The sequence below is a fragment of the Tauraco erythrolophus genome, chromosome 7, assembly GCF_009769465.1.
Source record: "Tauraco erythrolophus isolate bTauEry1 chromosome 7, bTauEry1.pri, whole genome shotgun sequence".
Classification (NCBI taxonomy): Eukaryota; Metazoa; Chordata; class Aves; order Musophagiformes; family Musophagidae; genus Tauraco; species Tauraco erythrolophus.
Genome location: NC_141471.1, coordinates 18,434,824 through 18,506,912, shown reverse-complemented (window position 1 = coordinate 18,506,912; position 72,089 = coordinate 18,434,824). Strand labels below are relative to the sequence as shown.

At 41.1% G+C, this 72,089-nt stretch overlaps 1 protein-coding gene and 1 non-coding gene across 3 annotated transcripts; one reads left to right on the top strand and one right to left on the bottom strand.

The window, feature by feature from the left end:
- Window positions 1–15,875: 15,875 nt before the first annotated feature.
- Window positions 15,876–32,436, top strand: RAB18 (RAB18, member RAS oncogene family). Of its 2 annotated transcripts, XM_086614445.1 has the most exons (7): window positions 15,876–15,979; window positions 18,616–18,671; window positions 24,626–24,687; window positions 27,524–27,596; window positions 29,409–29,527; window positions 29,608–29,674; window positions 31,169–32,436. In XM_086614445.1, the coding sequence occupies exons 1-7, from the start codon at window positions 15,912–15,914 to the stop codon at window positions 31,345–31,347; spliced, it is 624 nt and encodes a 207-aa protein (XP_086470571.1). In that variant the 5' UTR covers window positions 15,876–15,911; the 3' UTR covers window positions 31,348–32,436. The 2 variants fall into 2 exon arrangements, with proteins under 2 accessions (XP_086470571.1, XP_086470572.1); XM_086614446.1 differs by lacking the exons at window positions 27,524–27,596; window positions 29,409–29,527.
- A 5,158-nt stretch (window positions 32,437–37,594) lies between these two features.
- TRNAN-GUU (transfer RNA asparagine (anticodon GUU)) lies at window positions 37,595–37,668 on the bottom strand. Its single transcript has one exon. It is a non-coding gene; the product is annotated as a tRNA-Asn (tRNA).
- Window positions 37,669–72,089: the final 34,421 nt, after the last annotated feature.

Here is a 72,089-nt window from a genome sequence, read left to right as displayed (position 1 = left end):
AGCCCCCTCCCTGGAGGTGTTCAAGGTCAGATTGGACGGAGCCTTGATTAGCCTGATCTAGTTAAGAGGCTTCCCTGCCCATGACAGGGAGGTTGGATTAGATGATCTCTAAGGTCCCTTCCAGCCTATGCCATTCTATGATTCTATGATATATTGAGGATTGTGATAATGAGACATAATTTCAGCTTGTTTGTTTAATAGTTGGACTGGTGTCCTGCTTCTCAATGGAGAAGGAAGGGAACTGATGGTAAAAGCTTCATCCTGATTTCACAGATGATCCAGCAAAGACCTTCTCTGTGGCCCAAGTGAATGTAGGAAAGAAATGGGAGATACATACTGACTTAGGTCCTGGGAATCATGAGGAGACAAACAGCCTTGCCTGAAAACATGCTCTGACAGCACCTTCCTGCATTCATGGCACTTGCTTTACAGCCTGCACAGAGTGTAGGTGCTGTGAGCGGCTCCTTCCCACCTAGATTATGGAGTTTGGAGAACAGAGACTTCCGGGAACAGATCTTTGAACTTCCAACCTTAAAAAAGGGCTTATGCCTTGGCATTTGACTTTTTGAGTTATCAGAAGGATGGCAGGAAATATAACCTGAGGTGAAAGTCAATGCACACACCTCAAGTTGGTTAGCTCCTTACTGTAGGAAGAAGCACATCGAAGTTTCATCTGGTAACCAGATTTATGTGAGCAGTGAGGGGGTCCCACCCAGTGGGTGCTGCAGAGGTGAGCTCTGCACCCACTGCTGCTGAGCTCCATCACTTCACTGTCATCAGGGAGTTCCACAGGCAGAGACACTGCTGCTACCAGATTGGCAGCATAGCCCTTTGCTACCAGCTGAGGACCTAAAAAGGAGGATTGCAGAAAAGGCAAATGACCTAAAAATTATTCCCATACTACTGTCTAGTCAATGTGCTCTTTCCTAGTATTATCGTTACTGTTTTCCTACTGTTACCACCATCGATGGGGTATGCGCTAGTACCACTGAAAGAACCAGTACGAACCCAAAACATGGTAAGTTTGCTCTATTGCAAAGCTTTTGGCAGACTGTCAAATATATATCGCTAGAAACTGCCAGCTCCAATAGTGTTTTCTTCAAGCTAGCCAGTAAGAGATCAATAACAGTACTAATCATAAAAGTAAGGAGAGATCATAAGAGAGCAGTAAAACGAGGGAAATGGTGAGTTTCACCTGTCATTCCTGTTGATTCTGGAAGGTTTCTGCTAGTAATTTCATAATGCATCATGAATTTCCATAAGGCAGAGGGCCCAGCACATGCATAAAGAACTTGTGGAATTTTTGCCCATAGGGTTGAATGCTTAATATAGAGAAAAGTTTTGATCTATGGAAATAGAGGGTGAGATTGCAGTAGGGGACAATTAGCCATCTGGACTCAGGTATTATAGGTTGTCTGGTAAGCGCCAGCGCAGTGCAAATAACTAACATCCACACATGAGCAGACAGGCCCTGTGGCTCCCCCAGTAGCCTCTTTAGCTGCTGTTTAGTAACTCTTTAGCTTCAGTAAAATGACTTTAGGCTTCTGCCAGTGTGAAACCAGGCACAGGTCCTGGCAGCTGAGTTCAGAGGTTATCCATACTTGCACTACGAGTACGCCAAGTCTGCAGGAGTCTAGCTTGATTTGCAGACAAAAGAAACAGAAGATGGGCTAAATTACGCAGGATTAGACTCACGTAGCTGCATTTCAATATTCGCACCAGTATGTCATGATGCATAACAGCGCCACTGATTTTTCCCGGATGCCAGACAGTGGGAGCACCGCAGGTACAGGACACAATCAGGGAGAAGAAAGGGCTCCTATTCCCTCTCAGCAGCCTCCTCCAAACTCTGTGCTCAGCATGAAGTTGAGAGCAAAAGGTGAAAGATTCTTCAATGTTTCTCTGCAGGGAGGACACTTGTCAGGAGATGGGGCTCATGCCAGGGCTGAGGAGGAAGCAAACAGGAAAGAAGCTTCCAGACAGCAATTATAAAACAATCCCAAAGAGCAGACTTTAGACAGATCAGTTCAGATCATAGGAAACAATATATGAACCTATCATGTTCAGTTTTCCACTAGACTGAATGCTAAGTACACAGACGGTACATGGTCAGGTTTCTTCACCAACACATGTACACATACTGCTTGCTGTGATGGAAGGTGATGTGCCAAGCAGCTGGATTTCAAAAGCGCAAAAGTACAGGGAGAGAAAAAAAAAAAGTAAGGATGATGCTGTTTATATAGTGAAAAGTTTACTGAGGTAGGACTAGACACTCAGGATTTTAAAAGACAGGGTAGGAAAAGCCATGTTATAGTACTTTAGAAAAAAGGAAGTAGCACAGACTCTACAGAATTAGGAGGAAAAGCCCATCTGTTTTTACTGAAATATTTTGTGTTGGATTTCATCTGCAATGAAACTAGAGGAACTATGGAAAGAAGTCCATCCAGCCCTTGATTGCTTACTTAGAAGAATTATTATAGAATTTATATACAGACCTATGTCTCATCTAAGATAATGTACTTTTCTGTCATTATTCGGGCACATATGATTATAATATATCCAGGCTGATCAAAGATGTATTCTGTGGCATGATCAATACGCATGTTGAACGAGCTTTGGAAGGAAAGTCCAAAAGCTGCAGGAACACTAAATAAAACATTACACTACCAGAAATGACACTTTTTACTTTACATGTTATTAATTCCTCATTTTATTCCTCAAGAGCTCAAAAAGTTCAAGCAAAGCCTATACTTTTAATACTTCTGGAGTTCTGCTGTAGCAGAAAATAATCTGGTATCCTTTATGGAGGCTTATTATTTCAGAGTTTTTGAATTCTGGATGCCTGCTAAACTTGAAATATTTAAATAATCAATGTGAAATTCTCCTTCTGACATCTGTTAGTAAAACAATAGTTAATGATCTAGTACACAGTGGGGAGAAGTATCTGTGTTCCTAGCAAGTTGTCAGATTTTATCAGTCTTTGAACAATATTTGTAAAAACATTTCTTCCTTTCCTTAAGCAATTCTATTTTACTTGGATTGTATCAGTCTCCACCTCACCACTCAAGAAAGATTAAACTAGACAACAAGCTTGGAGTTGTATATACCCCCAAAGCAATTTGAAAACAAGGGGAGATTATATCACCTGTGGATAAATGATCTGCTTGCTATGAACTCCCAGGACATTGCAATGAGCCCAGTAGTGTGTGTGATGTCTAGAGAAGATGTCATCCACTGCCCAAAGCTGCTAGTTCCTGTTTCATGTACACAAGGGTATTATTAGGCGATATAATTTTGATGATGTAATGTTTGCAATTTTGTATCCTGTTTCCACAGTTTTGGTGGGTGGAATTCCCAGGCTGAAATTACATTTGTGTAGTTGTATTAATCTCTCCCATTAAAAGAGGCTGGTTTTATCACTTGTCTGCAGAATCTACAATAGCCATAGTCCAAGCAGATGGCTATTCTCTTTGTCACAAGACAGAGATTCTAACTTACAGGTTCTATTTATGAATCAAGATAGACTTCAGTGGTAACTATTTGCTTGTGTAAATATTGGCATAAATTTTCCCACAAATAAAGCTAAACTAAAAATGAAAGATAATTGGTAGAGATAAAAAGTCTTTTTTTTTCTTCTTCATTTACACAATTAGGATGGTGAAGTGCAAGCTACCCTAAGAGCAGACTGCTGTGGAAATAAAAGTATTTTCCTATTGACATAAAACTTACCAATTTCCTGTTGTCTGCATAACCTGCGATGGTCTAAATGGTGAGGGCTGTGGGAATGGCTCAAGCTGACATAAGACTGTGCTGCCACTGAGAGTGGGGGGACCCCCTCACTCCCTTTGGTTATGTGCTCCTGCCACTTCACCTGCACCAGCTCTGCCCATACGGTGCAGCCATAGGCGAGTGAGATCGGCTTGTTGATCTGACAGAAACCTTCTTTCTGCAAAATTTCTGTTTGTTTTCCATCAGGAATCGGAGCATTCCCACTGCATATGATCAGGCAGCAGTGGGAGCACGTAGCTGTGAGTGAGAACAAAGTCCCCACTTTGGGCAGCAGTATGGTCTCACAGAGGCTTCTGCAGCCCGTGGAGTGCTCCCTGGGTGCCTGTGCTGTGTAAGATATACTAAGACTGTTTGGGCAGCTGAGAAAGCCACCCCTTAGCTTTAGTCAAAATAAGATTTTAGGAGCTGCACAAACTCTTTTCTTTATGCCGTAGCACTTGAATCATGTAACTCATTTGTTGTATTGGCAAGTATATTTCTCTCCTGCAAAGCCGCTGCTGAGGAACAATGGATTAGGAAGGAGACTTTCATTTTGAGATGTGAGAGAATAATAACATGACATGCTTCCTAAAATATAGATGGTTATAATCTCAACTTTTGCCCTCGACCTACCCATCTCTTGTACAAGTTAATTATTAAACCATGCTTTAGTTTTTGCTTAAGAGCAAAGATTTTGCTATAACCCTTTAAAGCCTGTACCTCCCTGTAACATCTAGGCAGAACTTACCTGCTTTCGTGACATACACGAATATCTGAACTACACAGAAAGATGAAGCTCATTGAGTTATACTAGTTGAATTGATAAGATATTTTTACTAATAGCCACACATCTTAATTTAGCACACTTTAATGGAAGGAAGAAAATCTCCTCTAATTTTATTTTTTGAAAGGGTAAATCCTGGAACCTGCACTGAGCCTGATTGCTCATACTGGTGGAACGGCCTTTCCATGGGAGCTATGGGGAAAAAAAATAACCTTTTCTATGTTGCTAATAGAGTCTCAGGGCTGTAGTAGCTTGTGCAGCTAATCTATTGCAACTCCATGGAGTTAGTGAGAGAATATCTGGCAGATCTAGGCTGCCTTTTCTCCCTAGTAGTAATAACATCTGGCAGTGTGCCCCTGCACTGTCTGCTCCCAAAGCATAGAGATCATGTACCATCTCCTTTGGCTGCTCCTCAGATGTCACGGGCAGCACAGCAGGGCCATGCCTTCAGCTTTTGTTGAGGAAGAGGTAGGGTCTGATTGAGTTTGACTAGAATATGGTCTTAGCAGACAATGCAACTTTAGAATAAAAGGAAGCTATGAAGAAGTAGCCAGTATTAGTTATGTCTGTAATGTGGGAAGCGCCTTTCACATGTCGGCTAGTAGCCATCTGCCAACGTGCCCTGCAAGCAGAAAGCTTATGGTGTCTAAAGGTCAAAAGGAAGTTGTCCAATATCAACTTTCTTTGCTTTTGTAGTGCTTGTAAGCCACAATCCAGCACACAGAGCTAAAGTTTCATACTATTTCTGCCTCACAGTATGGCTCTATAGCTATGTCTAGCTCTTTCATGATGCTTTTCATCACTAGAAATGTTCTGTAAAGGAGCTTATTTTCTTATTCCAAATTTACAGATGAAGAAAGGAAGGTAATAATAACATAAATACATAATGTCATTTTTATAGGTCATCCAGACAACTGCCTCAAATTTGAACCCTGGCCACCAAATCCCCATGGTGTGATCTAGCCACTATGTAACAGGCCCTTCCCGGTGTGTACTCAACCGGAGTGGTACAGTTATTGATTGTATGGGAAGTTGTATCTTATGAAACATCCTGTAGCCATGCTAAGGGAGAGATTATTTCTTTTAAATAGAAAGAGTAAAATAATAAGAGTGTCTGAGCAATTTTAAGAGCTGTTGACTTGCATATATATTTTAAAAACTGTGCTATTATAGAACCTGTGCTTGCTTATTTGGCTAGAAATTAGGTTGTTGCTTAGATTTTAAGGAAGGGGGAGTTTCTGATCTGTTCAGACTTTTCTATGTGGTTGAAAAGCCTCCTCTGGTTTCCTGACTAGCCTCCTCTGCATTATCTCCTCTCCACAAATTGTTCTCCATGGTCACCCTCGTATCCTGACTTCAGTCCACAGCTCTCCCTGTTTTGAAGATCCCTCCAGATAGGTGAGCTCTGCCAAGACTTCCCTGAGAACACCTCTACCCTAATTCTTTCCTATATTCATGTTTCTTCGCACTAAGAAGCCAATATTTTCTGATAAATTACATCATAAATTACATCATCCTTCCTAGAGAGGTACAGGGAAATAGTAGAGTATCTCAAATATCTCAGGATGGTGACTGTTGGTTATCATTAATAAATTAGCCCAGCTCTGTTTGAAAATAAAGAAAAGCTACATCTTGAATAGCAAAATACTGTGTAAAAATACTTCCCAATGTATAGCATTGTGCATTCTCCATTCAACACAACACACCAAATCAGATTAAATGAACAAAAACGTATTGAAAATATATGCTTGCAGTTGCTTGATCCGTGAGTCTTAAAACACTAAGCAACATAAGGTGATGCAGTAAGAAACCACAGCTGAGACCAAATTTAAAAAAAAGAAAAAAAAAAGAAAGAGACAAACCCAACAGGAGACTGTAAATAAACAGGAATTACGTGCAAGGAATCACTGCAGAGTGTGAAGGAAACAGAGTGCATGACATATGAGAGGAAACCATTATGACTTAGTTCTGCTTATACAGAAATCACTGTGAGATTTATTAGTAGTTCCGCAAGAGAAGGACCAAACCCTGTATAAGCGGGTAGTGAATGAAAACAAGAGGTCCGGTCCTGGACTGCTAACTGTTTACATCCTCTCCCGCTCAGTGTCTGCATTTAGATCCAACATATACAGACTCAAAATAACAAAAGCTCATGATTAAATAGTTCTAGAAAAAGTTGCTAGCTTCCTGCAAGACAATTTAACATCAAGCATTTTTTTCTCTATGCAAAAAATCTAATAATTTCTTAATACCATATGAAGGATTTCTCTAATTTCACAAATTACAGTTGCATGTAAATGTACTGAAACAGACTGTAAACCTCAGAAATGATCTGCAATTAAAAAACTTTGTATGAACTTTGCTGTGCTGACATTTCAGTCAAGAAGAGATTAATTTCGCTGATCTTAACAGGAGCTGAAAAACCACCAAAATGTGAATTGATTGCAACTCTTTATATTCAGTAATAAAGATGAAAAAGCACCATTGTATTGTCTACTAATAACTGAATAACTATGGACCTGAAATTCACTGACAAAACCAACCAAACTAGAAAATCCACAGAAGCCCAGAACTCCTGACTGTCCATGGAAAAGCCAAATAACATGTTTGCTGAAATGCAATAGCAATAGGTATCCATGCATTGTCAAATATTAGTGAAGACAGAGACATAGGTATTGTGCCTTGAAAAATATTTTGTTTGAGAAAGGTGCACAGCTTATTAAAAGGTCAGAGAAAACAGGAAATGACTCATATTGCAGTACTTCCAAATCTCCTGCCACTTACAGAGTGAATATACTGTGCCTCATCACCTCAAATTGTAATGGAGATGATTTAAACCTGTATTATCTTGTTAAAACAACTGTGAATGCAAACGATACATAAGATCAAAGGATCAAATATAGACGAGAGGATCTGCAAAAGTGCTTCCAAAGCTCAGTGTTCTTCTAGGACCTGAGGTGGAAAGCTCACGTGACAAATGGAAACCAAAGGCTTTAAAGTCCTTAGCAAACAATAAGTATCAATTCGTAATTGAAACGTTTGTGGGAAAAACTACTTTGACACAATGGATAGCGTCTGATGGAACAAAAGATCTTACAGGTTGAATACAAGACCTTGGGGACTCTAGCAGTATATCCAAAGACTAAATGACAGATCTAAAAACTGTAACTTCATTCAGGTTACCAGACACATTATAAACACAGAGTTGAACAGATGAAACCAGAGAATCAAGGGGAAGTGTTACAGTGGTGCAGGAAGCCCAGTGGAAAAGTAATCTTTTCAAACCCACGGGAAACAAAAAACTATGTGTAATTATATATATTGTATAACAGAGGAGGATTAGGTGAAAGACAAGGAACAATCCTCTCATGCCAGGAAAATTCAGTCATCTAATTCAAATTCCTGATCCAGAAGAAAATATTTTGGTTTGTTTGCAAGTGTTTTGGCTTACATGTTGTCATGAAGAGATGACAGCAGATTATACTTAATGTTGCCATCCAACACATAAAGTCTGATCACTATTTGGAGACACATATCACCAAGAAAAACTCAATACATTATAGGGAAAATTCTTGCCTGCATAAGTAGGCCTAGTTTGCTCTTTCAACAACTTCAGGAGCTCTGTGATTTTGCAGAAATGAATACAGTTGGACCCCATTCCAATTAAAGTCTCCAGGCATTTGTGCAGTGAAAATATAGAAATAACAGGAAATCAGTACCTCAGCTTGGTATTAAGGAGGCTTGCTTATTTACTGGGACTGTTTGGATTCAAATGAGAAGGAAAATATTATGAACATGAGCTGTAGATTCCTGTTGCAATTTTTGCAACAGTATAAGGGTACTATTAGCATCACTACATTTTGACTGTGTCCATCTACATTTTCGCTTCAGTTTCACATGTAGGTTGTATTTTGCTTTGCTTTCTCTTCAAAACTGGTCTTCAAGGTCGATGTGTTACACCGTTTCTGGTTTCTACCTCAAAGACCTGCACTTCAGTGGTCGTTAAAGAGCCTCCTACAAAGTTTACAGGTAACACTCAGGAGAAAGGGATTATACAAATATATTATAAAATCACTGTAATTTTTTATGATAGACTTGATAGCAAGAAGTACTGACTGCCTACACCTCTTCTTAAAAGGGAGTTGCAACAGATTTCAGGATGCCTCAACAGAAAGTTTCAACATAATAGCATATTCTAAGTGCAAGAGAAATGTGATGAAAGTGCAAAAGAGTTACTCAACTGCACCACTGCAAATCCTTCCAAAACCCTGATGTGCTGCAGTTTTTATAAAGGAAGATCTAATGATGCACAATGTTTGTTATTATGCTGCCATGGCCACCTAGTGAGGAAGAGAAAGTCAAATAATGATGGCACAGTTACAATAACCTTGGCATAAATCCTCTGTTGGACAGAGAAACAAGGGTCCTTTGCTGAGTATGTCAGTGGATAAAATAAGATGTGCTCTTGAAGGAGAGGATTATCACACTCTTTGCACTGTGTTTCTTTTTAATGCCCATGCATTCACAGTAATGCCGAAACTTTGAAAGTACTCCTTCTGCTGGAGGTATCACCAGAGACAGATGGCCCATCCTGTGCCAAATGCCCATTTCCACTGCCTCCCTTTGCCACATTCATGCTATCATAAAGGAACTGCTACATGGCTTCTCTCGTAGGTTTTTACGTTCCTATCTTATCAGCCGGCTTGTGTGTTGGGGCAACCTCTGAGCCACACGGTTATTATGACTATTAGTACTAAGGCTTTTCCTGATTGAAAACTGATTACTTAACATGTAAACAACAGCTCCGTAGGCCTGGGAGTGTGCAACGCACTGCCTGACCAAAGCGATCACAGAGACAATGAATGAAACTACTAAGAGCTGTACTGTAACGATTGTATTCAACAACCTTGCAGAAATGACAATGTGTACAAATACCTGATAGGGGGGAACAGAGAAGAGGGAGTCAGGCCTTTCTCCACGGTGCCCAGTGACAGGACAAGAGGCAATGGTTACAAACTAAAACATAGGAAATTCCATTTGAACGCAAGGAAACACTTTTTTTTTTTTTTTTTTTTTGCTATGAGGGTGGTCAAACACTGGAAGAGTTTGCCCAGAGAGGTTGTGGAGATATTAAAAAACTGCCTGGACACGGTCTTGGGCAATCTGCTCTAGCTGACCCTGCTGAACAAGGAGGCTAGACTAGATGATGTCCAAAGGTCTCTTTCAACCTCATTGATTCTGTGGTTCTTCAGAAAGTTGAAGTCTCATTTCAACTGCCTCCCTTTGCCACATTCATGCTACCATGAATGACATTCATAATAGCTTCTGTAAAGTTAATTAATTCCTCACAAACACATCAGAGTTCTTCGAGAAGTCAATGTCACATCCAGCTGATGCATTCTACTTTACATTCAATAGGTGTTCAACAAGAGCCTTCATTAAAGATCATAAAGAAACTAATCTGCAATGGAAAAAGAGAAAAGATCTTCACGTGAACAAATAACTGGTTAAAAGACAGAAAGCAAAGGACAGGAGTTAAAGGGGGTGGGCATTCACAAGTGGCATCTGAGAAGGAAGATGTGTGCTGAGGCCTGTAATGTACCATGTACTTTTCTGAGAGAGGAGGATAACAGGAGGTGACACATTGTGATTCTGCTGCTGCAGAATCATTTAGGAGAGTGAATATGAGGACTGAAGAAGAGTTGCAAGAATCTGGTGCTACTGAGACACTGAGAGATAAAATGTAAAGGCAAAATTCAGCATATGTAAGTGAAAAGTTACCACTCCAGAATGAATGACAGGGCAGGATTTCAAACAAATACATACTGGTTAAAATGTAGCAATAAAAGGACAGGAATAAATAGGCAATGGAAAGAAGCAGAAAAAATTGTAATATGTAGGTCTATGAAAATATCAGCTCAGGGCTAACTGGTGACCAGTAAAACAAAAAGACCACTAGAAAACATTAGAAAACACTCGCAGAATAAAATAGAAAATATCCCATTATTAGTGCTAGGGGCACTCATTTTTTTGTGTATTTTGTCTAATTCTAGTCTTCTCATCTGAAAAAGAATACAGCAGGAAGGCAACAGTACAGCAAAGTGAAAACAAGATAATTAAAATTGCAATTGCTTCCATATGAGGAAAAATTGAAAAAGTCAGGATTCTTCTGGCTGAAAAAAAAAAACAAAACTAGGGGAGGATATAATGGAGATCTACAAAATCATGTGTGGCATAAAGTAAGCAAATAGACAGTTGCTCGCTGTCTCATCTAATCTGAGAATGGAAATCAAATGATAGAATGTAGAAAGCATCAAACTAAAAGAGGAATGTATGTGTGGTTAAGGTGTGCAACTCCTTCATCACATGAGGTCCTAGATGATGTATGTTATATTGGGTTCAAAATACATGGATGAGAAATTCTCTCCTATGAAGAGAAACACAGCTATTATTGAAGAGAAACACAGGTATTATATATGAAGACACCATCATTATGGGCTCAAAAAGCCCTGGGTCACAAACTGCTGAAGTCTGCACTAACATTCTGGGCAAGTATCAATACATGCTTGTCCTGTCTGTATGCTGTTGCCTGGGCAAAACTACTCTTTTGTAGTAGTTTTTCCAAAGTTTTGTAGTTTTCCCCAAACTACTCTCTGTCACTGGTGACAGATGGACTTTGCTCTGACCTCATAAAAGTGGTTGCCATAACAGGCCTTGCCTTGATCTGCCTCCATTTGGATTCACATTTCTGTGCGCATTTCTTCCAGTGATTGTTACAGATTTAATACAGATTGTTGTTTGACTTACTTGGCAATTCCTGCCTTGCTATTGTGTCTCTGTCCTTTGTCCACCAGATCCTCTGATTTATCAAGATTGCTTCACACGATGTTGTGCAAAAGCTGAGATACTGATGACAGTGGTTACTTAATCTACTCCGTCCCATTCTAACAGCTAATCCTGCAGGCACATGCGACCTAAGGCTAGATGAGGTACGTGATCCCTTCAGAGGGGATTATGGATAAGATGGTCGCACAGTAAGGAAGGGGTTATCCCTTCCCTTCCCCCCCTACCATTAACTATGTTCAGTATTGAAAGCAACTGGAGAAGGAGAAATTAGTATGTTCTTTATCAAATGCAAAGTCACTCGATTCCCAATTTCCTTCCCTTGAAATGATCATTTACAGTACCCCCTCTGTGAAAATGGGAAGAGTTCTTTCAGAACAGCTGCTTTCTGAGAAGGAAGCAGAGTTGCCCTGGTTGTGAGAAATACAGATTTTGCTAAAGCAGAAAAGTACCGCACACAGATGCAAGCCTACTATCATAAAATGCATCTTTAGCTCTCCCACCAACGGAGGAAGTCCCAAGCAAATCCTAAAGTGGCCTTTGAAAAACTGAGGAACCAATGTGGAAATAGTAAGTGTTGGAAATGTATTACTACTTTATATTTCTCTAAGACCTAGAGGAAACACTTCATATCAACCTGGTCTGTCAAATATTCTGTGATTTTTTTTTTCTATCTGCTGATCTCAATGGTAAACATATTATATATTGTGCTGCACTGGAAATATACTGCAAATATACTTGCCATGAAAAAAGAACAATTCACAGCACCCACTGTTCAGAATGTTCATGGAGTGCACGTGAAGTGTGGAAAACTCTAACGTGCAAACTTTATCATTCTTACTGAGCCCTTTGAAAATTGTTGTCTCACCCGTTTCACTGTTGATATGCAGTAGATGATAGATGCACTTCAAATATCAACACTGTTTTCTTATTATTTAAAATGTAATTAATGCTTTGTAAGGAATCTAACAATCCTAAACAGGAGTCTACTTCTGTATCATTATCGTTTACATATTTCAATGGTTGTTTTAGAGACAATTAAAAAAGAGTATTTAGGTCATCCAGTCTTAAAAGCTCTCCTTAGTTTAAAGGTTCATGATACGATGCAGAAAGACAAGCTGTCATTTTTAAGACTACTGCTTTCATTAGTTGGGATTAAATGATTAAGCAAATCATCTGAACAAAATTCAATGTTAAGTAGGAGGTGGCTAGCCTTTGTCACCATTTTCCAGCAGAGAAGTAAGATGCGGTGTCTCTCGAGTGTTACACCTCATATCTAGCAAAACAGTATTTCAAAGCATGCAACTAAGTTTTTCATACTATCTTCAGCAAGCAAATTATTCTAGCACAAAATCAGGAATCTACTCGTGATCATTATGCAAGACTCAAAAATGTTCTTCAAAATACATGTTGGTTATCTCTGAAAAATACTGGTGTATCATTCCCATATACAACCATAGCTTTTTGAGTGGCTGAAACGCTATTTTTCTTGTTATTCTTCCCCAAATAGCTGATTCCTGTCTGTTACAACCCCAATGTTGTGTGTAATCCACTTTTTTAAACTGTGTTGACTCTATGCAGTATATTTTAATTGCCCAAAGCTAATGTGCTTATAGTCTTAAATCCCCATTAAGTGTTCACAGAAACTGAGCAGGCACTAAGAGGGTCAACAGATGGGGGTGCCCAGCTCTGGCTGCTGTTGGAGGGGGGGGAAAGAAACATTATTAAGCAGTTGCTTCATAAACATAGGCTGGATTCTTTAGAAAAGGAGTGGCCAGCCACAGAAGGATCATTTACATTGCAGTGTAGTCTACAGATAAATCCTGCCCAGAGTTCTGTGACTGCTGCAGCACTTTCACTCCTTGCTATTATCTGCTGAATGTGAAATCATATGGATGTGCTGACTGTGTTTAAGGATGTCACATAGAAAAGGAACCTCCCTGAATCTGATGCATATGCTGACAGTACTTTAGAAACTTTGCAAATTACTGCATGAAGAAGAAAAAAAGAATGAACATGTGTATGTGTGTCATTTCTGCTAGGAGGGACTGGTGAGTTTAGCAATCGTGCTTGTTTCACTGTGAATCGTAACTCCTGACTCACCGCCATGACATGTCTGGAGAGCAGCACGAGACCTGTAGATTGCTGTCAACCTCGCCCTGAAGTGGCTCAGCTTCTCAGCTTCCACTGGACATTGTGCATAGCTGGCATAACTGAGAAAATCTTTGAAAGTACCAATGAATGAAAGACTTTGACACCTGGAGACATGCATCCTCCTGAGACTTTTTTCCTGAGACTTTTGTGTACGTAAACAACCTAAACAGAACTATACATTTCAAGGCCTCTTTTTACTTGTGATGGCGTTGGTGAGGGGAGAGACAGGAGGATAGCCATGCAGTTATGTAGCCACTCTCCCATCATGAATTTCACAGCTCATGCTGAACTAAGCAGTGCTGGCAGGGAAAACAAAAACCCTTAGCTCCCTTGGCATATCAGCCCTTGCTATTTCTGCCGTCTTCTATAGCAAACACCATTATCCCGATGTTTAAGCTGCAGAAGCTAATGCCGATGGTTCAAGGAAACGTATCAAAGGCTCCCAGGTGTCCTTCAGACACAGGATGAGATTGATGGAGCCCTTTGTTGTTTATTCCGGGTTGTCTCTCAGGTTACTGACTCATTACTGACACACTCATCTCTGTTGCTAAGGTTACACTGCAGCTAGTGCAGCAGGAGCAAACTGGATGGAGGTCCTTCTGGCCTTTTCTTGCTCTCAGTGGCTGCCTAAGGGCACTGCGCTATGTAACTGGTCTAGGGTCCCCTGAGGACTCAGGAAGTACAATGGCCCTTTCATTATAGATCCCAACCCTAAGGGAGAGACTGTAAATAATTCCCCATCTTTTGAGAAAGGTAATTACAGTTACGCAGTCCCAATGACCTGTTTTCATTGTCAAGGATGTAGCCATGTCCGTAACACACAGGGGACAGGGAAGTTTGATGCTGAGAATACAGGAGCTATCATTGTTAAGATGTTTTCCCTCCTTTGTCACATCCCTGAAGTAATCAAAACCTCAGGAACACTGATTGCACACATTTGCGCTGGCTGAGAGGCAGCTGACATATTTCTACTTCTCTGAGCCCTGTATCAGGCCAGGAACCAGGCAGCCTTCATGCAAGACTGTAAAGGCATGAGGGCCAACTCTGAAGCGCAAATTTCATCTCTCTCTCTCTCTCTCTCTCTCTCTCTCTCTCTCTCTCCCCATATGTGGCAGGAGGCTGCCTTGGAACCAGTTTTGCTAGTTTTCTACCATCAGACTGCTTCCCATAGCAGTGTATGAAGGATAAGGAAAATATACGCATGATTATTTACAAATATTATATGCTGACAAGTTGATCTGCTTGGTGCTATTCTGCTGGAAATTCAGAGATCACTGAGAAGAAATCAAGAAACAGCATAGCATAAAAAATGCAGTCAAAAGATCTTCAGGGTTCTTCTAGGAAGACTAATTATTGGGGGGGGGGGGGCGCGGCTAACCAGATGTTATGGCTTGACCCTCCCACATTTGAGGCTGGGATCAAATGGGATAGTAAATGATAAAAAAAACCCCAAACAACTTCCAGACTTATTAAAGAAAGGGATTGGGTTAGTTGTCACAAGTAACCAAGGACTCCTAATCAGTACCGAAAAGCCTGCAATAAAACAGGCAGACACCCATGAACTACAGCAGGTTAGATGTCCCCCCCAACTCAGAGACGGCTTCACTAAAGAAACCCTAAGAAAGCTTGATAGGAAAATAAGTACATATGTTGCCCTGGTTATTGTACATCTTTCAGTGAATAAATAATACTCTTATTCTGAAGGAGCTAGATCTGAGTTAATTTAATTATCTACTACCACTGGCTCCTGCAACAGGGATGAAAAATGCACGACATGGCCTGGCTTTCCAGAGTTAAAATAGATACACAGACAGCAAACAGGCGGACTGCAGCAGCGAGATCCAATCGCAGAGCGCGAGGACTACATAGTTCCACCTGAAGGAAGATAACACAGAGAAACACCTGTTCTCAAAGGGCATGCTCAGGAAGGTCTAAAGCTCCACTTCCATAGGCATGAACTATGGGAGTATTCATTTAAGGCAGGTTTTGCCTCTCTTCTTGTGTCTGCTCATAATTCAGGTCAAGGATCTGAATGTCAACCTGGCCAATCCTTCATTCTGAGTGAAGTATAGAACTGTAATCTGAATTAAGACTAATATCCATATCGAATAGTTTGATTCCATGGCACCGGCACCACGCGCAAGCCCCTCCCCTCCCGCTGTAAACAAACGCCGTGTGGCGCGGCACCCGTTCCTCTGCGCATGCGCCCTGCGCAGGGGCGGGGGTGTTTTCGTCGCGCTGCCCCCGCTGCTGAAAAGGGGCGGCGGAGCGCGCAGGCGCGGGCGGTGCCGCCGCAGCGCACAGGGAGTGTCGGTCGGTGGGGGTCGGGGCCGGGCCGGGCTGGGCCGGGCGCGCTGACGGGATGGACGAGGACGTGCTGACGACCCTGAAGATCCTCATCATCGGCGAGAGCGGCGTGGGCAAGTCTAGGTGAGGGGGCGCCTGCCTCCCCTAGCCTCTCCTGCCGCGGCGCGGGGCTCCGGCCGGGCCCGGCCTAGTCTCCCGCGGCGCCGCGTCGGACAGGCCTGGGCGCGGCCTGCCCCGAGGCGGGCTAGGCCCCGCGGGGGGAGCTTCCTCCCCCCTCCTCGGCGAGCCCTCCTGCCGCCCAGGGGCTGCCTGCCTCTTCCACAGCCCTGCCCCAGCCGCCGGCCCCGCGGCGGGGAGGGGACAACTGGTGTCTGCCTGACCCAGTTGGAAGCTGAGACGAAGCAGAGCTCTGCCGGCCTGGCCAAGGGAGTCTGGGCCTCCTTGTGTCCTGGGCAGCCTTGTGTCGGGTCAAGAGGGCTGCGTTTGTACGTCTCCATAGCGCTGTGGGGTTAGTCTGGTCCGTAATGTGTACACGTAGAGTCCCAAGTGACCCAACACTGGGTGTAGTGGGGGGAACAGGGGTGGAACAGAGGCGTGTAAGGTGGGCAGTGAAGTAGTTCTACCGCTCGTTCTTTTGCTGACTAATTATACTCTTTCTCAAGGACTTTTGAGGTTGATTTCCTCCCCTGTCCCCTCCCCTTTTCGTGGCTTTCGTTTAAGCTATATTTTTTGTCTTTTAGGTGTGGGGTTTTTTTTTCCTTTAACTGTTTTTCGTTAGGGCCATAGATCTTAATAAGGGAAGTGGGATATAAATGCAGGAGGGCATCTGGGAATGTACTACACTGGTCATGTTAGATTTGATGTTTTTATGGCAGTAATCTGAGTTTTCTACTATGACGCTAAATAACATATAAGTTGGTAATAAGAAAAAAACCTCTTATTTGCTAAAAAACTGTCAGTCACTCCTTAGAGTTAGCTACGGAATTGATAATCTAGTACAGTAGGCCTCTGGTGACGGACATTATCTGAGCAAATTTTTTTTATTTGAGATCATCTCTTTTATATGGGGTCATATGGAAGAATTTTTCCTGAGATAGATAGCATGCACAGTGCTTTTGTGTACCTACTTTTATGCTTATTGCTTCACGTCAGAAAAGTTGTTAAAAAAGATGCTTCATGTAGAGGAAATAAAATTGCTACGAAATTATAACACTACAGTTGTTCAGGTACAGAAACTTACTATTGAACTATTCCTGAATTTGTGTCGCTTACTATTACTTGACTAGGAAAGATCAGATGTTAAACTTGTATTGGCATGGTGTAGGAAGTGGTTGGAGTCTTTACTTGTGAACCAAATGATGTCTGAAACCTGGTCCCTGTGAGTGTGCTGTACGTTGTAGAACAGGATGTCTACAAATGAAAGAAAAGTGGGTAAAGTAGAAGTTGACTTAGCACTCAAGGCTTATAAACTGATGTTTTTATTCTAGTGGTAGTATTAGGGTTCCATATGTTGGCTGTTTTGAGTGAAACTAGTTTTGGTTGTAACTACAAATGGCTGGTCTTAAATAGCATTCTGATACAACTGTCTGAAGGTACCAGTAAAAACCTATGTACTATCAGGGTTTTTTTTAATTATTCTTTGGTAAATAAAGCTACCATTTGGTTTTGGGGTTCTGGAGTAAGGAAAAAAATGTTGGTCTGTGGTTAACTTCAGAGTTGTTACCCAGCCTTATTGATGTAAAGGAATTTCAGTAGTCACTCTTCTGTCGTTGCAGGGCTGTGTGCAAATGCTGAAAAGGACTTGGCTGCTAAATTCACATGCAAAAATTGAAGAGAGGAGAAAAAAAACAGGGTGGGGGAAGACCAAAAAATAGATAGGGCTTTGTTTTGTTTCTTTAGCCTGGAAATGAATAGAAGCTGTCAGTCAGAGCAAACTGCTGTCTGCCACATGGTAATATACACTTGCCACAGATGCTTAAGACTAGTGATTTTAAAAACTGTATGTTGAGAATCTTCATCTCTTGCCAAAGTATTTACATTGGACACAAGTACAGTGGCATTATGAGCACTTCTTCAAGGGACCTAACTACTGTATAGTGTGATGTGCTGGTGAACCTTAGTTGTACCTGTTCTATTGATAGTAAACATATCCATCAGGATAGGGGGAAATGTTGCATGTGTGAGAGTCCTTATATACCAAAAGATACAAAATTGTAAACCAATGGTCAGCTAATTCTACTCTTAAACTTCTGCATCTTTATATCTGATGGGTGTAGTCCTTACTGTTCTGCTGTGTGCCTGGTTCAAGGAGTTATTTCTGGGGTGTAAAGCTGACTTAGAATTTTCTTCTTGAGCTTATGGAAATACTGTGTGAGGCAAAAAAAATCTTATTTTTGTACTGAATTCTGGGAGAACAAAAATAGAATAAGATAGAAGTAAAATTCTTTGAGAAGCAGACCATGTGACTGCTCAGTCAACTGATTTGACAACTTATGGGGTACTTTGTTTTCAAAGACATGCTCGGTAGTACGTGCGGAGAAGAGGCCTGGACTCTTCTAGCAGAGCATGTCTACTGTACTATTTTTGTGTTCCCTTCTTTGTTTTTTCTGTAAGAGAGACACTGTGGAAAAATGAGATGTGTGTTTATTTAGCTATGTGATCTTGCTGTTACTTTTAGGCTTGTAATTTATAGGCTTCTGGCAAGCTATGGATATGCTGCAATAATAGTAACTCTTGACTTTTTGTTCCGTCCTTGTCAGCCTTCTGCTGCGGTTCACAGATGATACGTTTGACCCGGAACTTGCAGCAACAATTGGTAAGTATGTGCTGATGCTACCTTAGAAAAATTTACACCAACTTCAGTACAAAATTGTAGCTTGTTCAGACTTGCCTAACTGGTAGTGAAGTTCAGACATGTCTGCTTCTCTGAAAGGAAAGAATGATGTGGACACAGTTTTAGCAAGCAGCACTCTTTGGTGTAAAGCATTGACTGTACTGACCTGTAGTTGTCCCCTCTGTGCAAAAATACATACTTGGCTAGGAAAACAGATAAAATTGTCACCCTTCACCATGAAGATGGAAGCCATATGCATGGGCAGTGAAAAGCTCTAGTGGAACAGCCTGCAGTTCACTGTTTGCCAGCATTGCCAGCATTCAACAGGTTGCCCAGAGAAGTTGTGGGTGTCCTGTCCCTGCAAGTGTTCAAGGCCAGGTTGGATGAGGCTTTGAACAACCTGGTGGGGCAGCAGGGGGCTTGGAACTAGATGATCTTTGAGGTCCCTTCCAACCCAAACCATTCTATGATTTCAGGCTAAAATAGAAATAGAAGGGCTACTGTTGGGTCTCCTACTGATTTATCTGTGCAAGATACCTATTGAGTTGTTTGAATAGTAATATTACTGTCCAGAACTTGTGTCCTATGTAATATGATACTTGATAGCTATCTGAAGACGACTTACGACTCCATTTAGTAGGGGGTGTTAGCTCTTGCAACTCCTGACAATACTAGAGTGTACTGGGCTCTGTGTGGCTTCCGCTTTTCCTGTATAGGGAGAAAATTACAGTGTAGCTTTTTCTCTCCTGTTCAGTGATCAGTTCCTTGGCAGCTAGACTCTTGAGAAAAATGAGAGAGCCAGGAATCTAGAGCTGCTGGGGGAAAAAGCAGGGATGTGTCATTGCTGTGTTGATATGATACATACCCACAGTCAAGTCGGTTGTGCTGGAGGAGAGTGACCCAGAATTCAGGATAGACTACGTAGATAGTTGTCAAAGGAAGCAAAATGGAACTTCTAAGAAGAATGTGATGCAGCTCTGTGCCAAATTAATGACTGAAATAATGGAAAATAGAGATGGCTTTTCCACACAATGCATTTCAGTTACATTTTTTACTTTCTCTGTAGGAAGAGTTCTGGCTAAGGACTTGTATGAATTTTTTTCCTTGAGTTCGGCTGTTGGTAAACAAAGCCAGCTCTGTCTAATATGTTAAGAAGTCAATACATTGATCTATGTTTCATTAATGTTACTAAGATACAGGAGTACTGTTTCATATAAAGCACTGAGCAGCTGAAGGGAGGAACATGGCCTATTTTTTTTCATTTCATTGCTCATAATAACGAACTTGTGCAAGTAGCCCTACCTCAGTTCATGAGGGAGGATAGGGTGGAAGGAATAGAACAGGTCTAGGTGGTGAAGATGGCAATCTCCTATTCTAATCCAAATAGTTTTGGCAGTGTATATACTTCATATCACATTACTTTCTTGGTGTGTCAGCCACGTGGGCCAGGAAGTCAATGCAGAATGGCTACTTTAGCTTTCATGATGTTTTGGGTACCAATGGACTAGTTTGGTCTCAGTATGGGCATTTTTATTGGGATTTTTTGTTGTTTTTTTTTTCTTTTTTTTTTATTCTACTGTTCATACATAATACTCTTTACCAATGTCAAAAACTGACATCAGTGCACTATTTGAGAAACTAGGGAATTATTTCCTGAAGTAATTTTTTGTCTTGGGATTTGTCAAAAGGCACAACAGCGTGTGTAGTAGCTAATTGTTGGCAGCTAAATAGCAACAACTCAAGATTTACTACTGGCAGATCCTACCCTGCCAGTAGTAGGATCTATTGTCAAGTCCTACCCTGCTCTGTTTCTCATGTGGAAAAGGAGGAAGGATACTCAATGTAAGTGTTACTTCAAATACAGTTTGAGTTTCGAAACTAATGTACTGATCTGGAATGAACATGATCATTTGACAGGAAGAGAAAGTTTCGATAGACTGTGCAAATACTGCCTTAGATTGCCTGATCTGTTAGGCCCCTCTAGCTGATATTTGTAGTAGTATTGTGCAGTAGACCTGCTCCTACTGCAAGTCCTGTAGCATGGTGTGGAGCACCCACGTGGGCTAGCAGATTTCTTTTCTTTCAGTGTTTTGTGTTTTTTTTTTTTTTCTGCTTAACTGGAAGGGGAGCAGAATCTCGGCTGCTTACTTGTTTTCTTCTTTCCTTTTTTTAAAGTACCAGGCTGTAGCATTGCCATTTTTCTGGTCAATATATTACTAAGAAGCAACATGTCAGCTTTAAATTCAAGGCAGGATTTGTTATTTATATAGATAAGGTACTTGGAGAGAGTTCTTAGAGAGAACTTTCCTGCTGCGTGAAGACAGATCCTAGATGCCAAATTCGGGTGCTTGCAAGATGGTGAAATGCCAAAACACTTTGTGAGTCTGGACCTGTATTTCTTTTTGTGCTGATTAAACACTATCTCGTTTTGAGTTTGAATTTTTAAAATAGTTTTAAGACTTTCTTGTTGAGACTGAAGAGTATGGTGCTGTTCCAGAATTAATGGATTGACTACGAATAATGTCATCGTTCAACATCATCTACATACTGACTGCTGAATTGGTTAAAGTGACTATATTTTTTATTTGGATTAGAAAAACAAAATAACAAAACAAACAACCAACTGTACACAAAACCACAGTACTGGTTAAAGCCTTGGCTGCAGCACAGCTGGTCCCTTGCAATGAACTGTTGAGATGCCCAACCTACTGGGTGCAATTTAAATGAAACCCTAAACTACTGTATGAGGTTTTTTCTTCAGGGTTTTGTAAAAATCCTGCGGTGTTCTCAGAAGAATAAGCTGCCTTTAGCAAATATTTGGACTTCCGTAGCTTCAGTTGGATTAACCGTGTTTTATCCAACCTAGCAGATTGCCTGTCTTCCTTGTGTTCTCTTGAGGCTAACTTGTTCCCTGGGCTTCATCACATGGACCTTATCAGATACATATCAGATTATATGTACCCCAGTATTTTCTGTTATCTGTATTGCTTGTGCTTGTCTTACTTTCTTGATCTTTGTGTGAGAGATTCTGGATAAGTGTTCAATGCAGTCTCCGTTTCATAACTGAAGTAAAGTATTGCACACATCTGATGTCTTAACTTTTTAGCCTTCCTTGCACTTGGAGTCCTCCAGCTCTTAAGATGTCCCAGTTGACAGTTACCTACAACACAAATAACGCACTGTAGCTGATTTTGCACTTATTATAAATGCAGCATGGCATACTGGCCTAAATGCGAGAGCAGCATGAGGATGCTGGTGCTATTCCTTGCAGACTGTAAGGCTGTAGTGTGTTAGTGTGTAGTGCTGAGGCAGTAGGTGTCAGCACACAGAAGTACAGTCTAACAGTGCTGTCTTGTTTCTGGTTGCCTTCCAAGGCATGATGAAAAGCTCTGTCAGCTTTCTGTTGTCAAGGGTAGAAACATCACTCCTGCAAGATCAGAAGTGACACCTATCACACAATCATGTCTGTATTTCACTGAAGTATTTAGGGAACATAAATACCCTGTTTGTTCAATTTAACAAGATTTTCTTGAGCCCTGCAGTTTTTCTACTTGTGCTCTTTTATGGCAGATTGATTATCAAAAACCTAGTTATTTTAAATAAATCTTTTTAAGTGACCTTTGTATGTGTATATTAACTCGTTGGTTTGTTAGAATTATATTTGCCAAATCTTGATCACTTTAAGGGATATATGTTGGTATGCTGTTAGTTCATTTTCATACTTGTGCTTTTCAGTAATCAGTCTATAATACATGGTGTTTATTCACTATTTTAATTTCTTAATTTACTTGCATTGCTCAGGCAGAATTTAAAACATCTTTTAACTTTAAGCCAGCAGCAAGGCTAACATAAAGGTGTATCTGCACTTTCCATTAAATAAAAGTTGCAGAACTGTGCAGGCATAAGATACTGGATCTGTTTACTGAATGGAATAAGGATACTGTGTCTTCAAAACACACCTAATATGCTTGTTCTAAGGAAAAAAGTTTTTCTTCTTGAAACAAATATGACATACTTTTGATTTGTTATGTTAAGTATCTGATAGACTTGTAATATCTACGGTTACAGGTTTTGATGTCAGACTAATGGATAAAAGAATGGCTGTGAGCTGTTGGATGTCCTGACTGAGCAATGGTGATTTTTACAGTTCAGGGAAAGAAATACGCAATTACAGTGGAAGAGATTCTATTAGTCTAAAAGTTACTGCTGAGTGCTGAAAAATTGGCAGGACAGGGTGTTCTGTAGGATCAGCTTGAGCCAACTTGCTAGCATAGTAGTCTTCTGTGAACCAGGTAAAGTTTTAAGAACTGATATTTAAAACAAAGTTAATTGTGACTGTTCTTTTCTGTGAACATAACTCTAGAATAATACACCGTCCTTGCACATGACACGATGCATTGTATTACTGCTAAGTCGGGGACTAAATGTCTCAGTCTCTGAAAAAATGGAGTTCCATTCAGTTACTGCAAAAGTTAATGTACTTTGGCAAAATTTTGCTTGAAATAGAGTATGGGCTTCTTTCAGTGCAGAAGGTAGTCTGAAAATCACTTGACACTTTAGGGAACACTGGTAAGCTGAAGCTATGAAGCAGTGGAATAAAAGTTGTGTGTGTATTTTTTTTTAATGAAGTTCTTTTAAACTTGAGTTGCAGTAAAGTTGTAAATATGCTTGCAATGTGCAGTTTCTTAAGCATCCAAAATACCCTTTGTGACTTTAAGTTGAATGTATTTTGGCAGCTGGTTGCACTTGTTTGCAATCTGCATGGCTTTGGGAATACAAGTGCAGCACACTTACCATGAGACTCTACTTAAACATTTTGTTAGAATAGTTAAACAGAAATTCTTACTCTTGTAGCAAGTATGATGACTACTATTTTAAGGCAAAGTGCAGAAAGCTTGCTGTTACACTTGAAAGTTGTTCATATAAAGGTATCAACTTTCCCCACTATTACTTCACTTCAGGGCTGCTGCCTGGTGGGGAGTGAGGGTTGCTCCTCCAGTTATTTACTATTGGTAACTTAAGGACTAAATTACAGCAAAACGGATCATAACTGTACCCAGCAAACTGATGTGTGTTGCTATATCCGTTAAATTTGCACAGTTGTTAACATTTTGTCCTCCTTGGCTCGAGTTTTGTGCAGCTTGTCCTTCAGCAAGTGATAGGTTGCTAGTTCTTGTGTATTTAAATAAAAAAAAGCGGAGGAGGAATGACCCTTTAAGGTAGAGGTAGATGACTCTTAACAGCAGAACTGTTACTGTGTTGTCTGTTTTTCTTGATCACAGTGTGTGGTATTGGTGAGTCCCTGACATTGCCAAAATCCCTCTAAGAGATCTACTGTATGTTCAAATTATCCAAAGCTTATTTGACATGTTTGTTAGAGGAATTAGCCATCTAACATTATTTCTTGCAGAACGGCAGTCACGTAGTAGATGAGTGTCTGTATCGGTTTACCTCCACATGATCACCTTGATGGCACTTGATCAGATTGAGACAGGGGAACAGAGCAAATAACTACCTGAATGTAGCTTCCTTCTTTATTTTGAAAGCATGTTGTTCCTTGTACTCAAGGAGAACACATGTATGAGTAAAGAATAGAAAGTTAATCCATTTGAATTATAAACTGGAATATTTGTCCTGGAATATGTGCTTTAATAGAGAAAATGTAGTTATTTGTCTTACTTTTGTAAAATATTTTGGCTTAATAAGAAAATTTTAAAAAATGGCTTAAAAGGCCCTTAGGCTTTTGCAAAAGCCTTTCAGCAACAAGATCTTGAGTTTTGAGCAAGGTTCATAAATAGCTAATGAAACTTACGCTTCTCCTGTCAAAACACAACTTGTTTTCTGAGTTTGATTTTTTCATTCTTTTTTCTCTTTACTTTCTCTCTCAAAAATAGCTGTAGTATGTTTGAAGAACTGAAATATTTTTCTTCCTCTAGGTGTGGACTTCAAGGTGAAAACTATTTCAGTTGATGGAAACAAAGCTAAACTGGCAATATGGGTAAGTCTCTCTGAAATTCTTAATGTATTGGTTTGCTTTACGAATAACGATGGCTTGTATAATATACGGTTTGTACCAAATCCTTTTCTATTTAATATGAAGGCAATTTGGAGGAGTGGGAGTTTAATACTGAACAAATCAGAAGGTGGATTGAGCTGTAGGGCAACTGGTTAATGGAGCAGCTCTCTTGCCTGTGAGCTGCTTCTGCAGCACTGATTCCAGGTCTGGTTGGGATAGGAGTAGAGAAAAGGAGGAATAAAATGGTACTAAATCAATCAGACTTTAAAACTGTAAACGTGGCCGTTCCTAGATTTTTTTTTAATGTGTAATTGGGTATTAAACTTCGGAAGAGTTAGCCCTCGCTAATCTGAGACTTCTCTGTATACATTGTTCTTGTCTGTACTTGACAGGTTTTAAAAGGGTGCACTTCTTAACCTAAACATTTTCGGCAAAATTTAGTAGTGTATTAATAGGTTAGGAGTTGTTGCTACATACTCAATTTATGCTCAAATGTTACCTGTCAAAACAATTCTTAGCCTGAAAAAACCTTGTAGCCCTCATACAAAGAGACTTTTAGAGGCTTGAGGTCAATGTTACTTGTAGCAAATCCAGCTGAAAGAGGAAGAGACAGTGTTTGTAAACTTAGCCTTAGAGCGTTCAACATCTACTCTAGTTAAAAGTACAACTTCTAAATTCATGGCAAGTGAAGAAAGAAAAAGTCCTTCAAGCTCTTTTAAACATTCTGTGTTCTGCAAACCAGCCTTCACACTTGTGTGACTTGGAGCACTTTTTGAATATTCAGACCCAATTATGACTTCTTGTAGCAAGCAAGAATAAAACCTTGTTTCTCATGTAAGCGAGATACCATACCTTTACTTCTTCGGGAAGCAGTAGTGGAATATGAAATATATATGTTGCTTTGAGGGTGTTTCATATCTAAACTAACAAACAGGACATACAAGAGGAAAACCAGACTGAATCATAAGTGATCGTGGGATGGAGGAGAATATTACATAGGACTAACTTAGGGATTATTTTCTTTCATTTTGGTGAACATAAATAACTTTGAGGTAAACTGGAAAAGCATGCGAAGGTGTATCATGACACAAAACCAGTTTGAGATGTGTGGGATTGAGTGATTTGAAGAATGTTGGAAAGTCCAGTTCAGTTATTTGAGTTCTTTGGCAGAGAACTGTTTTGAATCCACAGTGTTTCATGTGTGTGTTCTAACCTGGGGTAACTTGGATGGAGGAAGATAAATCTCCTGTGCATAAAGTCTGCTGTGAGTGTGTACAATAACTTAATCTCTGATAAGAAAACAGCATTCTAATATTGGTGGTTTTGCAGAGCTGTTAACACTTTAAATTTAAGGTTGTAGATTCAACTTTACTTAGAAACAGAAACATCTGACTTATTTCTGCTTCTGTTCTCGTAGCATGTTAAATGTATTTACCCTGGCACTGAATCAGATTTAATTGGACCAAGGTGATTGAAGTGAAGGAACTAGTTTTGCTGCCATGGGTTTTGATGCTTGTCGCAAAAACCTTAGTACTGCAGTTATGTTTGTTTCTTGCTGGTTGCTGCCGTACTAGATACAGAACCTCAGGGGCTGGTATTGGGGCTGGTGCTCTTTAACATCTTTGTTGGAGACATGGACAATGGGATCGAGTGCACCCTCAGCAACTTTGCGATGACACCAAGTGGTGTGGTGTGGTCGCTGCACTGGAGGGAAGGAATACCATCCAGAGGGACTTTGACAGGCTTGAGAGGTGGGCACATGCGAACCTCATGAAGCTCAGCAAGGTGAAGTGCAAGGTTCTGCACATGGATTGGGGCAATCCCAAGCACAAATAAAGGCTGGGTGGAGGATGGATTGAGAACAGCCCTGAGGAGAAGGACTTGGGAGTGTTGATGGATGAGAAGCTCAACATGAGCCAACAATGTACTCTTGCAGCCCAGAAAGCCAACCGTATCCTGGGCTGCATCCAAAGAAGTGTGACCAGCAGGTTGAGGGAGGTGATTCTGCCCCTTTGCTCTGCTCTCGTGAGACTTCACTTGCAGTACATTCAGCTCTGGGGAACCCAACATAAGGAGGGCATAGAGCTGTTGGAATAGGTCCAGTGAGGGCCACGAAGATGATCTGAGGGCTGAAGCACCTCTCCTATGAAGACAGGCTGAGAGAGTTGAGGTTGTTCAGCCTGGAGAAGAGAAGGCTCTGGGGTGATCTTATCACAGCCTTCCAGTACTTAAAGGGGGCCTACAGGAAAGCTGGAGAGGGACTTTTTACAGGGGCATGTAATGATAGGACAAAAGGCAATGACTTTAAACTGGAAGAAGGGAGATTTAAATTAGATATAAGGAAGAAATTCTTTACTCTGAGGGTGGTAAAACACTGGAACAGGTTGCCAAGAGAAGTTGTGGCTGCCCCATCCCTGGAAATGTTGAAGGCCAAGTTGCGTGAGGCTTTGAGCAACTTGGTGTAGGGAAGGGTGTCTCTCCCCACAATAGAGGGGTTGGTACTAGATGATCTTTAAGGTCCCTTCCAACCCAAACCATTCTATGATAACAAATGCTTCTGCAGAAGTAGTGATCTTATTGCCATATAGTCCAGTTATTTACTACACCGAACAGTTTAAAGGTGTTTTCCAGGACAGACTACACAATCTCAAAAGTTCATGTACAGTAAAACAGCAGGGGAGAGTATAAATTCAGTTAATCTGGTAGTTGAATATACTTTGAATCTTATTTTATGTGTTTGTTAGAAGCAGAATATCTGAGAGCTAAACTAGATTCTGCTCAAGCTCTGATTAATGGAACTTTCTAAATGGCTTTTCAGGATACTGCAGGACAGGAGCGGTTCAGGACACTAACACCCAGTTACTATAGAGGTGCACAAGGTGTTATCCTAGGTAAGTATAACTTTGCATGCTCTTTTGGATGCGTTTGTGGTTTTCTTGTGCATTGAGTTACACAAACTCATATAACCTTTCTGTATTGTCTAATTTATATTAAAAATCATTGTATCTGTTGAACAACTCGCGTATTAAAGAATCTTGAATTTGATGTCTGACTTCTTTCTTATGTCAGTTCCACTGGCCTGAGAAACACTGGTTCTTGCATGAGATTCAAAGCTACTGCTGTTTAAAGGGATAGCTTGGAGTTGTCCCTGCACTGCCAGGAATTTGCCTGTTATTTATTACTCTTATTTGCCTCTGCTCACTAAGCCCAGAGTCAAAAAAAGACTTCTCAGTGTATTCTTTCTGTATCAGTATGTATACAGCTTTCTCTTTTTCTTCTCCCTATTCATTTTTCCTCATGAAATTAATGTAAACACTGTGGAGTCTGGCTGGGATTTTTATTTTGCTGTTTGTGTCTGCATACTGATAAGGTGTGACACAGTCAGAATCACTTAGAGAAGACTAGCTGGGAGCATGAAAAGCATCAGTCTGTGTGGGAGAAACCCAGGCCAAACTCCATAATTGCAACTTCACAGTGGAGTCTTTTGCTTTTCTTTCATCTCTTTTCTTTTTGTCTTCTTTTGTTTCTTTCTAACCTGTTAACTAGTCACTGAGCTCTGAAGTTCTGCTTCTCAACTGCTAGAAGTGAGGAGCGAACTAAAGTAAGGGCAGAGAAGTAAGGTTAATTTTTTTTGAAGTTGTCCGACTTGAGAGATTCTTGGTAAGATATTGTCCAGTTAAATTGTTTAACTTGGAATAACCTCTGTCGTGAGACTTGCTGGTAGCTTTTGTTTTGTATGTACTATTTCCCTAGTGTGAGTTGCATTATCTTCCTGGGATAGCAAGACGCTGTCAGGGCATGTCTTGTCAAGTCACCTAGTTGCTGACACTGAACCTGCCACTTACTGTTGGAAACTGTAAAAGTAAGCAAGTGCTGTTTGGCAGCTGTGAAGTTCTGCTGTTGAGATTTACGCTCTCATTCTATTTAATCATCGTCTCCTGACTGTTTCTTTGTTAAATGACTTCCTAAAAGTAAGGCTGTTCATGTAAGCCAAGCTATAGATATGACTGAATCCAACTGTTTATGCCTGTCTGCTTGTGGGATGTGAGAATGAAGGAAAGAATACTTTCGTAGCTTGAAATGATAGCTGTTAGTTGCTGGATAGTGGATTTTAGGCTTAATACCTGCTTTTTGTCTGCCCTTTCTGCTCCTAGCATGGATTGTTACTTACATCCCACACAGAAGCTAAATAGTTTGAAACACTAAAATGCTGAAAATTCAGGAGTTCACCTGTGTTTGTGAGGATTTGGTGATAAGTTTACTTTTTTAGCAAATCAATAGCATAGCAGTGGTGTTAAACAAGTCTTAATTATCACTAATTAACTCAGTGCAGAGGGTCATGCCATCCTCTTTGCATATCTTTTGTGTAGTGATGTTAAGTATCCTGTATCAGGGATCTGCACGTGTAGAATTCTTTGGAAAATGATAGTCTCTAGCCTGTAAGCTGGGATGTCTCAAGGTTAATTAGTCTGAGAACAGTAGATGACTGAATTTAAAGTTGCTCTGCCTTAGTATGGTCAGTGATTTGAGCTGGTGGATGTTGAACTTTTTTCTAATTATCGTCTTGCTGTAGTAAGTAAATTGAAATCCTTGGGACTCCTTCAGTTTTCTAATTCAAAAAGTCATAATTTTTGCTCCTTTTGTAGCATAAGCTGTATTTCTTGGAAGAATATTTTAGAAATAATATTGCTAATATCTTTCAGTTTATGATGTCACGAGAAGAGATACTTTTGTCAAGCTGGATAACTGGTTAAATGAACTGGAAACGTACTGCACAAGGAATGACATAGTGAAAATGCTAGTTGGAAACAAGATCGATAAGGTAAACCGAATTCAACTGCAGTAAGTAATCTGTTGGTGTATTTTTTTAATAATGCGTATTAATGCTATGTTGTATTCTAGGAAAACCGTGAAGTTGACAGAAATGAAGGTCTCAAATTTGCAAGAAAACATTCCATGTTGTTCATAGGTATGTTACAGATATTTGCAGGGACCTTACTTGATTTTTATTACATAATGAAAAGTACCACTTCTGTGGGACTGATAGTCTTTATCTGTATAATCCAAATAATTACATTTCTCAGCTGCAGTAGGCACAAAGATAATAGGTATTCCCATTTTTTAAAAATTGTCCCTAAACATGCCCAGATATCTATTATAACTGTGGATGAGTATACTGAAATTCATAAGGGTTAAGGGTGGAATACAGGCTCTACTGTAATCTGGCAAAACCTGTTTCAGGTTTGGGGTTTTGTCTGATCTCTTTTCCCATTAGTAACAGGAGCAAAATGATAGAGGGAAGACTGGTACTAGTGGCCAGCTTTCAGTATAGCAAAAGAGCTGATACTTGACAGAAATTTGTACTAGAACTAGAATGTAAAAATAGGTAAGAATATAATTAACTTATAAGTGGTGGGTGGGATCGAATAATGACATAATCATGACTGGAGCAAATGTGTTGGTCTCATCTTCCTGCAAAACGAAATGGGTCTTGCAGGCAAAGCCTTGTAATGATAAACTAAAGTTGGTGGTGAAGTGATTCTTTATGCGTAAGTTTATTACATGTTTCATTTGAGGATCAGCAGGGATTACTTTATAGGATGACTCCAGTAGCAAAGCAGTTCATTGACATGTCCTTTACTTGGACTTACGTTCTTCATCTGTGACTAATGACCGTATCTTTGACTAGTACCTTGCTGTGTTTTTTTGGCTACAGTGTCAGATGTGGAAATAGAAGTTCAAAGTTGAGGCACTAGCTTGTAAGTGCATGGAAGATGAAAAGAAATATGAAAATTAAACTATAACTAAATATGTCTGTATGCTACATATGCTAAGTATCTGCGTGGCTGTGTAGAAGAACAGGGCAAGCCCTAGTGGGACTGAACAGTTTGGGATGGTGTCTGTTGCTCTCATAATACACCTTGTGAGCAAATGTCTTGGGCTTAGCCAAAGCAAGGCTCCTGAGTGAAGTTACCTAGAATTCTAACTGCAGAAGAAATTAGATCCCTTATTGCTTTTTATCAGATGAGTTGTAACATGGAGGCTGACCCAGAATCCTACCATATGGATCCTTGCTTCTTATATGATGTCGTGGTACTGCGGTTCTGACTAATGTACGGAACTCAAATACAGAACAGCAACCAGGCTTATCAGACACTTTAAGTTAGTAGAACCCTCCTTTCTTCTTACTGGAGTGCTTTGCACGGAAAAATAAAGCTAAGCTATAGCTGTCTGCCTATATTCTAGTGATGTTCAACTTGGAAGCTCTTAAGAGTCTTTTGAGGCTCTGCCTTATGCAGTGACAGAAATCTACATACTTGCTAATTTTGACACTGCTGCGTTATTCTAGAATATATTGTATAAGTTGTAAGTTTAGGTTGTAGATCGAGACTTAACAGAAAGAAATACTAAACAAGTGACTGGAAGCTGTGCTAACGCTTGACTTCTTGTGTCCCTTCTCCAGAGGCAAGTGCAAAAACATGCGATGGTGTACAGTGTGCCTTTGAAGAACTCGTTGAAAAAATCATTCAGACTCCTGGACTGTGGGAGAGTGAGAGCCAAAACAGAGGTGTGAAGTTATCAAACAAGGACGAAGGATATGGAGGAGGAGGAGCGTGTAGTGGATACTGTTCTATGTTATAAACTTTGGGAAGCTAATTCTTTACATATTTAAACAGATAGTGACATCTTTCTGTACATAAATTCATTAAATGCTATTTTTAGGGACCTTGCAGTTTGCACATACTTGTTTTGTATCATGGCAGTGAACACTTGTAGGAAAAATGTTCTGCAGCTTTCCCAGTTTGAAAATGTTATGGTAAGCATGCCCAATTTGCAATCTTCAGGTTTTTATAAGTAGCATAAATAATGTGCAAGAACAAATGCACTAAAAATTTTACGACTGTATACGTTCATCATGTGACTATTCTAAACAAATCCACCTAACAAACACATTTCTGCATTGTCTGCTCTTTGTCTTATTTTTAAATACTGTTGAAATTATAGAACTACATATTGTGCACAGATCTTGAAAACAGTGTGAGCTATAAATGTTACGTTTCATTTCTTCTAGTAAATGCTTTTTTATGATATTAAAAACAGCAAGGTTATATAGTTCTTAGACAAATCTGCTAAATTTTTGTCTTTCAGCAGAGCTGTCTAAAACACAAATTGGCACAGACCATAGTATCAGCGCCTTCTTGAAGAGATGCTTTGAAAGCTTCCTTTGCAAAGCTGGAGGACACCCTTTTTTCTTTTTAATCATCACTTCAGTTGATGGCTTGACTGGAGTTTTAATCCTGTGATATTTATACACTAAATTTGTGGTACTCTTGCACTCTAGGTTTTTATGATGTGGTCTGCTACAGACTCGCTGCAGAAAGTCTTCATTATTGGCAAGAGGTCTGAATGACATCTTTTGTTTTTTCATTGTGAATCAATTTGCCACACTTCAGTATGGATGCCTAATTTTCCGAAATGTTTGTAATATAACTTTGTCTCAAACTATAGCTCACTGTGGCTATGAAGATCTCTATCACATGTCTGCTTTGTGTGGCTACTTGTTCAGAAATAAAACTTCATGTCACAGACACTAAATGGGAAGCTATAGGGCTTCTTGATCTCTGTATGGAAAAACACTATTGCAATGAGTATTCACTTGAATTTACTGTATCAAAGCCAATGGTTTGTTTCAGAAGACTTGTATAGACTAATAAATTTTTTTCCACAGTATTCAACTTTTCTAACCTCTTCCTATTGTAGAGTTGTATATTTTCTAGTACATACAGTTTAAACAAGGTCACTTCTTACAGGCAAATTACTTCTGATTTCTGAAGGACAAGACAAGGATGATGTGTTGTTGTGGTTTTGATCGTTTGGGTTTTTTAAATAATCACTATAGTGCAATCGGTAACTGAACCTATTGGGCGGTTTTTTGTAAATATAGTGAATGACAGTACCTTTTATTACTGCAAGGTTTTGTGTGAGTGCCAGCATACATGATCTGTATTTTGCGGCAGATCTTGGCTGCTTCTGTTAAAATATACTTTATTCTTCACAAGGAAACTTTGTTTTCTACTGTTTTACACTTGCTAGAAAACAATACCAAAATTTGAAGACTTAACCATGCTAGTTGTTTTTATCAAATATTGTATCTATAGTATTGTTAATGTAGTAGGTTAATTTAAATATGTAAATGTTATTAATATTAAATATACATACATCCTGTATTAAAATGTTAGATTTGAATTACTGTTTCATGCAGAATATGTGGGCTGAGCAAGTCTTGTTTGTTAGCATTGAGGTCAAAGGATTTCTGGTTTTTGTAGGCTAGCAGTAGAGGAAACTTGTAAGAGCATTAAAACTCTGAAACACTTAATTATTTCAATATTATTTCAGTAATATTGGGCAAGTATCGTAATGCTGGCAGATGCCTGTAATTTATTTCCATACCTATTTTCCCACTAATCTGGGTGCATCCCTATGTTGAGAAGAGACTTAATTTTCAGTTTCTCACAAAAAGTCCTTTTATCACAGGGCCTGATTCGTCTTTCATTCTGCCTTTGCCAGATCTGACAGCTCTGGTCAAAGGAAGGAACTGCAGGGCACACTGAACAGTGGGTATTGTTCTGCAAAAGAATGGAGTCATTTGCGTCCTCTTTCCCTGCAAAATTTTTCTGGAGATAGAGGAGTATTCTGAAACAGCATATTTAGTGGAACTGAGAGCAATTGGCTGCTTTTTTTTTTAAAGCATATGGTTTCTAATTGACTTCCAGCTAGCTTTTCTGTCGTCTTCCTCTTTTAAGCATCTTTGGTTATGTCCTTGAGGAATGGCTTTTCCTCAAGTCTCACCTCCTTTCCTCGTTCTTCCGTCAAGAAGCTGTGTACTGGAGGGGGTGGGTTCCTGTGCTTCTGGTATTTGTTAGAGCAAATTTAGCATCAATTACTCTTACGTTTATTTTTTTTTAAAAATCCTTCCTCTTCTCTCTTGTTTCTTTGGCAGTTGGAGCTGCCATCTTTCAAATAAGACTGTTCTGATACTTTCAAAGTTTTTTCCTCTCTTTAAGTCAGAATTATTTCACCGTTATCTGCAATTGCACTTTCACTGTTATAGCTATAATGCAAGTATATCTGAAACTATTGCAAGCTGTATCAGCCTCTGCTTAATACTGCTGTAAGCCTGTGTCTTTGTGGAATATTCAGTATTGCAGTCAGAGAAGTATGTACAAGAGATCCTTCAGTCTGCCTCCGTAGGTAGCTGAGGGATACAGGGATAGCTATTGTTTGCGCTTCAGGTAGTGAGAATGTGTCCATTGCCATGGCAGATAGTTTTACAGGAAAATACTAAACCAGAATGAGAACTGAAAAATCGTACATGATCATGAAAGACAGTTGAAACTGAAGTTGTTTCCAGTTCATTTACTTGGTAGTCAATATTAAAAGTATTGGCTAGTTAAGTACCTGTGGACGGCAGGTTTTCCGTAGCCTTTACACTAGCCTGGAAGAATATGGCACAGCAGTTACATCTTCTTGAAGTTACACTTCAGGATACTACTGAGTGTTAGGATTTTGTTTTGAATTTCTTCTTCCACTGTTTTAAAAAGGTGGGACAGGCTTCTGGTGGGAGATTTTAAGATGTGTGGGTTTTTTTATTGCTAGTGGGGCTCTTATCCAAACTACAGCATTACTTTTCCTGTTCTCCCACTGCAGTAATGAAATCAACAGCTGGCTCAAATAAGTCTTAAAAAAATGAAAATGTGAGTTCACTAAGTCCCCAAACAATACTGATGACTGTCTTGTCAGCTGTGGCAGAGCTTCAGGAAAAAGTGGTGTTCTTGCCACCATCACATGCCACAGTGGGAGCTGCTGTGTGCTTTGTTTTGTTAGTTCCCTTGTTTGCCAGTAACCTGAAGGATATATAGTGAACTACAACAATGCTTGAAGTCTTGCCCCATCGCTTAGTGTAATAATTCCATGTTTTGAGGCTGAACTGGATGCATTCTTTCCAAACACTTGCAAAACTTGGGCAGCCTGTGTTGTGACCAGCGGAAGTTACTGCGATTTAGCCAAGGAGGATTGATACAGATGTTCAAGGTGCTGCATCCAGCCCGTATGTGCTATCTTGTTCAAGGCTCCTGTAGTGGCGTTCAGTGTCTTGCTGTCCTTCATGAAGGTGTCAAGAAGCAACAGTAGTATGAGCAGGGCTTTTTCATGTTGCCAGACAAATCATCATGTGTTTTTCAGAGCTTGTTGAGCCTTCAAGAGTAAAATACAAGGTGTTTTTCCTGGTCACTTTCCAAGGGCATTAGATTTTGGGGAAAAAAAAGAGAAGCTCTTTATTGAAACTGTTTCAGGTTTTGTAAGGTTTCCACATGCCTTGCTCCTGAGTACGTGTGGCACCTTAATTGAAAACTGATGAAGGCTTATACAGGCAAGAACTGTGAAGGTGTGTTTCCAGACTACTTTGTGCTTACATTCTGTGGCTGATCTTAATGCAAGAGTAAGAATTTTATCTTTGTCTTTGTGCCTGAGTAACATCTGGTCCTTTCTGTTGGAGTGAGTCATGGTGATTAACTACTGAAGATTTTTTTCCTCATGCTGCTAGTTTCTGTAGCATCTATGCACATTTTATGTACAATGATAGCAAAATTCCTAGTGAAATTCTAGAGCTCTTGGACTCTAGTTCTTTATTTTAGAAGCTCAAAAAAAAAAACAAACAAACAAACAGAAGGTGGCTTAAAATAAAAAATGTGAAATTGTGGTTGGAAGGAAGCTTTTCTAGTGTTTTCTATGTATGATCAGCTCTGGATTTCCTTGGTTCTGGGAACAAATGTTCTGCTTGGATCCTTTTGACAGGAGTGCTTGGTTCCCAGTTCTTAATACTTGTCAGGCTGGACTTTCTGATCCGAGGAGTGTGGCTATCAAGATGTTTATGACAGCATGAATCTTGTTCTTTAACATAGCTAGATCCAGAGTGGCTCATTACTACATAACATTAGGAGCAAAGCTGTAAACTGGAGTTCAGGGAAGAGCAGTAGTAGCTGCCCAAACTGTGAAGGCTGTTTTAATAATATATAATAAGTTTAATACAGTATATACACAAAATATATAATTACTATATAATATGTCATATGGTAAACTTACTGTATAATAAAAACATGTTATAAATATTATACTTTATTAAAATATATACATTATATTTCTATTTTGCATTATATATAGTATTTTATATTGATTAGAGGTTATGTATCGTCTCTGAACTTCAGCTTCAAACATAATGAATTATTTTAATTCAGGGTAGATATGATGAAGTTACAAAGCCTGTGTGCAGGTGTCATCCAGAAGAACAGAAGGAAGGATGCCTATGGAAGCAAGAGTTGGGCTTTATAGACGGATAATGCCTGAGTTTGGTATGAAATCAAAGCTGAAGTTCTAGATTAATTGGGTAGTCAGTGCACCAGAGATCAGAGATCACATGTGCCTGGATGGGATTTGACTTAAATTTTTCTCCTGAACAGTATCCTGAATTGCAGAATGGTTGAGGTTGGAAGGGGCCTCTGGAGATAGAATCATAGAATGGTTAGGGCTGGAAGGGACCTTCAAAGGCCATCTAGTCCAACCCCCCTGCAAGGAACAGGGATATCTCCAACTAGATCAGGTTGCTCAGGGCCTCATCCAACCGGGCATTGAACGTCTCCAGGGATGGAGCATCCACCACCTCTCTGGGCAACCTGTTCCAGTGTTCTACAACTCTCATGGTAAAAAATTTTTTCCTAATATCCAACCTGAATCTACCTCCCTCTATTTTAAAACCATTACCCCTTGTCCTATCACAACAGGCCCTCCTGAACAGCCTCTCCCCATCTTTCTTGTAGGCCCCCTTGAGGTACTGGAAGACCGCTATAAGGTCACCCCGGAGCCTCCTCTTCTCCAGGCTGAACAGCCCCAACTCTTTCAGCCTGTCCTCATAGGAAAGGTGCTCCAGCCCTCTTATCATCTTCGTGGCCCTCCTCTGGACCCTCTCCAACTGGTCCATGTCCTTCTTATGTTGGGGACTCCAGAACTGGACGCAATACTCCAGGTGAGGTCTCACGAGGGCAGAGTAGAGGGGGAGAATCACCTCCCTCGACCTGCTGGCCACGCTCCTCTTGATGCAGATCATCTGGTCCAACCTCACTGCTCAAGCCAGGACTATGTTCAGATGGCTTTTCAATGTTTTTAGGGAGGGAGACTCTACAACATCTTTGGGAAACCTATTCCAGTGCTTAGTCACCCTTATAGTAAAAAAAAAAAAGCATCTCCTGATGTTTAGACAGAACTTCCTGTGTTTCAGTGTGTGCCCGTTGCCTCTGGTCCTGTCACTGGGCACCACTGAGAAGAGCCTGACTCTGTCTACTTTGCACCATGCCTTTTAGGTATTTATATACATTAATAAGATCCCCCCTCAGCCACCTTTTCTCCAGGCTGAACAGTTTCAGCCATTCCTCATAGGAGAGATGCTCTTGTCTCTAAGTCATCTTTGTTGCCCTTCCTTGGACTTTCCCATTTGTCTGTGTCTGTCTTGTACTGAAGAGTCCAGAACTGCACACTGTATTCCAGGTGTGGCCTCACCAGTGCTGAGGAGAGGGCAAAGGTCATCTGCCCTGACCTGCTGGCAGTGGTCCTCATAACACAGCTTAGGAGACTGTTGGCTGCCTTTGCTGCAAGGGCACTTGCTGGTTTCTGTTCACTTGGCATCTACCAGGACCCTCAGGTCCTTTTTTGCCAAGCTGGGTCCCCGTAGGGTGGCCTCTAGCATCTGCTGGTGCCAGGGGTGGTTCCTCTCCTGGGACATGACTTGGCACTTCCCCTTGGTGGACTCGATGAGGTTCCTGTTCACCCTTAAAAGGGTCGTCCCTGGGTGGGCTCGAACCACCAACCTTTCGGTTAACAGCCGAATGCGCTAACCAATTGCGCCACAGAGACTGATGGGCTGTGTTTTTCTTGAGAGCTGAATTCCTGATCATGTTTGATAAGTGCTGATGGTGGTGGCTGTACATGTTGGACCCATACTGCTGGCACATTGCAACAAACCTGATGTGTTACTGTGTCAGAATACTGTGAGAGAGAAGGGAAGGAAGAAATGCCATTTTCTCCTGTAATTCTTTTGATTTGAAGAAGCTGTTCCTCACTGCTTATCAGTAGGTCTGGCTGAAGCAACGCAGAGCTCAGTAGTTGAACATACCGCTCCAGAAAGCAGGCTGCTCCCTGGGTCTCCTCTGGTTTGGTGTACTGCAAGGTGTACGTTTAGGAATGGACCCGCTCTAGTTGTAAGGTTTGGCTGTTTCATCTTGCTCCAGGGGCAGGAGCACCTTCTTACAGTGCTTTTTCTTCCTTCTATGATTGCATGCTAGCTGGTGAATGAAATGAAGGAAACTTTCGTTGTTTCACAGGCAAACATGATGAAATATGATGGGTAGGCTAACAAATTTCTATGGACTGAGCCAGCAGGTGAGTTTACCCTGGGACTATCCTGCCTGCTACTCTTCTCCGTCTAAACAGTAAGAAAAAGCTGTCTTTTGGTCTTATAATTTCCTTTTGCCTATAGAAGAGGCAGGCTGTGTAAGGCTGGAGCAATCAAAAAGAAGTGCAGTGAAGTTTCCCCTGTGGGTTGCAGGTAGACAGCAGTGAAGGCCTGAAGATGACATGCTTCATTTCTCTTGCGCTCCTCAAAATGTGAGTAGCAGTCTTCTGAGCCTAGTGGAAATCGCTTGCTATGTATTTTACAGTAGGAGTCAGAAGCAATAAAAACATAGAAATGCATTTGCATGGTCTCCAGAGAAGTCAAAATTATTTGGCGGTATACAGATTGGAACATTTTATCATAGCAGCTTCAACTCTGAATACATCCTTTGTTTGCAGACTGAGTCTGGGAAAACAGAGCAGGAAAGGACTTTCAGACACCACAGCAGTCTTTCTCTCTACCCTAAGAAAGGATCAAGTACGCTCAAACCTTTCATGTATTTACAACATTCTTACAAGAAACCCAACAATGAAGATATCATTGCCTCTGCAGACAACCTCTTCCACTGTTTTTTGGAATCTTACTAATGGAAAGCTTGTCTTTCTGTTTAACTTTTATTTCCTTTGCTGTAATGAGAGCATGTTCCCTTAGCTGGGGCTTCTACTGAAACCAATGTTTGCCAGGTGATGCCTACGTGCCTAATGGAACCAAGCTGAAGATTTCTTGACTTATGACATGTAAAATAAAGCAGCAGTTGCATTTCCTGCTGGATGGGAAAGCTGTTCTTTGTAAAGGAGCTTGATCCCTGCAGGTTGATGGCCCTGACATTATTCATCCGAGGGTGTTAAGAGAGCTGGCTGACATTGTTGTGAAGCTGCTGTCCATAATCTTTGAGAAGTTGTGGAGACAATGGAATGTCCCTGAGGACTGGAAGAAGGCTAATGTCACCCCCAGGTACAAGAAGGGCTTAAAGGATGATCCAGGAAATTATAGGCCTGTCAGTTGTACTTCAGTCCCTGGGAAAGTTATGGAACAAATCCTCCTGGGGTTATCACAAGCCAAATGAAGCACATGATTGAGAAAGGCTAGCACAGATTCACCAAGGGCAAATCATGCTTGACAAACCTGATTGCCTTCTACCACAGAGTACTATGTTGATATGGGGTGAGCAGTGGACATTGTCTACCTGGATTTCTCCAAGGCTTTTGATATGGTTTCCCACAGCCTCCTGCTAGAAAAACTGATGCATTACAGTCCGGATAAGTGGTCTGTGTGGTGGGTGGGGAACTGGCTGACAGGCTGCACCCGGAGGATGGTGGTAAATAGCTCCTTTTTAAACAGGCAACCTGTCACAAGTGCAGTCCCCCAGGGATCGATATTGGGCTCAATGCTTATATCTTCATATGTGATCTGGATGATGGGATCAAGCATACCCATATGGAGTTTGCTGATGATACCAAACTGTGTGTGGAAGTGTACACTTCAGAAAGGAGAGCCATCCTGCAGGAAGACCTGGATAGGCTGGAAGAGTTAGTGGGCTAACAAGAACCTGATGAAGTTCAACAAGGACAAGTGTAAGGTCTTACACTTGGGAAAATATAATCCAGGAGCACAGCACAGTCTGAGATCTACCTGTTTGGGAAGCAGCTCTCTAGACAGGAACCTGACAGTCCTGGTGGACAGGAAGCTCAATATGAGTGAACGGTGTGCTGCCGTGGCCAAGAAAGCCAACAGGATGCTGGGTTGCATCAACGAGGGCACCACCAGCAGAGATGAAGAAGTCATTATCCCACTCTACTCAGTGCTTGTCAGGCCATACCTGGAATACTGGGTTCAGTTTTAGTCCCTGCTACGCAAAAAGATGTGGACAGGCTGGAGAGGGTCCAGAGAAAGACCACAAAGATGATCAAAGGACTGAGAAGCCTGCTGTGTGAGCAAAGGCTGAGAGAACTGGGTTTGTTCAAGCTTGAGAAAAGAAGTCTTAGGGGAGACCTTCTCACCATGTTCCAGTATTGAAAGGGTGGCTACAAAGATGGAGACTCCCTTTTTACAAGGAGTCACATAGAAACGATGAGGAGTCATGGATACAAGTTACTTCTGGGGAGATTCCTATTGGACACAAGAGGAAAATTGTTCACAATGGGAGCAATCAGCCATTGGAATAATCTCCCCAGGGAAGTGGTGGATTCCCCAACATTGAACACTTTTAAGATTCAGCTGGACAGGGTACTGGGCCACCTTGTCTAGACTGTGCTTTTGCCAAGAAAGATTGGACCAGATGATCCTTGAGTCCCTTCCAACCTGGTATTCTGTGATAAAGTGATGCCTCTTCAATTTTATTGGGTTTTTTTCTTTTTGGTTAATACACTACAGAACTGGTAACATAATCTCTCTCTGAGCCTGTACCTCTTTTAATGCATCAGTGTCTGTGGAAATGAATCATATCAAAAGGCTTAAACTTAGGTAATAGTTCTCAGTGTAGCTCTGAGGAAAGCAGCTTAACTGCTCTCTGTCTCTCTTTTGTATACAGGAAAACACCTGTAAGGCTGTTTTTGTTCACTAAAACCTGAGTTTTTAGTTTAATGACCCTGTGGTAGTCCACAGTGCAGAACGTCTGCCTGGAGTTTTGTTTTCTAGCTCAGTTCTGAAAAGCTCTGGTGTCATCAGTAGCCTCTCCTGAGCTGAGGCAAATCCTTGGGGATGGTCAGCCCCAGTTGTGCCCTGCTGCAGCACGGCAGGAATTGAGTCAGCGGATTTGAAAACACATTAAGGGAAAACAAATGCTGAAGAGCCCCTAATGCTTCTGGCAGATGGTGCGTTTTCTGTCTATAAGTAAATCAGATAATTGAGAATTGTTTCAGATCAGTTATTTAAATTCGTGTTTTCTCATTTGCCCTGTGCTGATGCTTCTGTGCTGGCCCAGGTCTGCACTCGATGGCTCCGCACGCTTTCCTGCCGTGTTTAGCTCTGGCAGGGCTGTGGGCTGAAAGCTTTTAGAATGGCTGCTATTAATATGTTAGTGACCACATGTAAGTGATTAACATCAGTGTGGTTTCCCTATATTTAGTGGAAAGTTCTAGGTCTAATATTAATTTAGTAATAAAAGAGATTAGATTGAAAGTATTTTAGGGATGTTCAATCCTACAGGCATGGCTGAAATTGGGAAGGGAGGAAATCACATGGCACTGAGACAGCGACATAGTTTAATCGTAGCTTGTCCTAAAGAATACCATGACATCCTTTTCTAATTACTTGCAAACACTCACTGCCTGCATTGCAAGAAGGATTAGATATCTGGTAGCAAGGAGTTACGTACCTTCTGAACATTGTGCTGCTTAAATCATGCTCTAGACACATGCACTATGTTGAAGGAGAACGCTGTCTTCTCCCACAGAAGAGGCAGAAATCCATCCTGTGCTATCAGAGCTGTCAGTGATAGTAGAGAGGCTGGAAAAGAAGGGCTCTGCAGCTTGACCTTGACCTAGAAGACTCGTGCAGGCAAAGTCTTTTGCATCCATCCTTGCAAGTAGAATGGGCTCTTTAGCCCCCTTCATCCCTAGATATTTTTACAGCATAACTGATATAGGGAAGTGAGGGAGCAAATTAGGGGTGGGGAATGAAAAAGTAGGCCTGGAATGATAGAGAATCTGCTCCTTTCTGCCTCCCCCAGCCTCAAATTGCTTGCAAGACAGATTGATATAAAGTCCCTCTTTAGGACTATGCCATTGCTCCAGTGCACGTGTGCGTTATATGAAAACCTAATCATGTGCAAAATAACTTTAAGATGTGAGAGTTTGTGTGTGTTCCTGTGCTCTGTAACCCCTGCCTCCTTTGCAGACCCTCCTGTAGGCTTTGCAAGGGTTAGAGGAGTTTGCCACCATGCAGAACTCTTTCCTCCAGAGCTTTTAGCTTAAAAATGACCTATTGAAAAATTCCCCCTTTGCCTATGCACAGCTGATTTTTATGAAGTCCTGTCAAATCTCCTAATCCCGCTTTGGTCTTTTGGTGCAATTTACTTTTATCCCAAAACGCAGGTCTCCAAATTTGCCAAATAAAACACTGGACACTATAGAAAGACCATTTTAAATGAAGCTGGTTGGAGGAGCCTCTTAGGAAAGTAAAAAAGTAAAAGAAAAAAAAAAAGACAAAAGGGCAATGTGTTTTTCATATCTTAAATGTATGTTAAAAAAAACTTTTTTTATGCTCTGATTAGAGACTAAGTGGACTCTTGAAACCACAATCTCTTTCCTTACTGAAATTTTTTCTCTCTCGGTTAATAAGGGGCCATGAAAGTGCTGGAATTTTTATTTAAAGACCAATGTGATCATTATAATAAGGTATTCGTGGGCATAACTAAGAACTGCTGCTAAATGAGACTTTGCAAGCTGATATAAGAGAAAGAAGATAGTATGTTTGTCTTGGGCACCTGTAGCTATCCGTTACCGTAGCATGTGAGCTTTCTGCAATCATTAGCCCTCTGCAGTGCTTTCAGATAGGCTTGCTGAGCGACTGCAAGGTGAGTCTTGAGTTCTCTAGAAGCCTTTAGGTGGTACACTCCCTTTGATTATTTGGACACAAATGATTTGTGTAAAAATCTCACAAGGAGGCAGAAAGCTGCAGCTTGAACTAACATGCCTGAGTTCCCAGCTAGTGTCCTTGACACTAACCAGTGCTTTTTCCATAGTCCAGTGGTGGCAGCTTCCCTGTAGTAGTAGAGTGGTGCTATATATAAGCTTAATTTAGGTGCACTGGGAGTACGGGGAAATAGGGATTATGGCCTGAGCCAGGAATCATTGATTTGTGTACCCAAGGGAAGCTGTGTATTGTTGCTCTAGTGCTATGGCTTTGAGTAAGAGAGGGGACACAGTTATGCTTCCTCAGCATTAGAACAGATTTCAGTTTGTTTTGCTCTTTGAAAGAATGATGTAGACAGAACATGCTGGATCTATGTCCTCTTTCAATGGACTCATTTTACGGAATGATCTTGATCTTTCTGTAGGGTTTCTTTGCAGCCCTTCTCAGCAGCTCATCAAAGTTTGTTTGGGTTTTTTTTTTAACTGTTACTAGCAGTGATTTTCAATTTTTACAAACTCTTGATGAAAATGGAGTGCATGCAGAGTCATCCCTACACTACTGTCCGAGGTTCCTGGCTGTCATTTACCTTGTGAGCAACATCAGCTTAATCTATTGAGTGTAGGGCTTACAGATACCACGTAGTGTGGGATTTTTATTTAGCTTATCTGATCATGACATGTCAAACTCCTAAAAACTGCATTGTTTTCCTCAGCACTTACTTTGTGCTTGCCCCAAAGAAGGAAAGCAGATTTTCCCGATGAGAACTATTTGCAGTAAGTGATGTTTTAAAATGTTTAATTCTGCCAGCTATTCCACATTCTGACCAATCTTATTTAAAGACTTGCGCTCTTGACTGGTCTCATGTTGCCTTTTGTCCCTCACCCAACCCATTTTGTGCAGTTACATGCAACTCTGGAGGCTGTGATAAGTCTTTAGCAATCCTTTCAGTCCCTAGCATAGTTCTGCTCTGTAGTTTGTGCCTCCTAGCAGCACAGTGATTGAAATATGCTTTCCTTCTTTATTAACGTCATGCTGTATCATCTTGCTACTGCATTGTCTGGGATTGACATCTGTATAGCTCCAGATCTTCCTACTTGCTTTTCTGGATACTGATACAGGACCACAACTTCTCTACTTGGTGGAATTTCGGTGGAATTCAGTATTTATTGGGCATAGCTATCAAATGACTAGACATCTTCTCAGTTAGCTCTTGGAAGATTCTTGGATGCAAGTTATCTAAGTCTAGCTAAAATCACTTAAAAACCTAGGTACTAATAGCTGTTTATTCTTAGCAAGTTGTCTTTAATGTTCTCCCTAATTATCAGTGGTTTGGAAACTCTTTCATGGGGAGAAGGAAAATGGAGAGCTGGGGCCAGGTTAGATAAAAGAAAGTAAGTGGTTGACCAGTGTGTATTTTACCCCTTGGTGGTAGCCTCAGAAGAGCTGGGGAGCTCAGACTTGTTGGTAGTCAGCTGCTGCAGGAGGTGAGGAGGACACTTGGCTTCTCTCATGCATTTATCCTCATTCTTGTATTGATTGTATTCCTTCCAGAGATGTCTCGGATTTAAATGTTCAAGTTGAATAGTTGTGTCCTAGGTCACAACAAGAGTTGTGAACTTGGAGTCCTACATTCACACAAATACAGTGCCTTACCCTTGCTGATCACTCTCCTTTCACAGACAGTCCTTGTCTGAAATCTTGCATTTTTATCGTGCAGTAAACGGAAGCTTGTGGAGGGGTTTCTCTTCTGGATCAAAGGCAAAAATCTCTCCACAAAATTCCCTGACATTCTGCAATTGCAGCACTTTCTGCCTTACAGGTGGAGAAATCGAACCCTTGTAACCATGCTGGCTTCAGGTTTAGGATGGCATATTTTCATGTATCTTAGAAAGCATGTTAAAAATCACACTTTTAGTTAAACTTGTTCAAGCTGGCCGCGCAGAGTGAGTCAGAGATGGAGCACAAAGAGTGACTGCCTTAAGACTGGGCAAAAATGATGACTATGCTGTAGTGGCTGAATGGCTCCAGCTGGCTTTTGCTGTATGGTATAAGAAACCTCTGTGTGAGGCAGTGTCAGGATTAACAGCATGGCTGGTCTATTCCCTCTCCCAGTACACTACTCTGTCTCACTTCCTGGATGCTCTGAAAATTGCAGTAAAATCACAGGTGAGAAAGTAACTTCCACTAAGAATAACTCACCACAATTGGCAGATCTTTGCAAAGCAAGGGAATTCTTAAAAAAGAAAAATTTAAAAATAACCACAGAGTAAACCAAGGGAGATGAAGAAATGCAGAAAGGGAGGAAGAGCAGAATTGGATTTGGACCAAATGCTTTTCAAAGTGTCTTCCATAAGATGGCAGCAGTTTGTTTTGTGAACTGGACTGCGAGACTGATGTGAAGAGGTATCTGCGGGAAGCCGTACAAAACAGGCATTCAGTCTTCATAGGCTTTATGTCTATTTGCTTGGTACACATCCCTTAATTGTCTCAGTGTAGATCAGTTGGGAACCCTACTTTAGGTGCAAAACTATTTTCTGTTGTTTGGTACAGTGGTGATTTTACTTTGTTTTTTCAAAATACAGGCACAGATGCTAAGAGGCAAACTCCACAAGAGAGTTGTTAGTATCAAATGACACTTTTGCACTCACAGTGGTTGAGTGTGCAGAATGCAGGGAGAGTGACTGGGTTGTTTGGCCTATTTTTTTTTTTTTAAGTGTTTCACTTTGTGCAGTTATTTTGTTAATGACTGCCCAAAGCAACTTGGGTTCTGTAAGCAGAGAGGTAGAAAAACAGTTGGAATTTTCTCTCCTCAAAAAAATGATCTGTTTCATGACACTCAACTGTTTCAGTGGAATCGAACACTTATTTTCTTTTGAAGAGGGAGATTGTGGAGTGATGGGACTTTTTTTTTGTTTTGCTTAGCAAAGCAGTGGAAGGAAAAACAGTTAAGGATCTATATTCTGAAGTCTTCCAACATAAAGGATTTTATATTTCAGCTGTTTTCACTTTCCCTTCTAAATGTTTTCCATGTTTTCAGGGACACCCACAGTTGCATGTGCAATATATTTGTGTAGTTTCCTATTATTTGAAGCATTTTTCTCTGCAGATGAGTGTCGGACACTTCTCCTATTAGTACCAAATATTTAGTAGTCATAAACTGCTGTGATACCCTCTAATAACAGATAAGATTTACATACAAATTATGAATTGTTTTCTCAGTGTTTGTACTTATTCAGAATAGCTGGATAACATGGGAAGAGCCAAAACCAGCCTATTTTTGGCATTTGCTGGTGCTTACATTTACTGGCTAATGTTAGTCATCTGGTTTTGTTTCCTGTGGCCCATTACTATCCAATCCATCAAGTGCACAGGAGTCACAGTAACAAAGCTGTAAACTTGAAGAGTGGGAGGAATAAGGCTCTGTGGTATTTGCTTTCCATTCATTTTTAATTTAAACTATTCAACTTCCATGATTCTCTTTTCTGTGTTGATGAACCGTTACAGTACAGCCCGAACAGACCCCGTTATGAGCCAGTTCTGACGTTGCTTTTCTGTCTTCCAATTCAAATTCCATCTTGGTGAGGACCCCAGGGCTGGATCTTGTCTGAAAGTGGATGGGCCAAACACAGCAAGTGTGGGTGGTTTCCATAGGCGTGCTTGGGAAGAATTGCACCCAAGTTACTGATGACAGGAGGCTGATAGTCTAATCTGAGGACAATTTGGGGGTTTAGTGATGCTCTCAGCTCTATCTTAACTATTGGACCTGCTTTTCTACTGAAAGCAGCAGCTGAGATGGATTGCTTTAGCCCCTTTTCCTTTCTCTGAATCGTGCCTCAACTTCCACTAGGGAAAGAAGGACTTTCAGCTCTCAAATTTTGGCCAGTGATGAAGTTTACAGTCTTTGAAGAAGTTATGCTTGGCAAGAAATGCAGTATTTTAAGGGGCCATTTCATTGTTACTGGTGTGCAGTGTGTGTGCTGCCTGATTTATACCAAGGAGACTCCTGGAATGTGTGTCCCGGTGACTTCTTTCTTTCTTTTCAATTAACTTTAAGGAAATAAAGAGAGAGATGAAAGCAAGTTATTTGAATAGCATTTAAAATGTTTTATTTATTCTAGAAAGGTTCAAATTCTTTCCAAGAGTCCACTTTCTTCCATTTTCTTTCACCTCAAATTATTTGTATTGTGATAGCATCCAGAGACTCTGCTCAGGTTAGCTCCAGAGGGCTTGGGGAAACAAACTGGGTGAAATGAAATGTTAAATGAGAGCAGTTCAGAGCATACGAGGAACACTGTATGTGCAAAATTGACTCGTGGCACTGAGCACAGGAACAGATCAACACAGAGCTGGAGCCTGGATGGAGAGGACCAAATTCAAAGTGCCCGGTTTATTCAGTTTAGGTGAAGTGGATGAGGCTGAGGGATGGCCCAATGTCTAGCTGAGTGTTAGCTTAAAGATGGAGCTTTCCATGGCCACATAAAGAACTTGTGTTTTTCTTTTGCGCAAAGTTTTGTTACGGAACAAGTTAACAGCCATAATTTTGGTTAGTAACTAATTCCTCGGAGCAAATGGCTTTAAGTCAATTGTGTATCAGATGTTGCCACATATTACTTTGTTTTGGTGTTCAGCCACAAATAACTCATGACAATATTTTTGTATTATAGTACACCATAATTTACTTCTAGCAAGCATGTAATTCCTAAGAGACAGAGTGGCATTCAGCCTATACGTCCTTTGGTCCGCTCTATATTGCATCCAACACAATGGGTGCAGCTGAATGATTTAATGTCATCCTGAAAGAATTCACACAGGCTGCTGAAAAAGAAAACAGGTCATGGAAATAAATTGTAACTAAATGTGTTCTTAAATGTAGGGCTACAATGTGCACAGAGGTTGTATAGTGCTGTCCCCTGCTGAACTTCTTCAAGTCTTGGAGCCTTACCCTCTTAAGGGAAAAGGGAAAAAAAGGCATCCTGTAGGGTAAATTACACTAACCAGTAAATTCTGTGAAACACTTCTTTCATGTCGGACAGGTGGAAGTTCAGGATTCCAGGACAGTTCAGGAGAAATATGAGATTCATACTAAGCATGAAGGTATTCTGTTTATTCACATACTGCTGTAAGTAAAAGGGAGAAATCCAAGAAATCTGCTAACATCTCCCTGCTAGGTGGAGGTAATTTGGGAAGATTTCAAGTCTGCTTTGTATCAAAACAAACGGTTTGCTCATTCACTGGGTGTTCACGGGCTGGGGGAGAAACGAAGTTGTGGAGCTGACCAGTAGTTTTTGTATGGGTTGGCCTGCAGTGGTATATGCCCATCCTGAGCTGGCTCTTGGTACAAATGTAACTGCTCCTGTGGCAAGATCCTGAGATGACACTAGCACTAGGTGCTGGCTTGCGTTACAGCAAACCCAATAGAAATTCAGTGTTTTGCTTGACAAACCCAATTATCTGCTGGGTTGTTTTATGCTTGTTTCATTAGGGTAGAGAAATTGATTACACAGTCAACCCTGGCTCGCACCACTTTTAGCACACTGACTTTGTTTTGAGTTTGGAGGGGTTGTATTTTAAAATTGTCAGTTTTCAACTCAGAGAGGCTGTTTGCCTTTTACTTACTGGAGAAACCATGTGATTCCTTGCATTAGGATGTTCATTAATTCTGCTCTGTTTTAACTATGTCAGAAACCTACTAAAAAGGGTTCAGAAGATTTCTATGCCAGATATTTCCGTGTACTTTAGATGATTTATTTTATTCTACTTGTAGCTTATTTTAGTTAAACTTATACTTGAATGCTTTCCTGAACACAGGCCTAAATAAATAATTTTTATTTCAAAAACAATGAAAGTAACTTCAACCAATACTCAAAGGATATAGCTGAGCAAATATAATGCTTGCTATATAGCTTTGTATGCTACTCTTGAAACAGTACCTATGGTAACTGTGAATCAGATTTTTTTGTTGGTGGTGGTACAATTGTCCCCAGTGCTGCAATAGGATCTGCTAGTTAGGATGCTTGCAGCCCCTGAATCCCACTGAAATCTGAGGAGCTGCGTGTAAGCTTAAGGATCTGCACCGGGGTGAATTTTGTTGCAAGGTAGAGGCTGCAGTGTTGAAAATGCAGTGACAAGAGTTCAGAAAACGTGAGTTTCTGAGAAAAGTTCCTCTTGTCCAGGGAATGACGTCTTTATGGCTGCAAGGATTTGATCAGCTTGCTATTTGCTAGTCTTCTAATGTCTTAAGGTAGTTAAAAGCAGACTTAAAGAGACAGAACACAAACAGAAGTTTTCTTCAGCTGCATTGGTACAGGCTGATGCCATTTATCTTAAAGTGCCTGTTCTTGGAGAAATTGGTACCAATAAAATACGTACCGGTAAGAAGCCAATTTATGTAACAGAAATGACTACATGTGTTACATAATTAGAATACCTGCCTCGACTTCTGAAACCTATCGTTGCTGTGCCTGCTTTTAATCTAGCGTCTTCTCTTCAGCTTACGAGATGAAATGTAGCTGTGGAGTGTTATAAGAACCAGATGGAGAGCCTGGCTGGAGGGCTGGCGGGGATGGAGGCTACTTTGGCCCGCTCTGAGCTGAGCATACTGTGCACCTTCAAATGATGCCTTAATCCATGATAAAGACAGACAGCTCACTTTTCCAAAATCAAAACCATATTCATCAATGGTAGCCTCTTTCCAGCACGGCACAGGCTACTGCTTCGAGAGGTGCAGTCTGGAACAGCTTGATACAAGCAGAACTAGATGCTACGCATGGATAAGATAAAATCATTCAGCTGCCTAATAAATAAATTTGAAAGATGTTCTAAGATGATACAAATTCAAGTACTAACTTGATTTCTTACCGCAGAGGGATGTTTGCTCCACCTTTCAGTCACCGAATCCTGATTTATGGTACACGTTTTTAGGCTTGATTTTTTTTTTTTTTTAAGAAAGAAAACCTTTAAAATATATCTAGTTGAACTAGCGCTCTCTGCCCAGCTAGCTTCATGCCACTTAAATTAATACAACTCGTTCAAAACTGTAGTTGAATGGATGGGTTTTTAAGTCAGCAAGGATTCAGTTTTGGTAACTAAATGTTATTCCTACATGGCAAAATACCAGTAGAAGTAAAGTCAATAAACTCTAAAGGCAAATATATTAAAGAATTCTTATGCATCATGATTTTCCTCTTGCCATCGAGGGAAAAGATTGTATTTTATACAGGAACTGAGATGTTTCCCTTTCTGTAGTCCTGTGTGGATTTAACTAAAGCAGCAACTAAGAGAAACAAGAGTTTCATAAAGAAAGCCTTGTTGATAATTATAGAGTGGTTGTAAGCGTACGTTCATAGTCTTTATTTTTCTTGTTCAGAACTTTATTATAGATCTTTAAGTTTCAAATGACTCTTGATACTTCGCATGTGTGAGACAGATTTTAGGTAAATAAACATAACTTATTATTTTGGAACAATACTTCAAACACATATTTTAAAGGGTGTGTTCTTTGTTTGACCACATATGACTCTTATAAACCTATAAGCTAACTATTCTAAACCAGATTATCAAATTGTAAATAGGACAGGATGGAGCTAGAGGGAAAAATAAATGCTGTTTCTAGTTAACAGTTCTAGTTCTAGCAAATCGCCTTTACATTAAGTAAGTATAAATTATGTATTGTTTGTTCAAAGTTTTCATCATCTTCACAGGTGGAAAAATTAACCATAAAACCACTGTGTTCATTTGCCACATCACAGGCTATGTTTATGTTTGCAGAAAAGTAAGAGTATTTGACAGCCATCTTGCGAACAATCGGTTGTGTTTTTTATCATCTGTATATTTGATCGGGAGTAGAAATTAGTTGAGGAAAATGTGAAAATTGTTTTACCAAGTCCTGTCTTTAAAAAGATAAAATATCTTTTTGGCTAGGATTTTGCCTGTTGCATTTTTAATACCTCTTGAACTCCAACAGTGTCTTTTTCTATAATGTAGCCCTGCAGATGTGAACAATGTGGTGGTAGTAGTAACATTAGAATGTAAGGCATTCAATGATCTGGAAGAAAAGCTTTAATCTATGCAACCTCTTTTCTTTCTAGGTAGTGCTCTCCTTGGTAAACAATTCATACCAAACCCACAGTGTCCTAAACACCAAGAACATGACTGATGCAAGCCGGTACTCTACGTTATATACCATAGTGTTTGCCGGTACTCTACGTTATATACCATAGTGTTTGAACCATTGTGTGTGTTGGTGAATTATTTTCACAAACCATTAATTCAAAGGGCTGTGGACTTCAGAACAGCATGTTTTGAAACTTCAAAGACTTAACAAAAGATCTTTAATTCACCAGAAGGGTGTGAGCTTATTGGCAGTTTGCAGTGTTGCTGCTTACAGCATTTGATGGATATCCAAATACAAGCTCCATAGATTTGTCTTTGCTGTAATCTATTAGAATCATAGAATGGTTTGGGTTGAAAGGGACCTTAAAGATCATGTAGTTCCAACCCCTCTTCTGTGGGGAGAGACACCTTCCCCTACACCCCTACATGCTCAAAGCCTCATCCAACCTGGCCTTCAACACTTCCAGGGATGGGGCAGCCACAACTTCTCTGGGCAACCTGTTCCAGTGTTTTACCACCCTCAGAGTAAAGAATTTCTTCCTTATATCTAATTTAAATCTCCCTTCTTCCAGTTTAAAGTCATTGCCTTTTGTCCTATCATTACATGCCCCTGTAAAAAGCCCCTCTCCAGCTTTCCTGTAGGCCCCCTTTAAGTACTGGAAGGCTGTGATAAGATCACCCCAGAGCCTTCTCTTCTCCAGGCTAAACAACCCCAACTCTCTCAGCCTGTCTTCATAGGAGAGGTGCTCCAGCCCTTGGATCATCTTTGTGCCCTCCTCTGGACCCGCTCCAGTAGCTCCATGTCCTTCTTGTGTTGGGGACTCCAGAGCTGAATGCAGTACTGCAGGTGGGGTTTCATGAGAGCGGAGTAGAGGGGCAGAATCACCTCCCTCAACCTGCTGGTCACACTTCTTTGGATGCAGCCCAGGATACGGTTGGCTTTCTGGGCTGCTAGTGCACATTGTTGGCTCATGTTGAGCTTCTCATCAACCAAAACTCCCAAGTCCTTTTCCTCAGGGCTACTCTCAATCCATTCTCCGCCCAGCCTGTACTTGTGCTTGAGACTGCTGTGACCAATGTGCAGGACTTTGCACTTGGCCTTGTTGAACTTCATGAGGTTCCCACAGGCCCACCTCTCCAGCCTGTCAAGGTCCCTCTGGATGGCATCCCTTCCCTCCAATGTGTCCACCACATCACACAACTTGGTGTCGTCAGCAAACTTGCTGAGGGTGCACTCGATCCCACTGTCCATGTCTCCAACAAAGATGTTAAACAGCACTGGCCCCAGTACTGACCCCTGAGGAACACCACTCGTCACTGGTCTCCACTTCTACATCAAGTCATTCACTGCTACTCTTTGAGTGCGACCATCCAGCCAATTCCTTATCCACTGAGTGGTCCATCCATCAAAACCATGTGTCTCCAATTTAGAGACAAGGATGTCGTGTGGGACAGTGTGAAATGCTTTGGACAAGTCCAGGTAGATGATGTCAGTTGCTCTTCCCTTATCCAACTCTGTAACCCCATCACAGAAAATCACCAACTTTGTCAGGCAGGATTTGCCCTTACTGAAGCCATGTTGGCTGTCACCAATCACCTCCTTTTTTCCCATGTGCCTTAGCATAGTTGCCTGGAGGATCTGCTCCATGATCTTGCCAGGCACAGAGGTGAGGCTGACGGCCCTGTAGTTCCTCAGGTCTTCCTTTTTTCCTTCTTTAAAAATGGGGGCTCTGTTTCCCTTTTTCCAGTCAGTGGGAACTTCGCTGGACTGCCATAACTTCTCAGATATGATGGAAAAAGGTTTAGCAACTTACCTCCACTTTTTGCTGGAACTGGTAGCAAAATTAATCATACCAGTCTTTTATTTTTTTTCATTTTTAGAAGTTTAAAATTTCAGAGAGCCAGGCCTTAAGCTGTATTCCCTCTGTTTTGAACTGATAATATCTCCATTTGCATATGACACCATGAATTTCTCTGATTTATTCTTTTAGTCAAGGAAGGAGAAAAATATTCAAAACCTATTGTAAGTTCTGACAAATAAAATTACTGATTTCTTGCGTGCTGAAAAGCCAAGAACCCGTAGTCTGGCTGGTTCAGATTTGTACTTTCTGAAGTTGTTATGCTGCTCCTTATTGATGCTTTATTTGGGATTCCAGCCATTTAAAGAATGTTGTCCTACAAGTATATACAATGCTTTTATTTTATTGCACATACTTACTTTGTTATTTAATGCCACCCAGAGTTTTCAGTGTGTTTTAGAGTACAAGTAAAAGGGCAGTGTCAACTATTAACATCTACAACTTAAACCAGACCTCATACAGTGAAGGGAAAAACATTAATCACAAGATGCTTGAGTGCCAGCAGTGGAACTTGCCCTTGCAAGGTAAGACAAATCATATGGGCTGATGCAGCTTTGCTCTGGTCTGACTCCTGGGTATGCCTTGAGCAGCAGGTGGCCTTCTGGTGATGCTGCTCTGACGAAGGTGGTGGCAGAGCACCTCTGGAGGTGGCTCAGACCCAAACCACACTGATGTGATGGACAGGAGGAAGGGAGGGGTGATGCCCTGTGACAGATCTACCAACGGTGAGAGGCACAGTCTTGGGAGTAAGTTAAGCTTAAAGCTGAGACAGTGTAAAAGGGGAGCTGTGAGTGGTATCAGATGTGGAGACTCACAGGGACAGAGCTAAGACCAGTCTTTTTATTTGTGGCAGCACTGCCTGTGCCTTGAAGGGATGTTTTGCGTGGCTTAAGGCAATGCTGAAAGCAGGAGATGGTGAGGACGTGAGTTGGTTCAACATCTCCTCTGAGTCTGAGTCAATATTCTCTGCCTGTCATTTGCTTCATATACAATATATTTCAGTGTGGAGAGCCCAGCTAGAGTGAATTGTTCCACAAAGAAGAGAGCTAAGCTTTTCACCATCTAATCAATATTTCCTGAAGAGATGCCAATGTCTACTGAGCAGAACTATGATCTTTCTGCCATAAATCATGTAATTTCTGATCCTAAGCCTTCCCTGCCCAGATGTCATTTCTCCTGACGAGTGACATTTAGAACTGGAATATTAGCATTTAGGACAAAGACAGTGTGTGCTACAAAGCACATACTTGGGTGCGCTGCAGATAATAATCTCTGAGTTACTTGTGATGACAATTTTTGGGAAATTCAGAATGCCTCAGTATATATACCAGATTCCTGGATTTTGACCAGGAGGGTATTATAAATAATAAACATCAGTATCACTGCCATCCACTATAGCTAACTACCATCTTGGATGCAGATTATTTTGTGCACTTGTGTTGCATGCAGACATATACAAAGTCTAGGTTTCTCTTGAAAAAGCTTGGTGTTTTGGTAACTAACTGAATGAATAAACATATTATCTTTCAGGAGCTGGCAGAACAGCATCTAGTTCTCATTACCCTCTTTGTTTCTCTTCATCCGTTGGCTCTCACCATAATTGAAGACAACTGCTTTGGCCACTCAACTCAGCATCTGCAAGATGAAGTTATACATCTCAGAATTAAGGTTTCCAGATGTGGCACCCAGTTGCCAGCACATTTTTTACCCTCTGGTATGCTTTGGGCCTCTGCTTTGGCCTCAGAGCTGTCTACCTGTCTCTGAGACTGCTTCTGATGCTCTTTAGCCACGGTGGGTAGTGCTGAATTCCTGTATCGCGCTCTGTAATTCTATGCAAAGGGAAAAGAATGGGAGAGAATTACATGGAGTTAGCAGTAAAGCTCATTTTACTTGCAAATATATCCAGAGCAATCTGGTTATTTGAGAGCTTATGTCCAGTGTTTTTCTGTGACATAGATGTGAGCTGAAAAGCGCTCTCTGCCATCATGCCATGGTTCAGAGTACCTGCATATTTCTGTAACAGCAGCAGTTGTTTTTCTGTTTTATTTTAAGTAGAATGGTATTACCAGAAAATTGTTAGCATTTGCATAGAGGAGGTTAACTCTTTTAAGTGGCTTCATACCATTAGGTACGAATATAACCACTCTAGTATAGCAGTTTGTCCACAGAGAGGAAAAATAGCCCTTCAAAACCCTGGCACCGGTTCCACATTAGAGCTAAATTACTGTAGCAGACTGAAATGACAAGACTCACATTTTAACATGAGCATGTAAACGAGGCATGTGCCCAGATTGGCATGGGACAGGAATCCTAATTTGCACATATGCCTTGGGATTTGTGCACGCACGCAAAAACAATTAAAAATGTATTCTTTGCCAGATTATTAATATGAGACCGAAAGGATGAGTGTAATATTCTCACACCGGTGGTGTGTGAGAAGACCTAAGCAGACTTTAAATATTCAGTGTTTTCTTTAATAGGCAGTACCAGGACAGCTGAGGACAGTTCATCATAAATGACCAAGGAAACCTGTTATGGCATCTATATGTAGAGTATACAAAGACTAGAGGATTTATATATAACTATACTCTAGAGTAGAGGCCTCTTAGTTGTCTTTTGTAGCTTTATGGATATAATGCAAGAGACTGGACAGTCTGCATTTATTGGGCAGGCCTTCTCCTGTCTCGGCAGGTGAAACATGGGATGTCATTTTGTCCTGGACTGCAGCAGTGCAATAAGTAATTTGAAACATCTCTTGTTGTTCTCTATTTCAGGTGATGTGTCCTGTAGCATTGCTTTATGAACAGCTCTTTATGGGCCTGTTAGGTACCAGCCAGCCCCGTCGTGCCTTCTTGCATGCTCCATGAGAGGAGCTGGGTGGCCTCAGAGAGGTCGAGGGCAGCTGGGCTGAGGCAGACTGTGACTGGCTGAGAACATGGTATCTCTCATAGGGGAGTTTTCTTCATGACAGCAAATTCAGGCTTTAAAAAAATATTTTCATTTGCCAACTGTGAAAAAAAACCCATCTGTTTGAATTGTGGAGATCTGATTGTCTTGGAGCACTGGGTGTGCAGTGGGGCACAGTGACAGTTCAGGCTGTATGAGCAAAGGAGGAGGTTGAGCCTGGCACTGGTGCCATGCTGAAGACTCACCTCTGCCAGCATAGCCAGCCTCAGCTGTGATGGGTGCAGCAGTTATCTGGGCTGTTATTTGCAGCCTCAAATACTAATTACTTCAGTGTCTTCTAGCTTGTTTCAGAAATGTGATGTCTTGTTTTCACTCTGGCTTCATGTAATTGCTTTATACACTTGAAACTTTGATAATTGGTCAAGTTGAAAACTTTCTTTAAGGTGAAATACATGTATTTCTCAATGAAAAGTTTGTGTTTTAGTAGTTGCTAACATCAGGCTGTCTGACAGCATTATGCTTTATTCTTGTAGTAGCTGACTTTCAAATATGATGGCATTATGAAATAATTGTGTGTGTGATTTAGTTGAAAACTATGAACAGAGGATGGGGGCTCCATCAATCTGTGTATAAGCACAGATGAAGTGACTGACTGATTCAGAGTCCTTTCAGTTGAGCAGATTCAAGAGCTGTACTCCATTGCTGCTCAAACCCAGCTTACATATCATACTTTAGCCTTTTTTATTCTCTTTTGGGTAAAGCTGCACAGAAAGTCTTTGCTATTGGTTATGCTGTCAGTGCATGTGCATATACTCACTTCCAGCCCAATTGCTGGCAGTGTTACAATGCACTAAATAATCACTTTTTTAAAGTTGATTTTAAAGATGATATTTTTTTTTAAAAAAAAGAAAACAGCATAAAAAGAATCATAGGCTGGCTTTTCCAATAACATCTTGAACTTGTAATTCTGCAATGTTGTCTCTGAGCCATTAATGAAATCCATATTGCAAGGATGGCCTCGAAGTAATGGAGGAAGGAAAAAGCAGCTGTATTTGCTATCCTGTGGCTCTGTGTTTTTCATTATATTCTCTCTTATTTTTGTTTTGGGGTATATTATCTGGAGCAAACAACCTCCCTGGGGCTGGTCTGCTGCAGAGAGCAGGTTGAGTGCCTGGTGCTGCCTCTCCAAGGAGTGTCAGCTGTGACACTGCAACCTGTTAAACAAAGCACTGAAGTCCTCAGAAGGGAGGAGCAGCGTTTTCTGTGGGTGAAAGTTCTGGCACAAATGTTTGACTGAATGACTGTGAGTATATTACCAAAAAGCCAACCCAACCAATAAAATACTGTCAGAGTTAGCCTAATGATCCAAGCATTTTACATAGCTGATGACCAGTACAGGTTTGTTCTCTCTCAAAATGGCACATTGGAATAATATTAGCTAACTGTCTGTAGCGTGGTTGGGACGTCTCCTTCCAGACACATAATTGTTACTGTCACCTCTCATACTGAATGGTATGCAAGGCTGATGCCTATGAATTTTGCCCATATGCTTTTTAAGAGCACTGGAGGCAGTCAGCCTTGAATTCTGAACAAATAGTGATGGCTCAATTAATAACAGACTGAAAAAGCACAAAATTAAAGCATATGTTAGAGTGCATGCAGTAGCTAGATGGTTTTTCAACAAGCTGTCAGACAGTATATATAGGAAAAGTAGAGCTACCATGGTAGAGACAAAGAGATTCCGCTTGGATAACTAAAGCCCAACTCACCTTTGAACAGATTTGCAAAACTGGATTCACTGTGCTTTTTCCTTACTGCATGCAACCAGTGACTATAGTCACTGTGGTGGAGCAGAGGGTTGGAGCTCTCATGGGCGAAGAGAGCCCCAGACGAGGGTTTAACCTCATTCAGCTCTCTATAGTATGCAAACAAATCTTCCTGCTAATAAATGACTACAAAACTGAAACAGAATTTATTAGAAACTGGCTATGTTTTAAAAGGATCAAAATAATATAGGCACGTTGCCGTTTGATTTTTGGCTCTCTAGTAACTAATTTCTCCCAACCTGAATCTGCATATTTGCAATGCAAAATATTTTAATTCACATTAAAGTAAGAGTGTTTATTTATGCAGTTTCATTTCCAATAAAAGCTATGCTTTACAGTGCATTATACAGAATGACAGCAGTGCACTGAATTACAGGGTCACACTATAGATCATGCTCCCTCTGCCAAACACCTAGTAAGGAATTTTGAAGTAAGCTATAGTACGGGGCCGAGCAGTGAGCAGAGCCAGAAACAATACAGGTTAGAAAAATGTTTGGTTTATTTAGTGAAAGACGAAAGATTTTGACTTATTAGGGAGGCTTTTCCTACTGTATTCATTCTGGGTCCAGGTCCTGGAAAGAACGTTTGGGATGGAACTTCCTGTAGTTGACCTTAATCTGTCCTCAGAGCCTCATGTGTCTCCCTGTAAACTGAGGAATATTGGGTGTGTTTTAAGATCTAACTAGCAGTTTATGCTCTGCACTGTTATGTTACCAGACTCCTGCCTTTTTCCATAATGTGTGTGAGGCTCCATGCCTGGGGAAAGGTGGGGAAGCGTCATCCTCCACACATACGTTAGCTGTGTGTTACTGTGCAGCTGAAAGCAGTGGGTCTAAATAATAAGAGTGCCTTATTCCAGATGTTTGCAAGGGTAATTTGTCCTCCAGAGGAAAAATTTACCCTAGGACAGAGAGGGTGGCAGAGGTAACACTGCACAGTGGAACCATTGCATGGGTTTGTACATTTTCTGTCTATGGAAAACAATTTGAAGATAACTTATCGGATATCTAGAAGGCCAAGAAGTGCCAAAGCCAGCATGGCAAATAACTTCTGTTTAGGAGGAGTAGAGTCTGCAGGCCCTCTTTCAGATGTAGGACAAGAGAAGCAGCACTAATGGTGGAAGCAGAGAGCCACAAGAGGAATTACTCTTGTCACACCCCACAAAACATGAGATCAAAGTAAAATTTCAGTATTGAATAGGCTGTTCTCCGGACATGGTTGGTGAGATGCACACAAAGCTCTGAGGTGCCTATAGTAATCTGGCCTCCCAACAGAATCAAAGCTGAGCAACAGCACTTGTGGTATTCCTCAATAGACACAGCTGGATATTATTTTGAGATTATAACCTATTGGTTGGGCTGTACTGCCTGAGGAGGTCACACTTTGGACAGCACAGAGATGGTGGTGCCATTTTGAAAATGTCCCTGTTGAGTTGGGCTCTACAGGGTTATTCTCTGCAGAAGAAAGAAATTGTCGATGGAGTGAGGAGCATCTTCGGTGCAGCCCTGCTTATTTATTTATTTATGTATGTATGTATGTATGTAAATGCAGAGAAGGCACAGGAAGCTCTTTCAGGAATTGTCAGCAGAAGACATCCCTGAGTTTCTCTCGCTCACTGACTTTGGCAGAACTGCCTGCTCCCTCAGACTTACTTTTTAGGGCTCTTACAGCAATGATTCTGACTGAAGGTTCAATTTGCTTTTCCCATCTTTATCTCTGTCAGACAATCACATCCCTCTGGGGCGCTAAGATTATTAGATGTCATTGCAACATGAGATTGATGGTCTGGCGGCCCTTGCCCCACTGTTCTCAGCACAAATCATAGAATCATAGAATCGTTAGGGCTGGAAGGGACCTTCAAAGGTCATCTAGTCCAACCCCCCTGCAAGGAACAGGGATATCTCCAACAAATCTCTACTTGGGTTCTGTTGGTTGCCTCATCCATGGGACTAAGTACCTTCACTTAATGCAAGTGTTTCTGATGTATATTCCTGAGTATTGTCATCATTTTCAGATGAATCAAAGTCAATCAAGAGTGAAAGATGGAAAACTTGGGTAGGAACAACCAGAAGATGATATTAAAGGGTTGGTGATGGAAGTTCAAAATGATATAGGAGTGATGGGGTTGGGTTTCTCTATGTGGGTCCATAAAGAAGTCAAGTAGCTTCTGTGGTTGACCCAGAGGAAGGCTGACTCTTCCACCCTCAACTTCAGTGAACCAGAGAAACGGTGACATCAGTGGCCCTAGCTGAGGAGCTTTCATAAAAATATGTTTGCCCTCATCCTTTCTCGTTAGTGTAGTTCATCATGTAGGCTGCGCATTATGTCTATATGCTTCTGAACATAGTGGTGTTGCCAGGGTGTCACACCAACTCTGTCCCTCTTTCTCTCTAGCCAATATGTATCTCCACTGCAGTGGTTGTCTTCTGTCCAAAGTCCGTCAGTCCTATTATGCAGAAGGGTACTGTTTTTCACCCAGCTTAAGGGAACTTCGCAGTGCTGTGGCTTTTGTGGTGAGCATTGCTGCCAACAGTCTGGTCCAAACTTTAGTGACACGTCTTCATTGAATCTGCCACATTAGTTGTTCATCCTGTTCCAGCCTGCAAGATGACTGAGGACCACAGTATCGGGTCAGATAAGTCCCACCTCTGCTGTTTTAGCCCAGTCATGCTCTGGTAGATCATCATTGTGCCCAGCAAGACTTTGCATGAAGTAACATTTACAGCTTAACAAACTGAAACCATAATCCATGCTGTCTGGCAATACATGAAGCTCTTAAGAAAGGGCAACCACTGTGCAGACCTGGAGTCTCAGATCCATGCTGCAAAAATAGCTGTATTTCTCTCCTGGGCCAAATAAGCAGACTGTGACATTGCTCATGGGCACAGCCCAGCTATGCTGAGCTGTCTATTACTGTGTGACCCACATAGATTAAGGCTGGTGTCAGGAGCAGCTGGATCCTAGTGTGATTTCAAAAGCAGTTGAAAAGTTGTTGTTGATGGGCTCGTTGATGTGTACCAGGCAGTGGCTGAACTTACTGCTTCACTGGGAGCTGTGCTCCTGCACACTGTGTAAAGCAAAGGCAGTAAACGTTACATTATTGACACTGGTTAGAGATGAATGGCTCTCGCTGCTAGAAGCTTCCTTTTGAGGAAGACTTTCTCTGGGGAGATTCATGTTTGTGTCAGTGGTTACTGCTGGAATTTCATTAACTTCTCTGTAAGTGAAGAAAAAGTGGATCTGACTGAAACAGAATAGATTGCTTTTATTGAATTCTTCTTTAATTAAAGCTCTTACTAGTTTTGTGCTGATTTGATGTCATAGCTTAGATTTTTACATTGAATGACAGGAGAAGGGAGAAAAAAGAGGAAATGTTTATTTAATTCATGCTATAGAATGTAATGACAAGAGATTGTTTCCATACATACTGTTTTTGTTGACCTTTTAACATTTGGAAATGTCAGGAAATACCATTACTGTAGGTCTATCCAGCTTTAATGCTACAATAACTTTATAGCTATTCGCAAGGGAAATTATTACATGTTGCTTGAAACAGTGTAGGTGTATGCGAGCATACACACACATCTCTGTTTCTCCCTCCCTGCCAAATAGATCTCTGTGGCTGCATGCAGTCTCTGTTAAAAATGCAACTTTTGTGTCCCTATAATTTTGACTTTGCTTTCGAACCTGCCAGATTTACTGAGGCAGCAGAGAGGTATGTTTCTGGGAAGTTTAAAGACCCTTAAAAAATGTACAACGCATTTTAACTTACTGTGATTAGACAATGGCCAAAATCGCATAGGTTTTTCAAACACAGGTATTAACCTTTGTTTGGTTTGAGTTTTTATTTGAGGGGGCCTGTTAAGATTCAGAGAGGTTCAGAAGGAGGCACTTTGATTCATGTGTGTCCTGCCTTTAGAACTGAGGAATAGGTTCCAGTCGTGAGTTTGATGCTTAAGTCCCCAAAACACTGGAGAGTTTTGCTGATTAAGAAATGCTGTTCCTGGCTGTGTTGGCAGTGTTGCATGCATCAATATTGTGTTGTGTCATGTCATGTCATGTCATGTCATGTCGTCTCACGGATCAGCCCTGCGTGCAACAGAGTGGTGGGAGGACACCATTACCTTGGACAGCACCAGGAGAACCTCTGATTTATTACTGTCCGCTTGCCTAAAACTGAAAGCAAAACAACACAAACAGCCAAGAGAAAGCGATTAACAGCAAACACACAGCTCCAAAGATTCTGGCCTAGAAGTTGAACCTTCAGTGATTTGAGAGGGATGGGAATTTTGTCCTCTGGTTACGAAAAAAGAACCCAATAGGTGACGGGAACGAATCTTTCTCAGAATATTGTCTGAAGACTTCAAATACAACACAAGGGAAACTGAAACCAGCAAACATACATATGTGTATTAAAAAATATTCTAAAGGATTAAAATTAATGTTGAGAATGGCATAATTATTGCGTGTTTTACAGAATCCAACCACTTTAATGTTAGGGAATTACCTCTAAGGTTATGATCGACTTTGCACCGTCTGCCCGGATATATCCTGGACCTGCTGCTGGCTGGTGGAGGAAGCTCTTCTGTCTTCAGGAGAATCACAGCCAGTTGTGGATCTGGTCCATTTTACTTATCATGCATACAATTAAAAAACAGCGATTGCCCCAAAAACCCAAATAGAAATGCCCTCCATAAAAATCATAGTCTGAACTAATGACAAAGTACTGTTGTTGCTTCACAAGCTTAATTGGATTTTTGAAATACAGCAAATGAGTAGTAATTGTCAGATGTGATTTATTACTTTGCAGAAGTTTGGAAGTGAGAACTGTGAAAACTGGCTACCCTAGAGTATCAAGAAATCTCTTCTACTGGCTGTGATCAAGCCCACAGCTGAAGTTTGTATGGGTTGTTCCAAAGAATACATGAAAAAGATTTAGATTTTGACACAACTTATTGAGATTTATTTGTATATAGTCTTTTAACTATATATATTATACGTATGTGTTTTTATAAATACATTCTCATTCACACAGAGTAATCTGACTACACTAAGTCTTCCTTTGTAATTCATTTGTATGATACTGGTATTACTAAATATTAGCTTCCAGATGTACTGAACAATAGGCTGAATTTAAGTGTTCAAGTCATAACTTGCTACATGTTTTTTAAAACTATGGATGGTATTCAAAACATTGAACAGTAATGGATTATCCTGATAATAATTTAAACTTTTTTGTTTCTCATTCATTACATCAGTTAGAGAAAAATCTAAAGTAGCTTTAGAAAACATCAAAATTAAAAAATCTCTGTGGTGATCTGAAGATTTATACATATGTACACATGCATGTATACCCAAATAAATATTTATATATGTGGCTACGTACACAAATACACATATGGGATTCAGCTCTATGCTTGGTCTCAGCCAGTAGAATAAATTTCTGCTACTTGTGGATAGCAAGTTTTCACAGTCTTTGGTTCCAAAATTTTGCGGAGTTGTAAACTGTACCTGACAATTTGGACTGGTACAGTCATACTGTCTCTAGGTTAGAGGCTTGCATGTACTTTATTAATTTGGCTATATAATGATTTATGATCTTTAATTATAAACTCAGACACTATTATGTGTATGAATACTAATAGACATGCTTCATTGAGAGGTGTAACATGCTTCCAAATTATTACATGTGATTGCTGGCAGTATCTATTGTCTTTCTGACACCTTTCCCATCTACATATTAAAAAGAACTTTCCATTTTTTTAATCTGGTAAATTTCTGATTAATACGATTAAACACGAAAATGGTCTTTAGTACATCTGATCATCAATCTAGCGATGACCTACTTTGAGAGAAGATTTTGCACGGATTTTTCTGGACTATTTTGCATCTGTAAAGAATTGAAGATTTATTGGCCTTTGCTGTTGCTGCTAGTGCCTAAAGCAGAAACACTGCTTCAGTATGTTGGCCTGTTGAGAGTCCCCACATGCTAGGACTGGAGTGATTCCCAGGGTGAAACAGCCTGCTGCAAGATGGCCTAAAGGCAAGCTATATAAAAGAATTGTTTGCTATATATGTCTGGTGTTGCTTGTGAGAGAAACTAAAAGCTGGGGTAACCCTCCGGAGCCCTCCAGATTAGACAGGCAAGGTTTGAAGTTGGGTCTTTTATAACATAAACCAGGTAATCTGACCTCTGGGCTTCCCCCCTGGACAGGGGAAGGAAGGGAAAGAAGATAAACCCACCTTCTCCTCCCTTCTGGGAGCCAGTTGACGAACCTTCTCTTCCACAACGTGCCTGTGCTACCATGTAAACTGCTGGAGATTACAATAGATGTTTAATCACAAATTGAACACTGTTTCACTTGATCCAAATCAAGGCGATTTTTTTTTTTTTCACTTTTCAATCTACTCACTTAAGTGCCTGATAGCTGAAAGTGTGGTTGGAACTACCAGCTGTTTGTATGGCCTTTTTGCTCAGTTTTTGTAAAACTGTGCTGATTAAGAGCTTTGTAGTTACATTGTTTTACTTGCATAGAACCGTACATATCAAACAGCAGGCATATGGATGAAGTTATCTAAATAAAGTAGTGATAGCCTTCAGAGAGTCACAAAAATTAATACCTTTGAGGTAATGAGGCTTTAGTTTTTCAAAAACATCCACGAAGTCTCCAGCTGGCTGTGGTGGCAGGTATTCCATGTCATTAATCTAAAATGAGATATCATTCATGAAACATGAGGCTTACTTCTTCCTCACCCGTGCTCCCTTTGCTAGTGGAAAAGGGGAATAGTGCCTCTTCGGCAGCAGCTTTTATCAAGAGCTGAATGGTCTTCAGGCACAAGTGGTAGGTGCTAAAAGGGAAAAATGTGCATGATTTGATGCATATAGATCAGCAATATGCGTAGTGTTGAAAATTCCTGGCCATGGGTCAGTTTAGCATAACATTTGGACAGCATTTCCCTGAACTGAAGTTTCTTAGTCTGGAAATCCAAACTGGTGATAACAATTAGTTGTTCTCTTTGCTTCTGCCCTTAATTAGGAATCCGTGGGGAGAGGCAGGGGGAAGCAAATGAAAGACAATCAATCATTTTCAAACCTGTCAAAAGGTGAAGGTCAACTTGAATTTAAGCTGTGACTTGTATTTGATTCGTGTTTGATCTGAGCTACCACACACTCCTCAGACTTTAGTACGTCCTGGCAATCAGATGTTCTAGGGCTGTGTTTTCGCATTACTTGCTAGACAGCAGCCGGGTGGCTCCCTGCAGAAGGCTGTAAGGAATATAAAAAGACAGGAGGTCATCAGTGACCACTAAAGGATCAAAGAAGGAAAAGTTGGGTGGTTTCATACAGCCAATCTCCTGTGGTAAATGATTTTATATTGCTTAAAGTCCAACTCTGGTGCAGTCCATTTTTACTGCTTTTCTAAATACCCTGACTTGTTCAGAAATACAGTAAAAGTCTTTCGTCCCAGCCCATTCAACTTAAAAAATGGAAAATGAAATCCTCTTAATCCCTCTTTGGATCAGCCTGCACAATGAAGTAGCCAAACTGGTAGTCACAGTATTGCTATGGTGCTCAGGCTGCTGCGATTCCTACACCTCGTCTCTCTCGGATCACCAGTGGGATCAGTCATTCTCTATTAGGTTGGAAAAGCTCAAAAAATAAGAACAATAAAAATGTTAAACGTGCTGTGGAATTTCATTCCACTTCTATAATGAGCTTAGCAAACCCTAAAGCAGAGAATACGTAATTTTAAACAGATTTTTAAATAGCTTTTTTGTCAGCTCTCTTGGAAGAGCAGCAGAGCCAGCTGATGATACTTTTTCAGGAGCAGAAGCAGCAACTTTTTGGGCTTGATCCCCCAAAGGCTGACTGCCCCTGGCTTCTCCTGCTGTCACCTGGAACGGGGTGAGCTGTGCTTTGTGGGATCTGGGCCTCTCAGTGGGGTGGTAAGGGACCTCCAAGGTGCTCCTGCTCTCACCTATAGTGCAATGGTGGCAACACAATAACCCCTGGTAACTGGGCATGAAGGCAGCCAGCTGAGCCTTGCAAAGGAACCAGCTCCTTTTTGCTGGAGAACGACATTGCACATCAGTAATTATAGTTTCAGTAATTCCTCCACCATCTTCAGCTTCATTTAATTCCCCCCTTAACAGATGTCTAGTTTGAAGGAGAAGAGGAGAAAAGAGCTTTTCTGTTATGGGATTTTTCTGGGACATCTTAAACAATGGCTATAAAGTAGAGGAGGAGGATTGCAACCCAACACCATCACATCTCTCTCCAGAGTCCTTCTCTTTGTTCTTAATCTCATTTGACTGGTAACTGCTCAACAGAGCAATAAGAAAAGTATTTGAAACATCCCACCAAGCCAGCACGGATTTTTAACACAGGCCAGTCCAATTAGGCTATTATGGGTGGCCAAAATAAGATCCTTGTGCTCTTGATAAGTCACATGAATAAAGTACTGGATGGTCATGTTGTAGTGAGCAATTTGAAGCTGAAAGCAAGAAAGTTTCTAGTCTCAGTTTCTGTCTAGAAAAGCAGACAACACGGAAAGGATCTCTGCTCTTGATTTAAAAAAAAAATAGAGCTGGAAATGAAACAGATGAAACCATTAGTTTATTTCACTTGAAAGCTTCTGCTTTGAGGAGAGCTATGCCATATTCTTCTGTACAAGGACAACAGATTAATCGCCTTTTCTCTCCTTCACCTTTTATAGTGATGCTGCACAAATGGTATCAAGCTGACGGAGAAAATTATAAATATACTGTGGCTGCAAGTTAGCAGCATTAATCACACAAATTTAGTGGTTTTAGATGGTAGTAGGTCATCCATTAGCTGAAAAGTTGACAGTTGTAGCATAGAAGCCCGAGTTCAGGCCTCATCTTCCCCTTTCAGGTCATCTATTTCTTTCTCTGCAAAAACATCTGGTCATTTCAAAACTGTAATTTTCATACATTTTAGCTAACAGTGGAATGTTGAAAAGCTGTTCTGAAAAACATAGTTCTTTCCTGTGCCAAACCAGTTGGCCTAGAGTTAGCAAATGTTGTTATAAATCTTCCCTTTGCTTTTTCAACAGCTCTAAAACTACAGAATTAAATGCTTCATAAAGACTAGCCAGTGGACACAGGTTAGTATGCTGCAGATATTGACTATGCAAAGCCACCAAGACCTCTTGAAGGTGGCCCCAGTCATTCCTTGGAGCTCAAGCCTGCAGAACCTCCAAGCAGCCTCTCAACCCCAAACTTTAGATGGAGGAGCCTTTTGCTTTCTTTGCCTCCTCCCAAGTATAGCTTAATATAAGGCACTGAGTTGAGTCAGAAAAAAAAAATAATGAAGCAGAAGCATGCCTTCAGTCACATGTATGCACACTCTCCATTAATGAGCATCAGTGGAGATGGTCTTTGTCACTGCTTGTCCTCTAATTCTTGCCCCAGCCTTGTATGTAGAGTTATAAATAGTAGGCTGAGGGATTTCCCCCACACATCTAATTTATTTGCCAAAAAGAAGAAAAAAAAGAGAGGAGTTTTTGTCACGAAAACAGCAGTTTTTGTCAACCCAAAAGAATTAGTAATATGAAGTGAAAATTTTGGAAGTGATGAAATATTTTTTTTACTTTTTGAAGGTAAATTTAATCCAGAGGAACTGAGGACGTCGGAGGTGTGCCAGCTGGTGTGCTGGTTTGTTCCAAACAACAACCCAAGAGCCTGGGAATAGTAAACACAACTTCTTCTTCCTCCTCCAACAGAGGAGGAATGTATATGTCAAATATGTCAATATGTCAAATACAAGGTGGAGACATGGGAAATGCTCTACCCCCACTGATCCTATGGCACATGGCTAGGATGTGCTGTGCACAGGTCTGCTTTGGTTGGAAACTCTGTTCTGAGTTAGGAATAGAAGTGTAAAATCCCACCTTCCCTCTCCATACAAGGCCCCTGGCTTCTGCTCTGGAAGCTGTGCAGGAGAGATACCATCCCCTTTGCTGTGAAGGGTGCATGTATCTGTGGGTGAATCAATGGGGCTTTTTTTAAAAGCACATGGGGAGACAGGCTGACCCATTCAATCAGGGGCAGGGTTCCTGGTTTGCTGAAAATTCAAGAACTATTGAAACCTCAGGTCTGAGCCAAAGCAATTTTTTTAATTATCATTCCGGTTTTGTGGTCCTGATGAGGACAGCAGGAATGGAATGTTCTCCGCTACTGAGTCCTGATGTGCTAACACCATTCATCTGGACCAGCAGTGCTGGGACAAAGCAGGAGGAAAATACTGACTGCATGGGATATCTTTTTAGAGCCATGACAAAATTTCTGATCAGAGAGAGGCAGCTGTATTTCAGAAGAGCCCAGCAGGGCATAATACTTGTTTAACACATAGAGGAGGAAAGTTTAAGTTCCTCGTCTGCGCTGTAAATTCCAAACAAGGCCCTGGCTTCCAGAAGTGCTGGGGTTTGCTCACTTTCATGCTCATCATCTGTCATTAGAGCTATTCTGTTTTATGTAAGGATTAACCAGAGTAAAGATTAAAACCCAAACGCTAAGCTGCAAACTGAGTGTCTGTCCGTGGGTCCATTCACAACAGTAACCAGCCAGAAAGCAGCATTCTCTTGCTCAGTAGAAGGAGGCAAAGACTTCAAAACCCTTCATCTGAGAAAGAACAGGAACTTAAATGCATGTCTTCCCCAGAGTAGGTAAACAGCCTCAAAACTGGTGTTCTGCATCAGGGATATTGCAGGCTCACCTCTTCTGATTCTGCATAATATATGAGAGAACTGTCTTCTCATTCTGAGAAAGACATTTTCAGATCTTCCCAAAGAAACAGATGCTGGGAATCTAAGCAGGAGTTTTTGTGGTCACAAGATAGGAACCAGTGATACATTATCTTAGGAAGAAGAACCATGCAGAAAAGTTGTCTCTGGCTCCTTCTGCCAGTCTGGAATGTGATGCCTAGCAGCCTAGTACCTTAGCCACTGGCCTGGGACGCTCAGCACACAAGATCACTCTCGCGATCAGAGTACAGCACCAGCAACAAAGGTTGCCTGTTTCTCAACCTGATACTATGATTTGCTTTCAGGCAGATCCCCTCAGTTCAGCCAAGGCCTTCTCCAGCTTTAAAGCTATCAAGCCTGCAGATAACGCCCATCCTTGCAGGGACCAAGAAATACAGGTACAGAAAGAAATGTGTGAATCCCAGCTGTTGGCTGGGCAAGTTTCCAGGCTCACGTTTCAGTAGGGCTCGTGGAAAAACACTTCTTATTTCCAAGTCCTTCAGCCAGTCATAGTAAAATTGCAGACTAGCTCCTTATGAGCCAATGCCTCCTGTCATTTGCCATCCAGGAGTGTGGAAGCACATTAATTTTCTAATAGAAATGAATTGAGTAATGCTGTTTGCATGCCTCCAGTCCAGGACACTCAACACACTGATAATGATGTGGGAGAAGGACTTCTTACCCTTCATTTCTTCTCAGCCTAAGTCCATGAAGTCCTTATGCCTGTACAAACCAGTACAAAAGGCTATTTTGCTGGTATGTTGATGTTTTGTATCAAAACTACACAGAGAGATGGTGACTTTGCAAGCTGTAAGTTAGGTAGGAACCAAATTTTGATTACCTAAATGACAATTCCAGATCCTAGAAGCAGACTACCACCTTGCAGATCTGACCATGCAGAAGAGGGACAGGTATCTGTAAGACATCTGTTACCCAGTCTCCCCCACGGCAAGCTCCAGTCCCTCCATTCTGAAGGCTGGTGTTCAAAGCAGTAGCAAAGTTATTTCAATACCACAAAGAGATCTGGCTTTGGTTTTAGCTCACCACAAATTTAATTCCCTTCTATCTGAACTAGTTACCCTGTTCTTTCTCACTGCTGGGCTTTCTGCCTGGGCATGTTTACCTGAAGCATGCTGACGTGTCTGATAGTAATTTTGTAGGAAAAAGTGTTCTCCAGCTCACGCATCTCATCTCTGCCTTTGTCAGTGGTAGCCACCAAGGCTCCCTTCCTCTTCCACACACTGATTTTCTCTTATAATTAAGGTTTCTGTGTTCTCTATAACCAGAGGACCAGTATTGAATTTTAGAAGCTGTATTTGTGAAGCACGGACTTTCCCCCCTGCCTTTCTCCAGTGGCTGTAACCAGTGTCCCACTTACAGCTCTGTCTGTGCTGTGAGCGCTGTGGGCTGCGTTAGCCCCTTCTGAGTTGGGAGCAGGGTTTCCTGGCCCGTGTTCAGGGCTGGCAATCGCACAGGCTGCAACTGCAAGAGCCAAGGAGTGAAAATTTAGAAAGCTGCTTAACAAAGAGATTGCATATGTGCCGCTCGACCTGAGGAATGAACAATTACCTTCTTGACTGGTCTAAAAGGAGGCTGCTTTATTTCAATATCAGAAAAGAGACTCTGGCTTTCTCCCCAGTTATGGGCAGAGCAATCCTTCATTAGTGATGCTGCGTGGAGACTTGTATCATCAGCCTCAGAGCAAGCCCAGCTCCTTTAGCTTCTTGAGCATGTCCTGGTTCATTGTCATTTTCTCCTAATGCTCTCCATGAGCATGAAATGGCTCCGCTGTCAGTGAGGCAGAGCAGGGGAAGACCAGAGACCTTGCTTACATCCCAGCGCTGTCCGCCAAGATGATCCAGGGAGGGTGGTCTCGTGTGTTGCCAGGGAGGAGTTGGGAGAGGTTGTCGCTCCTTTCTCCCACTTTTTCAGCCATGGCTCTTCTGTTTGGCCCTCCATACGGTGCAAAACAGAAAACAATCCCTACCCTTATGGGCAGAAGGCACAAAACAAAATCCATGAAACTCAAGGCAGGGAAGTGAAATTCCTCCTTTTCATGACATTTAAATCTGCCCCTTTAAGATGTGCTGCTGCTTCTTCCCTTCCAGCTTTCTCCGCTGCTAAGGGCCGTGTCTTACGTAGAGCAGGACACCTGAGTGAAAGGGGCTTAAAATCCCAGCCAGACCTTAGCATGAGCTGTGGGTCACATTTTTGTGGCGTACATCCTGCACCTCGGAACCCCTTGCAGCACAGAGCATCTCTTATATGGTTAATGTCCTGTGATGGGTGTTGTTTATGGCCAAATCTTGAAGAGATACCACTGTAATACATGTTAATGTGAAGGGGCCTGTGGTGATTGTCAAAATAGTTGGAGGAATATTGTCTCTGAAAGGGCTATCAGAAGGGGTGGAAACAGGACAGAAAGGACTGGAGGCTGAAGAGGAAGGGACAGATGAAGTCTCACATTCTAAAAGTGCAGGAACCTTTGCAACGAGCTCAGATTGCTTACAGGGCATTCTGTGCAAACTGTTTACAAAGACCCAAGGTTTAAATGATGGTGGTGTCAGCAACCATTAAAGTTTGCTGCACTGGAATTATTTTATGCTCGTCAAAACTCACCTCCTGCTTCAATACCATTGAAAGAATTTAAGAAATAAAAATAAAACTTGGATGACTTTTTTCTTTTGGTTTTATCTCTCTGCCTGCCCTCCCCCCCACAAAAAAAAAAAAAAAAATCAAAGATATCCTGAAAAGAGCTTCAGTTTCATAATTATGCTTTCACTGATAAAGTGACATTTCCTGTAGTAATTAGGACAGACTGTGCCATCCAGAGACTTTATCTCCATGCTTTCTATGGGGATCTGACCTTTTTTCCATATAATTATTCCTAAGCATTCCGTAAATGCAAACAGACACTGTAAAGAGTGACAGCATAGGAAAAAACCACACACAATCAAAAACTAGGTAAGTCTCTCAGAAGTTGCATCATAGACTATACAGTTTCGTACAGAAGAAAGATAAGACTACACAAGCATTTAGGAACAAGTAGTATTTGCACCACGATAAAAAAGGTACATAATGCTCTCTCACCCCCCTTCAACCATAAAAAAATTTTTAATTATCTGTGCTGAATGGAATTAAGCCAAAACTGGAACTTTGATGTTGTTTTCTTCAGGCAGGATCACCCACCAGAGGATTTAATTGATATTTGAGCCTTACTAGGGGGGAACCTGAAGGGCTCACCCTGCAGCACAGTGTTTTTATTAGACCAACATAGTGGGGTCACTATTGCTCAAGTCTTAATTTTATCCCACTCCAAACTGCTTGGGGCAGGAAAATTTAGGGCTGGTCTCACAGCAGTTTCCAAAAGGCAGAACTCGATTTGCCATCTGGGGCTACTCCCAAACTATACAGCAGCACAGTTAGACTCAGAGCCCCTTCGTGCAGGGAACACAGAAATGCTTTTCACTACTGATTCTCAGGTACCTGCCCTCTCCTGTCTAACAAAAGCAATGCTATGTTTCAGTTGACTTGTCCTCTTTTGTAGAGCTCAAAAGCAAGCCTTCATCTTAACTTGGGTTTCCCCAGGTAACAAACAAGACTTTCAGAAAACAAACATTTGTAATTATCCTCAGCATCCACTGGATGTCAGTGAGTGCTGGACTCAAGCAGTAGTTTCAGTTAAAAAAAAATAAAGGGCAGCATTTTCAGATCTGCCTGAGCCACCGGCAGGACCAGAACCAGGCAGTGCAAGTGCAACCAGATGGTGGGGCAGCCAAGCTGAGGACCAGATGTGCTGATTTGTCCCAGGCTGCATACTTGCCTGTGCACCCACACA

Bases quoted from the DNA above. Each gene is read 5' to 3' on its own strand.
- RAB18 (XM_086614445.1), top strand. From the start codon at position 15,912: ATGGACGAGGACGTGCTGACGACCCTGAAGATCCTCATCATCGGCGAG. The intron at 24,688-27,523 runs GTAAGTCTCTCT...ATGGCTTTTCAG, and splicing joins AAGCTAAACTGGCAATATGG to GATACTGCAGGACAGGAGCG. The intron at 29,675-31,168 runs GTATGTTACAGA...TCCCTTCTCCAG, and splicing joins ACATTCCATGTTGTTCATAG to AGGCAAGTGCAAAAACATGC.